The 72089-nt window shown below is 36.7% G+C and overlaps 1 protein-coding gene across 5 annotated transcripts; it reads right to left on the reverse strand.

Moving 5' to 3' along the window:
- Window positions 1-9896: 9896 nt before the first annotated feature.
- LOC129924162 (uncharacterized) lies at window positions 9897-23721 on the reverse strand. 5 transcript variants are annotated; one of them, XM_056017987.1, is made up of 4 exons: window positions 23575-23721; window positions 21858-22035; window positions 13880-14170; window positions 9897-12887 (listed from the first exon to the last, which is right to left on the reverse strand). In XM_056017987.1, the coding sequence occupies exon 4, from the start codon at window positions 12186-12188 to the stop codon at window positions 9987-9989; it is 2202 nt and encodes a 733-aa protein (XP_055873962.1). In that variant the 5' UTR covers window positions 12189-12887; window positions 13880-14170; window positions 21858-22035; window positions 23575-23721; the 3' UTR covers window positions 9897-9986. The 5 variants fall into 5 exon arrangements, with proteins under 5 accessions (XP_055873962.1, XP_055873958.1, XP_055873961.1 ...); XM_056017983.1 differs by having other exon boundaries at window positions 13880-14179; XM_056017986.1 differs by having other exon boundaries at window positions 13880-14202.
- Window positions 23722-72089: the final 48368 nt, after the last annotated feature.

The raw sequence follows: 72089 nt of genomic DNA on the forward strand, positions 1-72089 counted from the left end.
TCTTCATGTTGGTCTACATCTTCATGTTGGTCTACATTTTCATGTTGGTCTACATCTTCATTGTGGGCCATAATGTACATGTCTACCTTTTCATCATGTTGGTCTACATCTTCATGTTGGTCTACATCTTCATGCTGGTCTACATGTACATGTCTACCTTTTCATCATGTTGGTCTAAATCTTCATGTTGGTCTACATCTTCATGTTGGTCTACATCTTCATGTTGGTCTACATCTTCATGTTGGTCTACATCTTCATGTTGGTCTACATCTTCATCATGCTGGTCTACATCTTCATATTGGTCTACATCTTCATCATGCTGGTCTACATGTACATGTCTACCTTTTCATCATGTTCGTCTAAATCTTCATGTTGGTCTACATCTTCATGTTGGTCTACATCTTCATGTCGGTCTTTATCTTCATCATGCTGGTCTACATCTTCATGTTGGTCTACATCTTCATCATGTTGGTCTACATCTTCATGTTGGTCTACATCTTCATGTTGGTCTACATCTTCATGTTGGTCCACATCTTCATGTTTCTCTATATCTTCATGTTGGTCTACATCTTCTTCATGTTGGTCTACATCTTCATCATGCTGGTCTACATCTTCATGTTGGTCTACATCTTCATGTTAGTCTACATCTTCATGTTGGTCTACATCTTCGTCATGCTGGTCTTCATGTACATGTCTACCTTTTCATCATGTTGGTCTACATCTTCATGTTGGTCTACATCTTCATGTTGGTCTACATCTTCATGTTAGTCTACATCTTCATGTTGGTCTACATCTTCATCATGCTGGTCTACATGTACATGTCTACCTTTTCATCATGTTGGTATACATCTTCATGTTGGTCAATATCTTCATGTTGGTCTACATCTTCATGTTGGTCTAAATCTTCATGTTGGTCTACATCTTCATCATGCTGGTCTACATCTTCATCATGCTGGTCTACACCTTCATGTTAGTCTACATCTTCATGTTAGTCTACATCTTCATGTTAGTCTACATCTTCATCATGCTGGTCTACATCTTCATGTTGATCTACATCTTCATGTTAGTCTACATCTCCATGTTGGTCTACATCTTCATAATGGTCTACATCTTCATGTTGGTCTACATCTTCATCATGCTGGTCTACATCTTCATGTTGGTCTACATCTTCATGTTGGTCTACATCTTCATCATGCTGGTCTACATCTTCATGTTGGTCTACATCTTCATGTTGATCTACATCTTCATCTAGCTGGTCTACATCTTCATCTAGCTGGTCTACATCTTCATCATGTTGGTCTACATCTTCATGTTGGTCTACATCTTCATGTTGGTCTACATCTTCATCATGCTGGTCTACATCTTCATGTTGGTCTACATCTTCATCATGCTGGTCTACATGTACATGTCTACCTTTTCATCATGTTGGTCTACATCTTCATGTTGGTCTACATCTTCATCATGCTGGTCTACATCTTCATGTTGGTCTACATCTTCATCATGCTGGTCTACATGTACATGTCTACCTTTTCATCATGTTGGTCTACATCTTCATGTTGGTCTACATCTTCATCATGCTGGTCTACATCTTCATGTTGGTCTACATCTTCATCATGCTGGTCTACATGTACATGTCTACCTTTTCATCATGTTGGTCTACATCTTCATGTTGGTCTACATCTTCATGTTGGTCTACATCTTCATCATGCTGGTCTACATGTACATGTCTACCTTTTCATCATGTTGGTCTACATCTTCATGTTGGTCTACATCTTCATCATGCTGGTCTACATCTTCATGTTGGTCTACATCTTCATTATGCTGGTCTACATGTACATGTCTACCTTTTCATCATGTTGGTCTACATCTTCATGTTGGTCTACATCATCATGTTGGTCTACATCTTCATGTTGGTCTACATCTTCATGTTGGTCTACATTTTTAAGTTGGTCTACATGTTTATGTTGGTCTACACCTTCATGTTGGTCTACATCTTCATGTTAGTCTACATCTTCATGTTAGTCTACATCTTCATCATGCTGGTCTACATCTTCATGTTGGTCTACATCTTCATGTTAGTCTACATCTTCATGTTGGTCTACATCTTCATGTTGGTCTTCATTCTTCATCATGTTGGTCTTCATCTTCATGTTGGTCTACATCTTCATGTTGGTCTACATGTTCTTTATGTTGGTCTACATCTTTATGTTGGTCTACATCTTCATGTTGGTCTACATCTTCATGTTGGTCTACATCTTCATGTTGGTCTACATCTTCATCATGCTGGTCTACATCTTTATGTTGGTCTACATCTTCATCATGCTGGTCTACATGTACATGTCTACCTTTTCATCATGTTGGTCTACATCTTCATGTTGGTCTACATCATCATGTTGGTCTACATCTTCATGTTGGTCTACATCTTCATGTTGGTCTACATTTTTAAGTTGGTCTACATGTTTATGTTGGTCTACATCTTCATGTTGGTCTACATCTTCATGTTGGTCTACATCTTCATGTCGGTCTTTATCTTCATCATGCTGGTCTACATCTTCATGTTGGTCTACATCTTCATCATGTTGGTCTACATCTTCATGTTGGTCTACATCTTCATGTTGGTCCACATCTTCATGTTTCTCTATATCTTCATGTTGGTCTACATCTTCTTCATGTTGGTCTACATCTTCATCATGCTGGTCTACATCTTCATGTTGGTCTACATCTTCATGTTAGTCTACATCTTCATGTTGGTCTACATCTTCGTCATGCTGGTCTTCATGTACATGTCTACCTTTTCATCATGTTGGTCTACATCTTCATGTTGGTCTACATCTTCATGTTGGTCTACATCTTCGTCATGCTGGTCTTCATGTACATGTCTACCTTTTCATCATGTTGGTGTACATCTTCATGTTCGTCTACATCTTCATGTTGGTCTACATCTTCATGTTGGTCTACATCTTCATGTTGGTCTTTATCTTCATCATGCTGGTCTACATCTTCATGCTGGTCTACATCTTCATCATGCTGGTCTACATCTTCATCATGCTGGTCTACATCTTCATGTTGGTCTACATCTTCATGTTGGTCTACATCTTCATGTTGGTTCACATCTTCATGTTTGTCTATATCTTCATGTTGGTCTACATCTTCTTCATGTTGGTCTACATCTTCATCATGCTGGTCTACATGTTCATGTTGGTCTACATCTTCATGTTGGTCTACATCTTGAAGTTGGTCTACATCTTCATGTTGGTCTACATCTTCATGTTGGTCTACATCTTCATGTTGGTCTACATCTTCATTATGCTGGTCTACATGTACATGTCTACCTTTTCATCATGTTGGTCTACATCTTCATGTTGGTCTACATCTTCATGTTGGTCTACATTTTCATGTTGGTCTACATCTTCATTGTGGGCCATAATGTACATGTCTACCTTTTCATCATGTTGGTCTACATCTTCATGTTGGTCTACATCTTCATGCTGGTCTACATGTACATGTCTACCTTTTCATCATGTTGGTCTAAATCTTCATGTTGGTCTACATCTTCATGTTGGTCTACATCTTCATGTTGGTCTACATCTTCATGTTGGTCTACATCTTCATGTTGGTCTACATCTTCATCATGCTGGTCTACATCTTCATATTGGTCTACATCTTCATCATGCTGGTCTACATGTACATGTCTACCTTTTCATCATGTTCGTCTAAATCTTCATGTTGGTCTACATCTTCATGTTGGTCTACATCTTCATGTCGGTCTTTATCTTCATCATGCTGGTCTACATCTTCATGTTGGTCTACATCTTCATCATGTTGGTCTACATCTTCATGTTGGTCTACATCTTCATGTTGGTCTACATCTTCATGTTGGTCCACATCTTCATGTTTCTCTATATCTTCATGTTGGTCTACATCTTCTTCATGTTGGTCTACATCTTCATCATGCTGGTCTACATCTTCATGTTGGTCTACATCTTCATGTTAGTCTACATCTTCATGTTGGTCTACATCTTCGTCATGCTGGTCTTCATGTACATGTCTACCTTTTCATCATGTTGGTCTACATCTTCATGTTGGTCTACATCTTCATGTTGGTCTACATCTTCATGTTAGTCTACATCTTCATGTTGGTCTACATCTTCATCATGCTGGTCTACATGTACATGTCTACCTTTTCATCATGTTGGTATACATCTTCATGTTGGTCAATATCTTCATGTTGGTCTACATCTTCATGTTGGTCTAAATCTTCATGTTGGTCTACATCTTCATCATGCTGGTCTACATCTTCATCATGCTGGTCTACACCTTCATGTTAGTCTACATCTTCATGTTAGTCTACATCTTCATGTTAGTCTACATCTTCATCATGCTGGTCTACATCTTCATGTTGATCTACATCTTCATGTTAGTCTACATCTCCATGTTGGTCTACATCTTCATAATGGTCTACATCTTCATGTTGGTCTACATCTTCATCATGCTGGTCTACATCTTCATGTTGGTCTACATCTTCATGTTGGTCTACATCTTCATCATGCTGGTCTACATCTTCATGTTGGTCTACATCTTCATGTTGGTCTACATCTTCATCTAGCTGGTCTACATCTTCATCTAGCTGGTCTACATCTTCATCATGTTGGTCTACATCTTCATGTTGGTCTACATCTTCATGTTGGTCTACATCTTCATCATGCTGGTCTACATCTTCATGTTGGTCTACATCTTCATCATGCTGGTCTACATGTACATGTCTACCTTTTCATCATGTTGGTCTACATCTTCATGTTGGTCTACATCTTCATCATGCTGGTCTACATCTTCATGTTGGTCTACATCTTCATCATGCTGGTCTACATGTACATGTCTACCTTTTCATCATGTTGGTCTACATCTTCATGTTGGTCTACATCTTCATCATGCTGGTCTACATCTTCATGTTGGTCTACATCTTCATCATGCTGGTCTACATGTACATGTCTACCTTTTCATCATGTTGGTCTACATCTTCATGTTGGTCTACATCTTCATGTTGGTCTACATCTTCATCATGCTGGTCTACATGTACATGTCTACCTTTTCATCATGTTGGTCTACATCTTCATGTTGGTCTACATCTTCATCATGCTGGTCTACATCTTCATGTTGGTCTACATCTTCATTATGCTGGTCTACATGTACATGTCTACCTTTTCATCATGTTGGTCTACATCTTCATGTTGGTCTACATCTTCATGTTGGTCTACATCTTCGTGTTGGTCTACATCTACCTTTTTATCATGTTGGTCTAAATCTTCATGTTGGTCTACATCTTCATGTTGGTCTACATCTTCATCATGCTGGTCAACATGTACATGTCTACCTTTTCATGTTGGTCTACATCTTCATGTTGGTCTACATCTTCATGTTGGTCTACATCTTCAAGTTGGTCTACATCTTCATGTTGGTCTACATCTTCATGTTGGTCTACATCTTCATGTTGGTCTACATCTTCATCATGCTGGTCTACATCTTCATGTTGGTCTACATCTTCATGTTGGTCTACATCTTCATGTTGTTCCTTATCTTCATGTTGGTCTATATCTTCATGTTGGTCTACATCTTCATCATGCTGGTCTACATCTTTATGTTTGTATACATCTTCATGTTGATCTACATCTTCATGTTGGTCTACATCTTCATCATGCTGGTCTACATGTACATGTCTACTTTTTTATCATGTTTGTCTACATCTTCATGTTGGTCTACATCTTCATGTTGGTCTACATCTTCATTATGCTGGTCTACATGTACATGTCTACCTTTTCATCATGTTGGTCTACATCTTCATGTTGGTCTACATCTTCATGTTGGTCTACATCTTCGTGTTGGTCTACATCTTCATGTTGGTCTACATTTTCATGTTGGTCTACATCTTCATTGTGGGCCATAATGTACATGTCTACCTTTTCATCATGTTGGTATACATCTTTATGTTTGTATACATCTTCATGTTGATCTACATCTTCATGTTGGTCTACATCTACATCAAGCTGGTCTACATGTACATGTCTACCTTTTTATCATGTTGGTCTAAATCTTCATGTTGGTCTACATCTTCATGTTGGTCTACATCTTCATCATGCTGGTCTACATCTTCATGTTGGTCTACATCTTCATCATGCTGATCTACATGTACATGTCAACCTTTTCATTATGTTGGTCTACATCTTCATGTTGGTGTACATCTTCATGTTCGTCTACATCTTCATGTTGGTCTACATCTTCATGTTGGTCTACATCTTCATGTTGGTCTTTATCTTCATCATGCTGGTCTACATCTTCATGCTGGTCTACATCTTCATCATGCTGGTCTACATCTTCATCATGCTGGTCTACATCTTCATGTTGGTCTACATCTTCATGTTGGTCTACATCTTCATGTTGGTCCACATCTTCATGTTTGTCTATATCTTTATGTTGGTCTACATCTTCTTCATGTTGGTCTACATCTTCATCATGCTGGTCTACATGTTCATGTTGGTCTACATCTTCATGTTGGTCTACATCTTGAAGTTGGTCTACATCTTCATGTTGGTCTACATCTTCATGTTGGTCTACATCTTCATGTTGGTCTACATCTTCATTATGCTGGTCTACATGTACATGTCTACCTTTTCATCATGTTGGTCTACATCTTCATGTTGGTCTACATCTTCATGTTGGTCTACATCTTCATGTTGGTCAACATTTTCATGTTGGTCTACATCTTCATTGTGGGCCATAATGTACATGTCTACCTTTTCATCATGTTGGTCTACATCTTCATGTTGGTCTACATCTTCATGCTGGTCTACATGTACATGTCTACCTTTTCATCATGTTGGTCTAAATCTTCATGTTGGTCTATATCTTCATGTTGGTCTACATCTTCATGTTGGTCTACATCTTCATGTTGGTCTACATCTTCATGTTGGTCTACATCTTCATCATGCTGGTCTACATCTTCATGTTGGTCTACATCTTCATGTTGGTCTACATCTTCATCTAGCTGGTCTACATCTTCATCTAGCTGGTCTACATCTTCATCATGTTGGTTTACATCTTCATGTAGGTCTACATATTTATGTTGGTCTACATCTTCATGTTGGTCTACATCTTCATGTTGGTCTACATCTTCATCATGCTGGTCTACATCTTCATGTTGGTCTACATCTTCATCATGCTGGTCTACATGTACATGTCTACCTTTTCATCATGTTGGTCTACATCTTCATGTTGGTCTACATCTTCATCATGCTGGTCTACATCTTCATGTTGGTCTACATCTTCATCATGCTGGTCTACATGTACATGTCTACCTTTTCATCATGTTGGTCTACATCTTCATGTTGGTCTACATCTTCATCATGCTGGTCTTCATCATGCTGGTCTACATCTTCATATTGGTCTACATCTTCATCATGCTGGTCTACATGTACATGTCTACCTTTTCATCATGTTCGTCTAAATCTTCATGTTGGTCTACATCTTCATGTTGGTCTACATGTTCATGTTGGTCTTTATCTTCATCATGCTGGTCTACATCTTCATGTTGGTCTACATCTTCATCATGCTGGTCTACATCTTCATGTTGGTCTACATCTTCATGTTGGTCTACATCTTCATGTTGGTCCACATCTTCATGTTTGTCTATATCTTCATGTTGGTCTACATCTTCTTCATGTTGGTCTACATCTTCATCATGCTGGTCTATATCTTCATGTTGGTCTACATCTTCATGTTGGTCTACATCTTCATGTTGGTCTAAATTTTCGTTATGCTGGTCTTCATGTACATGTCTACCATTTCATCATGTTGGTCTACATCTTCATGTTGGTCTACATCTTCATGTTGGTCTACATCTTCATGTTGGTCTACATCTTCATCATGCTGGTCTACATGTACATGTCTACCTTTTCATCATGTTGGTATACATCTTAATGTTGGTCTATATCTTCATGTTGGTCTACATCTTCATGTTGGTCTACATCTTCATGTTGGTCTACATCTTTATGTTGGTCTACATCTTCATGTTGGTCTACATCTTCATCATTCTGGTCTACATCTTCATGTTAGTCTACATCTTCATGTTAGTCTACATCTTCATGTTGGTCTACATCTTCATGTTGGTCTTAATCTTCATGTTGGTCTTCATTCTTCATCATGCTGGTCTACATCTTCATGTTGGTCTACACCTTCATGTTGGTCTACATCTTCATGTTAGTCTACATCTTCATGTTAGTCTACATCTTCATCATGCTGGTCTACATCTTCATGTTGGTCTACATCTTCATGTTAGTCTACATCTTCATGTTGGTCTACATCTTCATGTTGGTCTTCATTCTTCATCATGTTGGTCTTCATCTTCATGTTGGTCTACATCTTCATGTTGGTCTACATGTTCTTCATGTTGGTCTACATCTTTATGTTGGTCTACATCTTCATGTTGGTCTACATCTTCATGTTGGTCTACATCTTCATGTTGGTCTACATCTTCATCATGCTGGTCTACATCTTTATGTTGGTCTACATCTTCATCATGCTGGTCTACATGTACATGTCTACCTTTTCATCATGTTGGTCTACATCTTCATGTTGGTCTACATCATCATGTTGGTCTACATCTTCATGTTGGTCTACATCTTCATGTTGGTCTACATTTTTAAGTTGGTCTACATGTTTATGTTGGTCTACATCTTCATGTTGGTCTACATCTTCATGTTGGTCTACATCTTTATCATGCTGGTCTACATGTACATGTCTACCTTTTTATCATGTTGGTCTACATCTTCAAGTTGGTCTACATCTTCATGTTGGTCTACATCTTCATTGTGGGCCATAATGTACATGTCTACCTTTTCATCATGTTGGTCTACATAAATATGTCTACCTTTTCATCATGTTGGTCTACATCTTCATGTCTACATCTTCATGTTGGTCTACATGTTCATGCTGGTCTACATGTACATGTCTACCTTTTCATCATGTTGGTCTAAATCTTCATGTTGGTCTACATCTTCATGTTGGTCTACATCTTCATGTTGGTCTACATCTTCATCATGTTGATCTACATCTCCATGTTGGTCTACATTTTCATAATGGTCTACATCTTCATGTTGGTCTACATCTTCATCATGCTGGTCTACATATTCATGTTGATCTACATCTCCATGTTGGTCTACATCTTCATAATGGTCTACATCTTCATCATGTTGGTCTACATCTTCATCTAGCTGGTCTACATCTTTATCATGTTGGTCTACATCTTTATCATGTTGGTCTACATCTTCATGTTGGTCTACATCTTCATGTTGGTCTTCATTCTTCATCATGCTGGTCTATATCTTCATGTTGGTCTACATCTTCATGTTGGTCTACATCCTCATGTTTGTCTATATCTTCATGTTGGTCTACATCTTCATGTTGGTCTACATCTTCATGTTGGTCTACATGTTCTTCATGTTGGTCTACATCTTCATGTTGGTCTACATCTTCATGTTGGTCTACATCTTCATGTTGGTCTACATCTTTATCATGCTGGTCTACATCTTTATGTTGGTCTACATCTTCATCATGCTGGTCTACATGTACATGTCTACCTTTTCATCATGTTGGTCTACATCTTCATGTTGGTCTACATCTTCATGTTGGTCTACATCTTTAAGTTGGTCTACATGTTTATGTTGGTCTACATCTTCATGTTGGTCTACATCTTCATGTTGTTCTACATCTTCATCATGCTGGTCTACATCTTCATGTTGGTCTACATCTTCATGTTGGTCTACATCTTCATGTTGGTCTACATCTTCATGTTGGTCTACATCTTCATCATGCTGGTCTACATGTACATGTCTACCTTTTTATCATGTTGGTCTACATCTTCAAGTTGGTCTACATCTTCATGTTGGTCTACATCTTCATTGTGGGCCATCTTCTTCTTCTTCTTCTAGCCAGCTTTATTGCTGCTGAGCTGTGAGCTCTTTTGCAGACTGTGCCAAGGAAAAAAAGTGTGCTGTTTTCTTCAGTTGTTCAGCACTGCCGTACAGGGTGTTGGTTATGTTGGGCTGTAGTGGAAGTAGGGTCTGCCTAAGGTGGATTAGGGAGGGGCATTCAAAGAGGATATGGTTTACGGTTTCAGAGGGGTGGGTGCAGTGTCTGCAAAGGGGTAGTTGTGTGGAGTTTATTTTGTTCAGGTGGTAATTTAATAGTGGTGTGTGTCCTGTTCTTAGTTGGAAGATTGTAGATTGTTCTTTGCGGGGGAGGAAGTTAATATTGTCCAGTTTGTTAGGCGTAGTCATTTCTCTGTACATGGCTCTGCCTGTGTTTCCTGATGCCCATTGGTTGAGCCACTCCTCTTTGTGATTGTTGACTAACATTGACCTGAGGGTGAGGTAGTTAACAGGTCTATCTGGTTGTTCCATAGTTGAACCTGCCTTTGATAGCTTATCTGCCTTTTCATTTCCCATGATGCCAATGTGTCCAGGGATCCACTGTAGTGTAATATTGATATTTAATTTTGATATCATCTGGTGGATTATCACACTGAGTGTTGTCAACTCTCTTGGGCTTATTGAGGTGCTGCTGTTAAGTGCTTCCAGAGTAGATTGGGAGTCTGTAAAGACAACAATATCTGATGGTGGTTGCACTCCTTCATATAATTTGTTTTCTACTGTCTGGAGTGCTATGGTAATTGCCTCAATTTCGGCTTGGAAGTTTGAGCAGTAATCACCACAGGGTGCGCTTATCTCAAAGTGTTTATTTTTAGGGAAGACCAGGAAGGCACCAAGACCAGCATTGATGGTAGCTTTGAAAGCCGATCCGTCTGTATAAATATGGATAGCTGTTTTTGGATAGCTTTCGATTGTTTCAAGCGTGCCTACTTTGAGCTCCAGTGGATTTGATTCTTTTGTTAAGGTGTTATTTAGTAAATGTGTTTTGATGGTTGGTTGTTTGTAGTTTAGTCCGGGTGTAATGTTTGAAAACCTGGTAATTTTTTCTCTGTTATTGGGTAGGTGGTGTTTTAGGGCTAGTTCGTCAGTAAGTTGGATCAGAGTCCTTTGCTTTTTTTGGTTGTTTTTCTTATTTCTCTGTGTTAGTAATTTATTTGGATGATCGTCCTCCAACCTTCTGTATCTCTCAATAGCTTCTAATGCTGCTCTGTTGCGCCTTAACTTAAGAGGTTCAATATTGGAGTCTATTTCACAGGCTGCTGTGGGAGTAGTTCTCATACCTCCACTAATTAACCGCAAGGCTTGGTTTTGGATTGTATCTAATGATGATTGATAGGTTTTGTTGGCAGCTACTTGTATGGAGAGACAGTTATCCATTACAGATCTGACATATCCAGTGTATAACTGTCTTAAGGTTTTCTTTTCAGCTCCCCAGGATGTTCCTGCTAGGTGTTTTATTATGTTTAATCTTTGTGATGCCTTTTCTTTTAAATCTGCCATAAAGTGTTTTAGAGACAGTCTTTGGTCTAGTTTTACACCAAGATATGTTGGATTTTCTTCTTTATTTATTGGCTGAGAGTCTATTTTTAGGATGTAGTTTCTTTTTGCTGTTTTGTTGCTGTGGCTAAAGATTGAATAAACTGACTTTTCTTTGTTTATTTCCATTTTCCATAATTTTGAATATGTGGAGATAGTTGTGAGGGCTCTATTTAGTTTGGATCTAGTCAGCACTGGATATTTCTCTGTAGTCCAAATTAAAAGGTCGTCTGCATAAAGTGCCTTATTGACCGAAATGAGGTCCGGGAGGTCATTCATGAAGATTAGAAAGAGAGTGCAGCTAAGGGCTGAACCTTGTGGTAGTCCTTCTTCCAAACTTTTTTGACTAGAGATGGCACCTTCGAATCGGGTTTGGATGGTTCTGTTTTTTAAGAATGCTCTGATCCAGCTGTACATTTTTCCATGGATGCCCATTTTTTTCATCTTCAAAAATAGACCTTTTCTCCACACTCTGTCATAGGCTTGCTGCAAATCTATAAATACTGCTCTAGTGTGCTTGTTTTCATGAAACCCTTCTACTGTGTCCTGGATAAAACGAAAGAGGTGGTCTTCTGTTCTACTTGCTTTCCTGAAGCCAGCTTGTGCATTGTGGAGTGAGCAAGTACTTTCTAGCCACCAATAAAGTCGGTTATTGATCATTTTTTCTGCCATTTTGCCAATGTTGGATGTTAGAGATATTGGTCTATAACTTTTTGGGTCTCCAGGTGGTTTATTTTTCTTTAAGATGGGTATTATGTTTGCGGTTCTCCATTCCTGTGGGCCATAATGTACATGTCTACCTTTTCATCATGTTGGTCTACATAAATATGTCTACCTTTTCATCATGTTGGTCTACATCTTCATGTTGGTCTACATGTTCATGCTGGTCTACATGTACATGTCTACCTTTTCATCATCTTGGTCTAAATCTTCATGTTGGTCTACATCTTCATGTTGGTCTACATCTTCATCATGTTGATCTACATCTCCATGTTGGTCTACATTTTCATAATGGTCTACATCTTCATGTTGGTCTACATCTTCATCATGCTGGTCTACATCTTCATGTTGATCTACATCTCCATGTTGGTCTACATCTTCATAATGTTCTACATCTTCATCATGCTGGTCTACATCCTTATGTTGGTCTACATCTTCATGTTGGTCTACATGTTCATCTAGCTGGTCTACATCTTCATCTAGCTGGTCTACATCTTTATCATGTTGGTCTACATCTTCATGTTGGTCTACATCTTCATGTTGGTCTACATCTTCATGTTGGTCTACATCTTCATGTTGGTCTACATCTTCATCATGCTGGTCTACATGTACATGTCTACCTTTTCATCATGTTGGTCTAAAAACTTTTGCCTTGAAAAGGAAAAAAAAATAAAATTCTATTGCTTTTCTTTTCATGTTCAATAAAACTATTCTGATGATGCAGCTTTATGTTTTAACTTAGTATTTTATGAATAAACTTTAAAGAAAAAAAATACACTTAAGACACCTACTACAGCAGCAAAGAATAACTACCCAAATTAAGTGAAAAAAAATTGTAAGGTTTATTAAGCCTTTAAATTCTAAGGAATTTATTGAAGATTTTCAATTATGCCAAAAAACTATAAATAACTAGCTATTTAGTGTATCTAATGTACAGAATACAGAAAGCTTTAATATTTAGAGTGAAAATTCTGCTATAAAGTTTGTGCTTTTCTAGAAAATAAAATCACAACTTTCTAAGTTCTTTTGCTTGTATTCCAAACTAATTTGTTTTGTTTAGTTGGCAATAGCAATCTTTCCAAATAGCTACAGAGACTGTGTAGATTGTTTTAAAATCTCTAGGTTTATTCTTTTTATATATTCTTTTATTTGATCTCACTTTCTTTATATTGCCTCAGCCAATCTCTATATTGTTTGCTCTTTTTTTTCTATCCTTATGTATTGTATTTCTTTTAGAATGTACTTAAAAATGAAAATGTAAGCAAAGAGCAAATTATCAAGTTTAAAATTCCCACGAGATAAGATCCAAACAAATGAAAATTCAGTTTGATTACAATTATCCTTAGGATTACCACTATAGCAATGACAATATAGATGCAAACAGGAACAACATTCACACACAAAACATATAAACAGACAGTCTTATACAGCCAGTGCTTAATGAACTAAGTTTCTTAGTGATGTGACAAATGACTATGAAACACACTGACAGAAAGTAGAGTAAAAGAATAATAAAATCTTTCTGTTCTAGCCTTAATGAAGAGGAGGTGACAACTTTATCCAGATCTGATGTAACTGGTTTAGTGGCTGCAGATTGTCTTCAAGAATGCATAAATGAGATCAGATGTTTCAACATTACTTACATATACACTGCACGCTGATATTCTTGTCAAATGTTTGACATGTTTTGAATGTTCCTTGAGAGTTGAAGAGAATCTACTTCCTTGACCAAACGTCCAGCAGAATAAATGGCATCAGGCAAGATATGAGCATCAAGATGACCCCACAACAGTCCAGTGCACATACCACATGACCAGGCAGCCATCCATTCTTTTGAGAAAACAATCCATTCTTATGAGAAGACAAAGTCTTAGTGTAGTGACCTCTCTTGCTTGACTTTTTTCCAGTAACTTGTTGCACAAAATAATTTACAACTGAAATGACTTTAGGAAAAAATGATGAAAATCTAGTAGGAAATTTATGCAAAGTGGAGGAAAAGTTACAAAAATAATACACATTTTGTTAATGTTTTATTTTATGTCAGTTCTCTACAATTATATGGAATTTGAAGAGTTGAGTATGAATCAGATAATAATTTACTTCTCCCATTTCACGTTAGTTGTTATTAACACCAGGTTAGAAGTTAGTAGCAACAAAATGATGTAGAAATAGACATGGCTTTATTTAATTTAGTCTTCTTGGTGTTGACAGTCATTGACTTGTAGCATCAAACTGCTGGTAGACAACTAAACTGCTGTGGGCATGGTATATCTTAACTAATGAAACTCCAAATAACTTGAATAACTTCCCTGTGAACAAAACTAAATATAAAATTTATAACATAGACAAAATAACTTGTGATCAAATGAAATCACTGTAGTAGACTTCAGTAATAACATTTCATAACAAAATGTAACTCACTAAAAAAACACAACCTTTTGGTTTTACGTTTTGGAGTCTTCTGCATTTAAGACAAAATGACAACAATGCCACATATTTAGCATCATTCACAACCAATCGCTAACCTCTTCCCACTGTCACCATAGAAACACACTCACTCCATAACACTTCTGCTAGTCCAACATTCTTTCACTGAATCAAGCCCCAAGAGACCAATCTTTAGCATTCTTTTTGTCCATATGTAAGACTTTGCAATCACCATTTTCCTAATCTTAACTAGTTACACTTAGCAGACACTGGCAGATATTGGAAATAGGAATAGTGCAAATATTTTGACTAATCAAACATTAAAAAACTTAAGTAGATTCCTATTTCTCTACCATGATATCTGCCAACAAAAATAATTGATACATTTGAACCTCAGGAAGAAAAAAATATGAAATATAAAGTTGTATAAAAAAAAAAGTCCAAGTTAACAAAACTTTATATATGGATTTAAATTGCAGATATTGACAAGAACCCCAAAAAATTGGAATCTAATTTTGTAGCTTGATATCTGTAAACAAAATGAAACTAACCTTCAGTAAAAAGAAGTGTGATTAAATATGTTGTAATGAAACTGAAAAAAAAACAAAAAACAAAGTGGTTCTGGGAGCAATGAACAGGACTTCACAATAATTTTAAAAAATTCTATGGATTATAAAAGAATAATGGTAATTAAAACTAATAAATAAATAAAAATACATAGAGATACATAGAGATATCTTGGTTACAACATTTGATATATCCTAAAAGTATTATGAAGCCTAATAGTTGCAGCCCCAAAAATTGATAGGACACCTGAGGTGTTCACACTGATGACTGGACATGATGTGCCCCAACAGTTGGTAGGAGAGAAAATGTGCCTTACTAAATGATAGGACATTTGAGGTGCCCCAACAGTTAAAAGGACATTTGAGAAACCTAAACAGTTATTAGGACACTTGTGGTGCTCCAATAGCTGATAGGACACACATGAGGTGAAAAACAGTTTGTATGATGGATGAGGTGGACCAACCATTGATAGGACACTTGAGGTGCCCAACAATTGATAGGATACTTGAAGTGCCCCAACAATTGATAGGAGATTTGAGGTGCCCCAACAGTTAAAAGGGCATTTGAGGTGACCAAACATTTGTTAGGAAACTTGTGGTGCCCTAACAGCTAATAGAGCACACTTGTATGAAGAATGAAATGCCCCAACAATTGATAAGAGATTTGAGGTGCCCCAACAGTTAAAAGGGCATTTGAGGTGACCAAACATTTGTTAGAAAGCTTGTGGTGCCCCAACACCTGATAGGACACACTTGAGGTACCCAACATATGTATGAGGGAGCCCCAACGATTGATAGGACACTTGAGGTGCCCAACAATTGATATGACCATGAAGGTGCACCAAAAATTGATAGGACACTTGAGATACCCCAGAAATTGATATAACTTTAACATTCAGATATTATCATTAAAAAAAAATAGATACAAAGTGAATGGTGTGATGTCATGGATCTTTGAATAAGCAAACCAAGTATGTGTATGTAGTGAAGAATAGAGGTAAAGTCAAACTATGAAAGTAATGTAACTGAACTGTGATGCTGGGCAGTGTAGCCCTATGATTAATCAACCAAACACATGTGACACAGGCCTGTGTACTTAAAAAGGACTGATGTAAACAATCCCCATGTAGATTAACAGTGATATGGTTATCTGACTATGGACTGTGTTTTTTAACATAGTTGGGTCAAGCCAGGCTGACACAGTAGAGGACCAGTAGAGTTAAGGAGAGAAAAGTACAAGTTGTGTAAAGCTGTGATATTCAGACTTTGACTGCTGCAAATTGTTAAGTTTTTAATTTTTTTATTTATTATTGATTACACTCAATAAAGTGTCTTGAAGCCCAAGTTATTAAGTTTTTGATTTAGCCATATTATTCTGTAACCATAAGAACTGTAATTGTACATTTTCAGACAGGATAATAGTAAATTTGTGTCAATATATATTATATCTCTCATAAAGTAAAGTCAGTAATTTTGTGCAGTACAAGTATATATATTATATTAAAGTTGGACAGTGATTGTAAATTTTGACACAGGCAGACAATATTTTTATGCCAATGTATATTATATATCTCATCAAGTAATAGTCAGTAATTTTGTGCAGTACAAGTATATATATTGAAGTTAGTAACTATAAATTTTGACACAGGCAATAAATTTGTGCTGATGTATATTATATATCTCAATAGTAATTGTGTGCAGTAAAAGTATATATATATACTTATATATATATACATATATATATATATACATTCTATTGAAGTTGGGCAGTGAAAAGAGAAAAGATTAAAAAACAACTCTTCAAAGTGATGAGCTATATCAGTGTTTGTATTGAATGACATTACAGGAAGATAATCAGTATTGAAATATATTACTGATAATTTTGATTTTTATATGTTATATATTTAGAAAGCTGGTGACAGTATTGTTCTTGTCAAAATTTGGTATCACTGATATTGTGTCCTTGTTAAATTTTGTCTTTTTTCAATGTGTAATAAATATGATCAGTAATTAATGTTATAGAGGTCGCAAATTTAACACTAGTAGATTTTTGTGTTTAGACTATTGTTTTGTTTAATATTGTACACAATTTCTTGGGATCTTTAAGTCATTGTTATTGATATTTTAAGTATATGTAGTATTTCTTGAAAAGTTTCTGTCTTTTTCTTGCTGTTCTTGTTTGTTTTTATATATTGACTAAATCTTGCTTTTGGAAAACAATGTGCTTTAGGGTAAGAGAGTGAGGTCAATGTGTTGCTTGAATCCTCCTCAATTTAATCAAAGTTTTCAGTGCAAGGACACTCAGTCATCATCATATCATCATTTATGTAATTGTAACATTTTGGTATAAATTTTGTTACATTTTTTTAAAAATTATAATATTTTATTAATTATGTTTTCTCCTTGTTAGGACAATTGAAAAAAAAATATTGTAAAAACATAATAATTGATTATGACATTGATTATTAGATTGTTGACTATTGACTGTGTTATGTTCATCACAACAGTATTGGCTTGATAATATTGTCAGTGATTGTAAATTATAAAAGATGATAGATATCATAATTATCTATAAAAGAGTACAGAATGCATTGGTACATTTGATAAGTATTAATAGATATATGGCTGGATACATTTAACTAAAGAAAGTTGCTGACTTGTTTGGTCTTAAAGATGAAGAAAAGAAAGATGTTTTGACATAAATGGAAAGGAAAGAAAAGAAAGCTGAAATTGGCAAGAGCACAAAGAGAAGAGAGAAGTGCAACAAGAAATGCTGAAAGAAATTAAAAGGAAGCAAAACCATACAAAGAATATGAAGTTCAAAAAAAAAAAGAAACTGAAGAAAAAAAAAACTGCGAGTCAAAACAAGGGTGACAAAACAGAAACTACCAAGCGTGAACATAAAAAGAATATTTATAGGCAAAAAAATGAGGAACCTTAAAGTAACTGATGACAAACATAGTTATTTTCAGACTATCTGTGAAACTTGCAATTACAATGAAGATACTTGTTCTAATATATTCATCTGTAAACTAAGTGGCAAGACTTTGAGTGTTATTAACTCATTAATAGAAGAACAAAGAAAGAAATGCATCCTGTTAAAAGCAATATTATTGGAATCTAGATCACCAAAGAGAAATTTATTATCCACATCAAAGACAAGAATCTAATTCTCCAAAAATATAATGTACCAAGAAATAGATAAGGAATTGGAAATCAGAATAGGTAACAAAGTAATAATGTTAATACAAATGAAGTTCAAGCTACAGTATATAATATTGAAGTAGAACTGGAATTTTTTCCAGCATATGTTAATGGTGTACTAGTAAAATATACCAGTCATTACAAATGATAAACATGTTTAACAAGATACTATGACAGGTAAATCTAAGAAAATATGACAGGTAAAACTAAGAAAATATGACATGTAAAACTAAATAAATATGACATGTAAAACTTCAAATACAAAAACAAAATTTAATAAAATACTCTGAAAGACACAAAGATAAAGGCACATTCCTCGTCCCATATGCTAGGACAAATTTGTACAAATACTCCTTCTTCCCTAGTGCTATTAGAGCATGGAATGGGTTGCCTGAGCTAGCCAGGAAAACCAGTGACTTGGCAGAATTTAAGTCATTGGTTAATATGCATGACTAAATGCATGACGCGTAGGACGTAATCATCTTCTTTTTTGAAGTAACGTCTGTATTATATAAGATAAGAAGATAAGATAAGAAAATATGACAAGTAAAACTAAGAACTTATGACAGGTAAAACTAAGAAAATATGACAGGTAAAAAACTAAGAAAATATGACATGTAAAACTAAGAAAATATGACAGGCATAACTAAGAAAATATGACAGGTAAAACTAAGAACTTATGATGGGTAAAAGTAAAAATATTATGCTGGCAAAACAACAAGATATCATGTCCAATAGCATTTATTGACTGCCCATGGATAACAGAAAGAATAACAGCTATGGTGATGAAAAATGTTTGTACCCTGATTATTGGAAATATTCACTGTTACCATGTTCATCTTTCAGCTCACAAAAAAAGACTGCTTTGGGCATATGTTCATCACCCATATGAAAATATGTTCCCTGCCCAGAATAACTGTCAGACCAAAAGAAGTCCCTCTATACATAAGACACAGAAGAGAGCACTTAGTTGCATGCAGCTTCAGAGTGAGAACACCAGAAATCACTTACAAAGGCAATGATTACTACTGAATTGATGATATAACTACTCCTGGCTACTCTCTATTTGAATTGATAATTGGATGCAATCTAAAAAGTTAACACTGCAACTTGAGAAGGCTGAAAGAAGATGAAGTTTTTGTGTGGTAGCATAACTGGAAAAATGAAAAGATCTGGAATGGAACTTTATAATTATAAAAAAAACAGACAAAGTCAATTATATGATCAATATTCAAGTGGATGAAAATGTTGTTCAGACTTAGGTTTAGTACTATTTTGAATTTATATAAATAATTAACCAAATTTGCATTAGTTCAGGAACAAAAGTAAGATTATTTGCAGACAATTGCATAATATATAGAACAATAAAAACAACTCAAGATACAGAAATTTTTCAAAGAAAAATATATGAATTACAGAAATGGGAATCACATAGTATCATGTCTTTCTACCCAGAAAAATGTCAGTTTTAAGAGTAACAAAAAAAACACTAAAACAAATTAATTCCATTTATCTCATTGATGGCATTGACTAAAGCTCAGGAATAACCTGCCTAGTGTGCAGCCAAACATAAGGACTCAACAGCCACAATCTTGCACAATCATATACATCTGATGGCTTATTATTTTATCCTTTTTTTTTTAAATTTGTTTTGCAAACGTGCATCAGTTGAATAACTTCAACACGAAGATGGCTAAGGAGTCCAGTCTTCGCTTTTAAAAGTCCTCCCTTAATCATTCCTATAAACACCAAAAAAGCTAAAGAGTCCAGTCTTCGCTTTTGAAAAGTCCTAAGCTAAACATAGTAATGTCATCAATTAAATGTGTTTTCTCTGCAACTATTTAGTTGGTCTGCAAGTGCAAATGTTGATTAGTGTGTGCTGCATCACGAGCGGCGATATTTCCTTTGATGGACCCGTTCATATGTTCCTTGAGTGTGACTTAATTATTGTTACAAACGTTCAATCGGAATATAATGAAGACGTCTAACACAGTTATACATCCGTATGAATTTCTTTTTAAAGCACTCAAAGAATGATTTCACTGGGAATTGCAAATACATTTTGATCACCACGCTAAGTGCAGAGGTCAAAGACCTGCTAATTATCACACATTTGTTGTTATATTTATTGTTACAAACGTTCAATCGGAATATACATGAAGACGTCTAACACAGTTATACATCCGTATGAATTTCTTTTTTAAGCACTCAAAGAATGATTTTACTGTGAATTGCAAATACATTTAGATCACCAGATTAAGTGTAGAGTCTCAATGAATGAGAGTGTGATACAAATGACAATCCCTAATGTTCCTGCACAATTATATACATGTAATGGATTAAATCTTTTTTTTTTTACATTTGTTTTGCAAATGTGCATCAGTTGAATATCTGGAGCCAAATAAATAGATGCATCATGAGCGGAAACATTTCCTTTGGTGGAAACATTCATACTGATTGTTCATTGAATGTGTTAGGGTTAGGATTTTTTGCATGCAATTGTATATCATATCATAGGTTTTTTTTTTACATTAACTCCCAACATGAAAATATAATGCACATTTTTCCACATCTTAGAAATGAAACAGTTTAAGAGTATTCAACTTAATATGTCATTATATTGCACATAATCACAAGAAACCATGAATGTTTTTTGTCACACTATCACACACTGAAGAATTGAAACAGTTTATTTAGTTAAAGATCTATATGAAGTCAAGTCAACTTGTTTATGCAATAGTACATCATATCACTGTGAATTGTAGATCCTTTTTTTCTTGTCCAATTAAGTACTGGGGTGTAAAGACCATGCACATTAACACATAGTTGCATGGCAATTGTACAACAAAATAATATTTAGCTACAATAGTAACTTGAATCATCCCAATCTCCAGTAACTTGAATCATCCCAATCTCCAGTAACTTGAATCATCCCAATCTGCAAGTGGCAAAGTGAAAGTTGATGGTGATTCACAACTTTTCATTTTTGGGTTTGAATTCCATATTTAGAATACATTACTATTGAATTAATCCAAATGACAAAGAATCCAATGCCATTATTTGTTGAAATATATTTACATTTATACAGTTGGAATTATTTCAGAGCAATTCAGTTTTTCTGAAAAATTTAATAGGAACATCCACATATTTTAACTGAAATTAAAATGGTATATCACTAAGTTTAACAAATGAAAATTCAGTTTACTTTCATAACTACACACTACTAAAACAAATACAATACAAATTTCTTTAACTAGACAGGTAAACTTACAAGTTGTGTATGAAGTTGTTATGTGTTTGTGAAGTAATTACTGACATCATTATATACAAAACAAATACAGCAACAATGCATATACAACATACTAATGCAGGATCATCGCTTTACAAAGAAATAAATGCTGTGAAGTATAAGAATATTTCTTACCTTATTCTGACTATGGCTCCATTTGAAGAAATGGCAGATGAACTTTAGATAAAACATGTTGATCATTTGAAGATCGGTAGAATCTTTTCACAGTGAGAGAGATGTTTAATGTTCCTTCTGTAGCCTTGAAATGTTCATCCTTTTTCCTTGACCTCATGTTTAATAGACCATTTAGTCCCTAGTTGATTTGAGAAAAACTCACTGTTTAACATATATATATCACATCTAAATGCATTACCATATAATGGAGTAATAATAATAATAATAATAATAATTTTATTTATAAAGGGCTGTTAACAAACAAAATGTAGGCTCAAGGCGCTGTAACAACATTACAAACAAAAACACGAGAGCTAAAATGACAGTTAATCTAAAAAAGTTTTAAACAGATAGGTCTTAATGTTCTTCTTAAAAGTGGTGTAGCATGTTGTCTGAGATCAATGGGGAGTGAGTTCCAAACCTTTGGTCCATGAACTGAAAAAGCACGCAGACCGTAGCTTTTGAGGGAGAAACGTGGCACTACTAAAAGCGTTGAGTCCATTGAGCGCAGGGCTCTCTGCGGGACATATGGAGTAATCAGTTCGCTAAGGTACAAGGGCATCTCATTGTTATATATACACTGATGACAAAGTGTGGCGACCTTGTAATCGATTCTCGCTTTCACGGGAAGCCAATGGAGCGTGTGCAAGAGCATAGTAGCAGAATCTTGTCTAGTTTTTTTAAGGACTATTCGAGCGGCGTTGTTCTGTATACGTTGCAGCTTCGCTATTTTGTCATCAGGTATACCTGCTAGCACGGCGTTGCAGTAGTCAAGGCGGGAGAGTATGAATGCCACAGCTAGCGTTTTTGTTGACTCTGTTGTTAAATATGGTCGGATCTGGCCTAATCTGCGCAGCTGCAGATAAAGACCTTTGCAGAGCTGACTTATGTGTGGGTCGAAAGAGAGTGTTGAGTCGAAGAAAACTCCAAGATTCCGCACTACATGGACAAAAGGAACATGGCAGTTCGTGATAAAGAGAGAATCTGTGCTTTCAACTTTTGAGACATTGTTCCTAGTGCCAATCTTAATTATTTCTGTCTTGTCTTCGTTCATCTTGAGTTTATTTTCAACCATCCAATCGCTCACCCTTGCAACGGTACTACTGATTTTCTCTGCCAGATGCGACACCTCTGAGGGTACTGATGAATCGTATAACTGTGAGTCATCAGCAAAGAAATGATATAAGATGCCGGTTGGCCGTATGACACCGCTGAGTGGATATGTGTACATAGTGAACAGTACTGGGCCTAGAACTGATCCTTGGGGTATTGATAAAATAGTGCAGCTAAATATTTTTTTCAAACAATTAATTTAAAAAATTTAAATCTAATGCAAACAAATAAATAAAAAACTTGAAAAACATAGCTAGTTTAAAAATACTTCAAATATCTTTAGTATAAGTACAAGTTTTAAAAATACCTAATTTCCCAAGTTGGCCTTATAAGCTGATATATCTGGACTTTTCTTTAAAATAGAAAACATTTTCAGAAAAAAAAAAAACTATACAGATCTGGCTTTTGTTTTGTGCTTTCATTCTAAACTAGCTCTGATTGTCTGAAAGTTTAAGAAACTATTGCTAGGGTCCTAAAACATACAACAGAATTAGGCACATAGTGTAAAAACAATGTATCCTAAAGAAGAAGCTCTTGGGTTATAGAGTAGAAAAATATTTATTACCTTGATCTGTAGGTCAGTAGATAAACTTATGGCAATCAAGGCATCAGTGGAGAATCAGTGCACAATGATTGAGCCACTAACCCACAGATCAGCAACATGTAGTGTCTGTCTTTAAAAAAAAACAACCCTGAAATGTTGAAGCAAATTTACAAATTGAAAGAAAAATGTCAATAATATATTAAAAAAAAAAAAAAAGGAAACAGAGTAATTGCCCTTGCCCATGTGTATACATTTTTCTCCGTAATTATTTTCCACATTCTAACAGAATTGTTAATGTTTCGATTCCACCCTGTTATGATTAAACTTCAATAACATTTTGTTTGTAATCAGAAAACGTTACATTTTGGTGTAGAATTAAAGGATAATGCATGCTCTTTTTATATAATACAGTATACTTTCTAAAAACAAAAATATATATATAATAAATTGTCAACCTTACAAATCAGAGGGTAAGTTATTATGAAAGTGTATGCACTATTCAAACATTCTTACAGTAAATGTGAAGCAGCTCTTGCGTGATTAAGTAAGTACACCACTTTATAAAAGTTTACATTTTCGTCCTAATTGATTCCCTTTAGAAGAAAATGTATCTTATAAACCTAAAACTAGAGCAATATCTAAAAATTTGCTGACCAAACAACCCATTTAACTTGTTACAATAATCATGACTATATGTACCTAACTCTAAATGCTAAATGACAGAAATGAGTGTTTTTATGTAAATAATTTCAAAGCAATTACTAAAGACCAAGAGGACAAAGAATATTCAAAATGTTATCTAAGGGTACCCATGATGAAAAAGCTTAGTAAAAAGCACAAATGCTTAAAAAAAAAAAAGAAAATTGTTAGCATTGATAATGCATTCACCAATGCAAACACTAACACAAAAGATGGAATTCAAATGAAACATTTAAAAATAAGCATTACAATATTCATAATTTGCCTATCACTTCAGTATACATTATGTTAAAAAAAAGGTAAATCCTTAACATTTAAATCAACTACTTGCCTTTTAAGCTCAATACACAGATGAATGGAAAGTATGTCCAGAATTCTTGATGGCTAGAGAACCACAAGAATGAAATAGGCTTGACTATAAAGACACTTGCTTTGCTGGATCAGCGGTTTCATCGCTTGCCCTTGCTTAGTAAGAACATTTTTATGACAATAACATTGAAGTCAGAATAGTTAAATTCTAGCTTTGCGAATGACTACTTGCCTTAAAGAATGCCGGCATCCTTGATTCACCATTTTTTTTTCAAGTGTTTTCATTTCTTGTCTGTTTCTCAAAGGTAATAATTTCTAGCAATCTTGATGATGTTCCCATTTTAGATTACAAAGAAGAGATCTGCGTTTTGATCTGAAAGAAAAAAAAAATCTGCACAGTTCAAAATTATTTATTGCAACACTCCTGTTTAAAATATAATTGGTTTGGTAAATTTTTTAGATCTAACTTATATTTCTAGCATAACAAGGCACCATCTTTAATACAAAGGACTGTGAGGGTAATGGATAAGTAGACAGTCTTTAATACAAAGGTTATGATGTGTAGGCACCATCTTTAATACAAATGACTGTGAAGGTTATGGATAAGTAGACACAGTCTTTAATACAAAAGTTATGGATAAGTAGACACAGTCTTTAATACAAAGGTTATGGATGTGTAGGCACTTTCTTTTAAACAAAGCTTATGGATAAGTGACACCATCTTTAATATGTAAGTTATGGATGAGTGACACCATCTTTAATATGTAGCTTATGGATGAGTGACACCATCTTTAATATGTAGGTTATGGATGAGTGGCACCATCTTTAAAATGTAGGTTGTGGATGAGTGACACCATCTTTAAAATGTAGGTTATGGATGAGTGACACCATCTTTAATATGTAGCTTATGGATGAGTGACACCATCTTTAATATGTAGCTTATGGATGAATGACACCATCTTTAATATGTAGCTTATGGATGAGTGACACCATCTTTAATATGTAGCTTATGGATGAGTGACACCATCTTTAATACAAAGGTTATGGATGTGTAGGCACCATCTTTAATACGTAGGTTATGGATGAGTGACACCATCTTTAATACATAGGTTATGGATTAGTGACACCATCTTTAATATGTAGGTTATGGATGAGTGACACCTTCTTTAAAATGTAGGTTGTGGATGAGTGGCACCATCTTTAATATGTAGGTTATGGATGAGTGACACCTTCTTTAAAATGTAGGTTGTGGATGAGTGGCACCATCTTTAATATGTAGCTTATGGATGAGTGACACCATCTTTAATACAAAGGTTATGGATGTGTAGGCACCATCTTTAATATGTAGGTTATGGATGAGTGACACCATCTTTAATACATAGGTTATGGATTAGTGACACCATCTTTAATATGTAGGTTATGGATGAGTGACACCTTCTTTAAAATGTAGGTTGTGGATGAGTGGCACCATCTTTAATATGTAGCTTATGGATGAGTGACACCATCTTTAATATGTAGCTTATGGATGAGTGACACCATCTTTAATATGTAGCTTATGGATGAGTGACACCATCTTTAATATGTAGCTTATGGATGAGTGACACCATCTTTAATACAAAGGTTATGGATGTGTAGGCACCATCTTTAATACGTAGGTTATGGATAAGTGACACCATCTTTAATATGTAGGTTATGGATGAGTGACACCTTCTTTAAAATGTAGGTTGTGGATGAGTGGCACCATCTTTAAAATGTAGGTTGTGGATGAGTGACACCATCTTTAAAATGTAGGTTGTGGATGAGTGGCACCATCTTTAATACGTAGGTTATGGATGAGTGGCACCATCTTTAATACGTAGGTTGTGGATGAGTGACACCATCTTTAATACGTAGGTTGTGGATGAGTGACACCATCTTTAATATGTAGGTTATGGGTGAGTGACACCATCTTAAATACAAAGGTTATGGATGAGTGACACCATCTTTAATACAAATGTTATGAATGTGTAGCCTGCAGTATTTCACATGACTATGCAGACCAAGTTGTCAATGCATATTTTGCCACAAATGAACAACTTAAGACCTAAAATCTAAACTAAGTAACTAGTTATGTTATTAAGGCAGCATTTTTCTTTTCACAAATAGTTAGGAACAACTTAAGACCTAAAATCTTAACTAAGTAACTAGATTAGATTTTACTAGATCTAGTTATGTTATTAAGGCTGCATTTTTCTTTTCGCAAATAGTTACGCTTTACAGTATCTTTTTTTTTTTTGTTTACACATTTATCATTAAGATCTAGATCTAGAATGTTGTTTGTAAGCTATACAAGATCTAGCTAGACTAGATCTAGATATAATCTAAATTATTCTAAATGTACAGGTCAGCAAGCCTAACAAGGAATGAAAAAGAAATGCCCAAGTTTTGCATAATCTCTGAGCTGGTTTACGTTTAAGCCCAAAAGCTGATTATTCAACTAGATCTATAGTTACAATGGCAACAACGCCCCTAAAGGATTACATTTTTGATAAGTTGTGCTGACAGCTATTTCTAGGACTAGATCTAAGCCAATCTTATCTAGAGCTAGTCTAGATCTAGAGTTCTAGAGTCTTGATGATTAATAATAATAGATCTAGATCTAATCTAGATTCTAATGAGACTAATGTAAAGAGGTCCTATGACTATGTACTTATGTAGTCATGATAAATCTAGATTACTGTAATAGAGTTAGATCTAGAGTTCTAGATCTATTCTATAACTAGTATAACTATACTAGAGTTACTAGTAATTTAATAGTATAGCCTACTAGATCTATTATCATCTATAAATAATAGTTAATAGGCATTAATTAACTCATTGAGTGCAGAGCGTCTATCCCATAGACGGTCTGTCTGCCCTAAACGCACGGAACACGTCTATCCGTTAAGAAACTAGAACAGACACAAAATAGAGCAGTGCGATTCATAACAAACGAATATTCACATTTGACTAGAGTAACACCTTTAGTAAAATCACTAAATTTAGAAAGCCTTCAGGACAGAAGGCTCAAAAGTAAAGTAGCAATCATACATAAAACACTGAACCATAATCTTCAAATACAAAATTTAATAAAATACTCTGAAAGACACAAAGATAAAGGCACATTCCTTGTCCTATATGCTAGGACAAATTTGTACAAATACTCCTTCTTCCCTAGTGCTATTAGAGCATGGAATGGGTTGCCTGAGCTAGCCAGGAAAACCAGTGACTTGGCAGAATTTGAGTCATTGGTTAATATGCATGACTAAATGCATGACGCGTAAAACGTAATCATCTTCTTTTTTGAAGTAACGTCTGTATAATATAAGATAAGATAAGATCCCATAGACGTTCTTACCCTACCTTTGTTTCGTTGCATTTTTAAATTAAAAATTTTAACTAACAACAGTGGAACTATTTTTACTTTATAAAAGAGTTCTTCATCCTTTGTTTACATAAATGATAGAAATTAGCAGCTTTTGGCTTTATTTAGACATTTATTTATTACTTTTTTTACAATGTAAAAAAACGTCGCCATGACTACGCTAGTCCAAGACACACCAACAATGTTGACTACTGAAGAAACTTTATAATTATTCTAATAATTATCACAAATAAATAGTAATAATGAAGAATTTGATCTAGATCTACTACTAGATGTATAGATCTAGATTAGATTCAGGTAGGTCTAAATTTAGCGTATTTATATGATTATATCTATATTATTAGTATTTAGATCTAAATCTATTATTGTCAGTAGGCTAGGTGTAGTCTGTAGATCGAGATTGACTAGATCTAAGCTTTTATCTCTAGACTTGGACTCTAGATCTAGATATATCTTTAGATCTAAGCTTCTGGTAAATAAAAAGAAAGGAAATGGTAGATCTACATCAAATAATCATCCACTGTGGGCATTTTTTCCCCATTTTCTTTTTTTTTTTTTAGTATTGTTTATCTGTAAAAATCTACAACATCATGGCTATGCTTGTCCAAGACACACCCACAATGTTTACTACTGAAGAAGCTTTATTATTGTTTTATTTATACTTCTATGAATTGTAATAATGAAGATCTTGATCAAGATTTAGCATAGGATGAAGCAGACTTGGACATTATTAGCATTTAGATTTAGATATAGATCAAGTATTGCCTTATACGCTTAGGCTTAGGCCTTAGCCTTGGGCTAGGTCTTGAATGTAGATCAAGGTTGACTAGATCTATGCTTTTATCTTTACACCTTTGTAGATTCCTATAGATCTAACCCTTAGATAAATGAAAACAACAGAAATGGCAGATCTAAATCCAATATTCATCCACCATGCTGGGCCTTTTCTTGGTATATTTTCTAGCAATTTTTTTTAGTATTGTTTTTTGGTAAAAATCATCACCATCACTATACTGGTTCAAGTTACACTCCAAAAGGTTTACTACTAAATAAAAGTAAAAAATAAAACTATTCTAAATCCATAATTTATCACAAAGGAACAGTAATAATGATCTATTCGATGTCTAAATCTTAGGTAAAATGAATTAGGATTTTTATTGTCCTTCATCTAGTTAGAGATTTAGGCTTTGATCTCTCGCTAGCCTATGTCTTGCACTGGTCTAGTATTAGAATGAAAGATGTTCTATGCAAATAAAAAGAAGACAAATCTAGATCTATATCCCATTGATTCAAATGTACATAATATTTGAGTGCATTTGGTTGATAGATTTAGTACTGGTATCTATTGTTATTGGTAGTAATGAAAAGCGCAATAATTTTCACTTTTTTTCTGACTAAAAAACCAGGTAAAAATAATAATATAATCAATGATTCATCATCTTTTATTGACTGTTTTATCACATTTCTTTTTGAAAATGCTGTAAATAGTCTAAATATGCTGTTTCAACAGTAATACAAAGAACAAAATCTAAATTTAGGTCTCAAAAGTTCTAAAGTTGGCATCCATTTTTTTTTCTGAGTGTCATATTATTTAGATTATAATTTGTATCTTATATTTAAATAGAAAGATGTTTACATTTTCACATTCTCCATTCATTTACCTTTACTTTGATACCAAATATATTACTATAGCATCATTGGTACTTAAACAATAAATTTTTGTTTTAGCCATGTTTGGAACATTTTCTTATTTTTTTTAAAAAGTAGCATTTTTTTGAAAACAAAACACTGCAGTCAATGAGTTAAGGCCTTTTATTTTTAGATAAAGTCACAAAACTAGAATAATTAATAATTTTATTATGGTAACCAGCTCATCTGTAGTCTAGATCTCTACTAGTTACTAGATACTACTATTACTAGATCTAGATCTCTATCTCTAGTGTCTAGTGGTCTTCTCTATCATATATATTAATATGGATGCCTGGCCTATCCTATGCTATATAGAATATAGATTCTAGATCTATTATATCTAGATTCTAGATCTAATAATAATAATAATAATAATCTTTATTATCCGTAAGGAAATTTGTCTTACAATTTGTGCATTACACCAAACAAAAAACATTATAACTATAAGAAACCAAAGTGTACATTCACACCAGACTCACTCATAATTTACATGTGACAAAGTTTATACCAGATTGTTCTTATTTAATGATTTGATTGCCAGGGGAACAAAAGAGTGTTTGTGTCTGTTTGTCTTTGCTATTGGTGTCTTGTATCTCTTTTGTGATGGTAAAATCACAAAATCCTGACACAAAGGGTGATTCTTTATTTCGAGGATCTTGTTAGCTTTTTTATAGATGTTTGTCTCAAACAACTGCCCAAATGGGGTTTGTTTTTTGCCAATCTAGAATTCTAGATCTAGTCTATCATATTATAAAAGTTATTGAATCTTTGACAAAATTTATTACCATATCATAAAGTAAAGAAAATAGTTTGTTGCCAAAGCAAATTAATATTGACTAGATAATAAGATGGTATGAGATCTATAATAGTTGGATGACACTGGAAACGAGATGACACAGATAGAACTAGATAAATAGGAGCGTACCGTTTGAATGCGCCACACGTGACTGAGCTCTGTTCACTTGACCACGGCAGTGACCCATCATATGATCATAGGCATCTGTGCCAAAACTTGATTTGATTAGATCTAAAAGATGACCGGATTGATCAATTTATCCGAGGCGTGAAATAGCTTGTTACATCCGGAACTAGATAGACCTACACGGTACACACTTTGACGTTTAGTTGCTATGAAACTATAGATCGCTTAAATTACTCCGTGACCCCTCAATACACATACACACAATCACATACACAACCAGTGGTCGCCAAACTCGTCATCCAAATGAGAGATATATAAACAATACAAAATTGAAGTTTGATCAGAGTTAGCAGCCCTGAAGACATTTTTATTGCAATAATTAGGTTTAAAAGTACAATCTCGCGCCAACCGCTACCTTTGTCTTAGGTTGGGGGGGGGGCCTAAAACTTAGTATTATACCAGGGCCGGATTTACCTAGCCTATAGGCAACACATGTTAGGATTAGGGTTAGCCGTCCCTAACCCTCAAAAGCTACGGTCTGCGGGCTTTTTTCTGTGTAAAAATTTGGAACTCACTTCCCATTGATCTCAGACACCTGCTTCGGTACACTACATTCAAGAAGAACATTAAGACCTATATATCTGTTTAAAACTTTTTTAGATTAGTTTGTCATTTTATGTTTGTAATGCGCCTTGAGCCTACATTTTTTGTTTGTTAATTAACAGCGCTTTATAAATAAAATTATTATTATTATATAGAGCCCCAAAACATATTTAGCAATCACATAATCAGGACTTGGCCGGCTAGTGTTTAATTTGTGTTGTTTTATTCTCTGCGCACTACGCGGCACATCCGAGGAACAGTGTCTCTTTGCCTGTGTGCTGTTGTCAAAGACTGTGTTTACGTCATCTCTTAGCGTCCTTGGCTACCGATGGATGATTGTTCAGCATGGCACAGAGGCTGTTTGTGGTATTGTACATTTGTTGCCCCTTTCAACTAGGAACGAGATCTACCTTTAAGGTGTGAGCTAATGATTCGACCAGGTTCAATATTTTGCTGAGTGATTCTCTAGACTTGCCAAGGTGTGTTGAATTTATGTTGGCCGTGTAGATTGAAAGTTGTGTGAAGAGATAATAATAAATGTAGCTTTTATATAGTGCTACCTTCATGCTTGTAAACACAACCCTACTCGAGTCGGGTGTCGAACCTAGAGCCCCCTTCATATTTAGCCAAGCCAAGATAAGTTCAAGCGTACTTAGCCTCTCGACCACGCTTCCCAGATGTGACGACATATTCGATGGTTAAATCACACTTATAAACATGTCGTGTTGCGTAATAACATGTCTTATGTCAGTCAATTTTTGTAAAATGTTTTACATGTTTCGGATGTTCCTTCAGAGTAGAAGATAATTTACTTCCTAGTCCAAAACCTTAGCCAGGAAGACGGGAGCGGGCGGGGTTTGAACACGGGACCATCGAGAAGTGCGAACGACAGTCCAGCGCGCATACCGCACGACCAGGCAGCCATCCTCGTAAATAATCCCCCATCGTAAATTATCATTCCATCAAATATTGACTATGTTCGTTATCTGTGCACAGTGAATAGTGAATACTCATGAAGATTTTTAAAAAATTCTATTTCTCTCTCCCCCCCCCCTCTCCCTCTCTCGGGCGTAACAAAGATCCCCCCCCCCGGCGCTATAAAGGTCAAATGAGGCGCCATTTTGATCGAGCTGACAGAGAAAAACAACTGCCAAAAAAGAACACATTTGATTAGAGTAGCACAATGATCGAAATCACTCAGAAGGCTAAAAAGTAAAGTAGCAATAATACATAACACTAGCTGTACCATAATTTACAAACACGAAGGTCATCTGTCGTCATCGAGAAGTACATAGAAGTACATAGAAGTCTAACTTATACAGCGCTGGTTGTTAGTGTGTATGTGTTCCGTGTGTGAATGGTGTTCGTATTTGCATCTATATTGTTAATGTTACAGTAGTTGCTCTTCATTTGTTCTGTGGGAAAAAATAGAGGGCGCGGGTCAACACCTACGAAATAGAGACGGAGGTCGGTCTGCACGACTGGTTTAAAGTCCCCGAGATTGTGGGCGCCTAGCTGGATCTCAAGAGTTCAAGGTCAGGTCTAAACTTGTATCAACTGCATGTTATAATAAATGGATAAAATAACTAATACAACAAAAGAAATCTTTTTTTTTAAAAACTGAATATGCCTAACTACTCAATGGTTGCCAACATGCGTTCTCTCCCTTGTTTTTTTAGTATAAAAAAAAATAAGTATCCTTTCAGACCTCACCATTTATAGGTCAAATGATGTAAAGGCCATCTGTTTTCAGGGCCGGATTTAAGGGAGATCATGCCGGGCTACAGCCTCTAAAAAAAATAAAAAATAAAACCGAATTATGACGGGTCAGTACGTTTTTATTTTTTTTATTTTTTTTGTCAAACATTTTATTCGCATTTTTACCACCTACACTTTAAATCTTACGTCGGCTGGCAACATTGTCGTGATTAAGAAGTGCCCGCTTGTCGCATGCTCATGAGTCATTAATAATAATGGTATGTACAAGTAGCTCCGAATTTACGGCAGTGCGACTACCAAAAGCCTTGCGTCCACAAATCAAGACTATGGGCCTACACTTTTTAAAACTAAAATATGCGTTTTAAAAATGGTTTTAAAATGAGATTAAATGTAAAAGTAGGCTTACTATTTCTTTCTTCTAAAATATGGCATCCTTTTGGATATAAAATTACCGGTAGTTATTTATACTAATCATAAGTGGATCTTTTTAAAGGTTTTTCGAAAAAGTGTAGGTGCCTTAACAAAATCCTGCCCCGGGGCCTCCACATATTTTAAATCCGGCCCTGTCTATTTCAATAGCCGACGCTTAACGATAGTGCCATGTGGCCAGCACAGCGACCAACCTCCCCATCAGGTACCCATTAGAGTAGTGTAGACACAGGCGTCATAATTATCACGAACTTAAAAATACCAGTCTTTAGAAATTCTTGCTGAGAACCCTTGGAAGCCAAGTGCTTCACCACACAAGTACTTATCCCCCCTTAGAGTTTTTAGAGCGGATAAAACATAGTGCACCCACCCACGTTCCACTGTGTCCACCAACTGACATTTAAACTGTTACGAAGTGTCCAGTTCGGTTGACTCATCGAACAGCTCCGTGTTAGTTTCACATTTCGTCCCGCGCCACAGACGTCTGCCAGTCTACCATCACACCGTCTATGGCAGGGGTTCTCAAACTGTGGGTCGCGACCCCCCTTGGGTGGTCGATCGACGATTTGCCAGGGGGTCGCCTATGACCATCGAAAATATGGATTGTTATTGTCTACTCTTCTATTGCTGTATGTGTGTGTTGGAAAGGGGGGGGGTCGCATCAGAGTGGGAGATTGTAAAAAGGGGTCGCTGAGCATAGAAGATTGAGAACCGCTGGTTTATGACGTAATCTTCTCTGCTTGAGATTTTTTTTTCTGGTTGCGCTACATCGAAGAAGGCGCAAGTCACGGAGAGTTCATAAGGCTGTCTTTCCCGAGAGGGTCCTTCGCGATCAGTGCAGAAGTCGGCTCAGTGCAAAACATCATGATTTATTATAGACCACGGCGACTCGTGCCAATAAGTTAATGGTCTGACCCAGTGCTTTTTATTTTTGTAAAAATAAAATAGATGCCGGCACTCAGTGATGGATTGCCTTACTTTTAACTATTTATATAAATTAATAATAAACGTTAAAATACAAGAAAAGCAATTTTTTGCCCACATTGAAAAAGGTGTCGGTACGCCGTAGCAGTGAATACCGTCAAAAAAAAGTAATGGTCATACCATACCGCCCCCTTTCCCAAAATAAACTATTCCAAATCAAATTAAAATAAACTATTCCAAATCAAATAATCTTTTACCTACAATCACTGACTGGTATATTGTTAATTACCAACACTGATTCATTGCTACACTACTGATTACCTACAATTATGTAATCATCCTCTTTTTTTGAAGCAACGTCTGTATTAGATAAGATAAGAAAGATACGAATTATTGATTGGTACATTACCTAGTAGACTATTTACAATCATTGATTGGTACAGAGCCATAAATTATGAGCCGATTTTTTATCCATGTTTTTAAAGACATTTATTATAAACTTGTTATCTTGCCTCTGATTGGATATTCTAACTCCCCCACCCCTAGCGACGACACTAAAACTTGACACTCAGACATGACAGGTAGCAAGAGTTGTCTGCGTGGATGTGCAGACGTCTGGTGGCCTAATTCTTTTCCCTACGTGTACTAGCACAAGGTCAAGGTTATTAATGGTTGGAGATGTCGTTGCATACTTGGTGTTGCTTTGCAAGAGACATGGAATCTTTCCAACCCAATAATATAACGATACCGCTACTACAATAAATTGTAAAAATTTCATATTCAAATAGATCTATATTTCCCGGTGTTGAAAAAACGAAAACTAAATTTCTAATATGTAGCTTATTGTTATGACAATTAGATCTATAATATCCCCACACCTTTTTTCAAGTCTAGATTCTAGACTAAATCTAGGTCCATAATTTCCCGGGTACGCTGTTCTGCATCATCGTGGCACCTGGGTGGAAACGGCTACTTGAGGGGGTAGCTAGGCTAAATGAATGGCAAAACATAACTCCCGTGGGGATGCCCACGGGTAGACGAGATTCCACCTTTTGCACGGGCGGGGTTGTAAAAAAGTCCGTTACATAAATGGCGAGTCCCCCACGGTTAGCTTGGTATAACGAAGGAAAATGGCGGAGGCTCCCGGTGTCATCGGCCTTCGGCCATGTGCAGCCAAGCATGCGTCGGGGGCCAAAGGCATTGGAAACAGCAATGCTTTACATAGGCATTGACTCGGGTCTCTCTCAAACAGAACTGTGTTCTCACAGGTTTTTTTTTTTTTTTTTTACTGTTTGGCGTCCAAACAGTTTTTTTTTTTTTTCAAACTTAGAGCTCGAAGAGCCTTCGGCTTAGCCCTTGGACATTAACAAGATCCATAACTGAACACATAAATCAATCTTCCTAGCTTGCCATTATAAGATTCTAAATAAAGTGGATCTTGTTGCGCAACCTTATATTATCTTATATCTCAATGTCTCAATCAAAACTAAAGTGTGCACGACCGATATTGAACTACTATGTAACAATCTCAGGCTATACTACCTGCCGAGAGAGTTTACACAATTTTACGTCATACTTGAGTATATAAAACCCACAGCCAACACAGAGAAAGCAGCAAAACATATACCCGGTACTAAACATTGTACATATAATTGGGACAAAAAGTTCTGATGCTGTCCGACTAGTTATGGGAGATTTCAATCATCTTTCGTTAGCTCAACACTTGCCAACACATAATCAATATGTTAATTGTCCCACAAGGCACGATAAAACCTTGGACATGCGTTATAGCAACATAAAAATGGCCTACACATTTCGATCGTTATTTCCCCTCGGAGAGTCGGGCCACACTTACACCCGTGTACAAATCGGTTTTAAAAACAACAAAACCCGAAGTACAGTCCATCCAGTCATGGTCTGACGACGCTGTTTTACAGCCACAAAGTTGTCTGGAGCAAACAGATTGGGACATGTTTGTAAACAACTGCCCAGACAGATGAACTTACCACAACTGTTAATTCGTACATCCAGTTCTGTGGAAACTATAATTATATCAAAGAAGAAAATTAAAACATTCAGTAATAATAGACCCTGGATGACTAACATAGAAAAAAAACATTCTGTCATCGAGAATTCATAGAAGTCTATTTATAAAGCGCTGGTTATGAGTGTGTATGTGCTTTTCGTGTGTGAATGTTGTTCGTATGTGCATCTATATTGTTATTGTACAGTAGTTACGCTGAGGGTGTCAATTGTAGTCAAACTGAATTTCCATTTGATTGGATCAATAAAGTTATCTTACATATTACAAACGTTACTTCAAAAAGGAAGATAATTACGTCATATCACGTGTCAATCTAGTACCAAGCGTCTGCAGTCAACCCCGCAACGTGTCATACAGCCCAAAACTATCTCCGTGCTTCAACACAGCCATCGCGTGTGTCCATTAGCGCACGAGTTTCTCGTCAAAATAATGTCAACATTGGCAAGAGTGCACTGGGTCGGAAATAAGGGAAGTAATTCAAGAGATTATAATAGGTTAATGAAGGCCTGCTACCATTGTAAAAAATTAAAATATTATGGCAGACAGAGAAAGCGATTAGAAAACAACAAAAAGAATGGACGTGCCTGTCTTTGGAAGAGATTTTATACAAAGCAAAGGACAGAGAGGGAAGGAGGAAGACGGTTGACCGATCATGAGTGGTGCCCCAACGGGCTAACAAACCAAGGGATAGGTTGAGGTCAATAAAGGCGCCACGACAAATAGTGCAGAGACAGCTGGTTCAATGACACCGAGTTAATTCCAGATCCCCCTGGCCTTAAGGTGGCGCCTCGGTAGAAATGTTAGTGGGAGCAGATAGGCCAACATCGGGTAGTGAGCCTCGCTTCTGTCCGTTTTTTTTTTGTTTTTGTTATGTGTTTTGTTTATGTTTTTTTTTACTCTCCATGTTGAGAATGAAAGGTACACCTGACACACACACACACACCCCAGTCCCAGTCCAAAAAGTCCGACACGCCGTTCCACAAATGGGGCCGTCATCAGATACCCGTGGCTGGAGTGGCGGTCCCCGTGGTCTGTGAACGTGTGCAACTGGAGCTCCCACGCCTGTCCGTCAAATATAAAACGTATGTTAACTCTGAAGAAGATTCAATGACAATTCTTTGAAAACAATAATTAGTTCACTGGACAAAGAGTTTATCGACAAATGGCTCACGTGACAAATGGCGCGAAAAGCATACCAGGTCAAGACTACAACGAAAGAGAGAGAGAGAGAGAGAGAGAGAAATAGATAGAGAGAGAGTGGGTCAAAAAGAGGAAAAGGGAGAGAAATAGAGAAAGAGAAAAGAGATAGAGCGAAGGAATGAGATAGAAAGGGGGGAAGAGATAGAGAATAAGAGAGAGATTAAGGCTTAGAGGGAAGAAAGAGAGAGATTGGAGCCCCACCACAAAAAGAATGTTTCGACACCTTTAGTCCATCGTACAAATATTCGTGTCCCTTTTGGTACTCGCCCAGGGTCCCGTGCAATGCTGAGACGCCATTGATTAATTGCTCTTGTAGTAACGCTATCTTCGTTTGTTTGTTTTTTTAAATAAAGTTTTGTAGAAACAAAGGAAGGATAGTAGAATCAAAGCATACCGAACGACGAGAGAGAGAGAGAGAGAGAGAAACACACAAAGAGAGAGAATAGGAGAAAGAAAAATATAGAGATGTTGACATTGTGTTGATGTGTTTGTATATAGAGCTATTCCCCTCGGTAAGCAAGCTCCTATTGTGTGTTATGTGTTATTAAAGAGTTTGATGTACCCAGCATCGAGTGTTAGCGTCGCATATAGAAAATCTAATCGACCACCGGCGAACAATTGTTATGCTTGCCCTGAAGTGGCAAAATATGTAGGTCACAGCTGGGACTGTGTATCCACGAGAAATGTTGCATTCCTCGTTAATATTCGGACTCGAAGACAAGCGTTACTATTTGTATTATTATTTAAGCTAACATGGATGTCTGGAAATTTAGGCACCGGATATTTAGGCAACCGGATAATTAGGCACCCGATAATTAGACACTTTTTGACAAGGCCTAAAATTAGGCACCCTTTATTTAGCGACCTTAATTTTGAACATAATTAAACAATTTTAACGGATATTTTATCATTAGGCTATGGGCTATCGTTGACCTAATAAAAAAAAATATAACGATTCTTTCTACTTTTCATGATACAAAAGAAAAGCTGAAACAAAATATAATCATGAGAATGTGTGGCAAAAAAAAAAGACTCCAGATTAAGAGTCATTATATAATATAGACATCACATGATTCAGGGGAGGGGAGGTAGAGTCGATTCTCCGCTCATTGCTTCCCCTCCATCACCAACCCCCATGGTTGTAGGATGAGTTTTTGAAATTGATAATTACGCAATTTGTGTACATGTTTAGTTACCAATGTAAATACGTTAGGATTAAATAATAGTATAAAATATTTATTATATATTATGTCGGAGAGTGTTGGTGATAAATATAATCGCCCTCTCCTCATCTACTTTAACCCTTAAGAAGTGCTCATGAAAAGGGAAAGGGGGGGGGGGTCGTACTTTTGAAACGGGGAAGGGGCGTAAAAATGTTGATGTTGATGATCGGCACATAAACCTTTATTTCTTGTGAGATAGTCGCCTGTGTAATGGAGCCTGATTCATTGGTTATTTTTTTAAAGAACTCAAGGTAATACTCATAGTAAGAACTCTACCACTGAATAAGCGCTGAATAAGTATTCATAAGAGACCAATTTTCTCAAAAAATTGATAAAGAAATTTTTAACACACACTTATACTCACAAAATTAGATCTTCCAAGTAGAATTGTTCATTTTTAATTAAAGAGAGAACTATAGATATTTGTATATAGTTACTATTGTATTGATTATAAACTAAATACTTGTATTAGTTTATTAACATAAAAACCGAGACATATTGCCTATAGCGATAACAACGATTGGTCTTGTTTAAACCTCGAAGTAACGCACGTAATGCCCTTTAGCCCCCCCCCCCCTTTCCACGCACTCCCACTAAAAGGAGAGGATTAGTCGTGGGTAGATGTTGAACATGGCCGTGAAAATTACGTAATGAGTCTCAAGGTTACACACTGGCGTTGTAAGGAAATTAGATCAGCATATAGTACAAATGGACGTTTGGGGATTTCAATTTTATAGGCTTTGCAGAGCTTTCAAAAACTCTGGTAGACACATTTCAGTTTTAACCATCATAGTGTTAATAACAGTAATACAAATAATAATATAAAGGAAATGCAGATATTTAAATTTCATTGGGCAGTGTTGAAAGTGAAACGAGTGTTTTGTTGTTGTTTTAATCATATATATGTGTGTGTGTAAGTGTTTGTTTAATAATGTGTGTATGAAACCTTGTTTGACTTTTGTATTTTTCATTCTAAAGAGCAAAAAAAATGTATGTATTACTGAACATAAAAGGAATGGGGGAATATCATACCTTCTCGAAAATTGTAGTAAATAGGCCATATATTAAATTTGGTTTATGATAGAGAAGGCGGGGTTAAATTGGAACATCAACAATCTGCTATAAGCAGACTAAGTATCTACAAGAGACCAATATTCCATAACAAAAAAAAAAAAAAAAAAAGACATAGAAATGTTTAACTCATCTATCTTTTCAAAACATATTTGATCGTGATTTCTAGCCGTTTTACAATTTGCAGCCATATACATTTTATATAAATATTATATTACATAAATGTACATATATATTCAATAATAATTAATTACCACAAATAATATTTGAAGGAGGTAACACACCTATACACTCACACAATAGATCTTCATAAAGGAGCAACCCATTAACAATAGAAAGAAAGAGTGTTGATAAAAGAGATTAAGACTGTTTATAAAATATGAATACTAAGTAAGTTGATCAGTATATTTTAATTCCTATAAGTAACGAACATAAAGCCTTTCTCCCTATTCCCACTCTAATTTTGACATTAGTACAATGCTGTTCCCCGCCCTTAACTCCAGTGTTTAGCCTTGAGACGTCATTTTCACCACCTAGTTCAACATCTACCCGCGACAAATCCTCTCCTTTTAGTGGAAGTGCCTGGAGGGTGGGGGGAGGGCTAAGGATGTGAAGAAATGAGAGGAGAATCATCATTTTATAATGGTTCTTAATCCGGATTCATTTTTTTCCCACACATTCTCATGATTGTCATTTTTTCCCCGTTTTGTCAGCTTTTCTTTTATATCAAGAAAATTCAGTTAGAGTAGTTATAGTTGCTTTTTTTATAGCGTCACCGATAGCCCATGGTCTAAGAATGAAATATACGTTAAAATGTTAAAATTATTTTGAAAGTTAAGGTTGCTAATTAAAGAGTGCCTAATTTTGTCAAAAAAAGTGCCAAATAATCCGGGTCCCTAAATTTCCTAAATTCTCTATAATGAGAGGGAAAGAGAAAAAAAGAAAGAAAAAAAGATAAAGAGAAAGATTGGAGCCCCGCCACAAAGATAATCTTTTGTCACCTTCAGCCCATCGTACAAATATTCGTGTCCCTAACGACACTCGCCCGTGGCCCGGTCCAATGATGAGACAGCCTCTGATTATTTGTTATTGTAGTAATGCTATTTTCATTTTTTTTTAAACAAATTTTTGTAGGAACCAAAGGAGGATACTAGAAACAATTGCATACCAAACGATGAGAGAGAGAGAGGGAGAGAGAGAGAGATAGAGAGAGAGAGACAGAGACAGAGAGAGAAACACAATGAGGCAGAGAAAGAAAAATATAGAGATGTTGACATTGTGTTTATGTGAATGTGTTTGTATACAGAGTTATTCCCCTTGGTAAGAAAGGTCCTATTGTGTGTTATGTGTTAATTAGTTTGATGTACCCAGCGTCGCATACAGAAAATCTTAATCGACCACCGGCGGACAATGGTTATACTTGCCCTAGAAGTGGCAAAATATGTAGGTCACAGATTTTCCTCATTAATCTTTGGACTCGAAGACAATCCTTATTATTATTTAAGCTAACATGAGAGGGAAAGAGAAAAAGAGAGAGAGAGAGAGAAAAAGAGAGAGATTGGAGCCCCGATGATACTCGACCAGCGCCCCGTCCAATGTGTTATTGTAGCAATGCTGTCCTCATTTTTTAAAATTTTTTATTAGAAACCAAAGGAGGATACTAGACTCAAAGCATACCAGACGAGAGAGGTAGAGAGAACGAGAGACAGAGAGAAAGAAAGAGAGAAAAAAAATAGACATGTTGACATTTTATTTATGTATGTGTGTTTGTTTGTAGTTGTTCCCCTTGGTAAGAAAGTTCATACTGTGTTGTGTGTAACCTGTGTTTTAGAGAGTGTGTTATGAAAGAGTCTCGTGTATCTAGCGTGCAGTGTTCTTTAGTGTTATATTAGGCTAATGAGTGTATCATTATTTTAAGATAACAAGAGAGGGGAAGAGAAAAATAGACATAGAAAGAGAAAGATAGAAAGGGAAAGAGATAAATTGAGAGAAAGAGAGAGATCGGAGCCCCGCCACAAAGAGAATCTTTCGTCATCTTCAGCTCATCAAACAAATATTCGTGCCCCTAAAGACACTCGATCAGGGCCTCATCCAATTCTAAAGTCGTCTCTGAAGACTGCCCACCCTTGAGAAATAAATTACAATTTACTTATTTTAAAGATTAGAAGTAGTAATACCATCTCACAATAGAACTAGGCCGTCGCAATAGGACGAATTATAAAGACTCAAGAGATGCCGACATGCCAAAATGGAAATGTGTATTCCCAGACCTGGAAATGTGTATTTTGAGGGGCAATTGTGTATTTTTCTAAATATAAAGAAATATACTCAGGAAAGACTAAAATCCTTCAATCTCGTAGATACAGTAGATCTAGACTCAAGATGTAAGTCGCTAAAATTCGCGGACTTTTCACGGCCGTATGCGAATTATCTTCACTGAATCTAGACTAAATCTAGACTCTAGATCTAAGTCACTAAATTCGCGGACTTAGCGAATTATCTTCATTACATTTTAGTGATTTAGCGTAAATCTAGAACTATCGTATTTCTAGAGTAATCTAGACATTAGATGTATAGAGATCATTGAATTGACTAAAATTTACGGAGTTTTCAGGTTAGGTGCGAATCGTCTTCACTAGATTCACTAGATCTAACGTAGATCTAAATCTAGACACTATTTCTAGCTAGATGATTTACGGACTTTCCACGCGAAGTCACTCTTACATTTAGAATAAGAAGATTTTAGGTGAAGGCTGAGGGAGGGCCCGGAGGGGTGTTGTCCACACATTAGGCTGGTAATTGCTCTATTTATAGACAATAGTCACTACAGACTAGATCTATCGCGCCTTCAGTCGTAACAATGAAAGGAAACAACTATTTCTACGCTGCTAGGTGAAATGCTTGCTTGAGTCAAGGTCATCTTCAATCATGAGGTCGCGCTTCACAAGTGGGTGAAAGGCGGTGTAAACGCGTCACTGGTCAGCTCATTAATTAACACAGCCAGCCCGTAACGTCATGCGATCAGAATGCCTAGTTACGCTGTTCATTCAAGCGAAGCAAAACATTGCATTGACCGGAAGTTAATTTTTGTGATAACTTTTTTTTTCTCCTGTAGGCATAGACTCTAGAGAAGAGATAGACATATTGTTTGAGACACGGAAAAAGTTTGACCTAGATCTAGATCTAGACCTACTTTGAGTGGAAGCAGACGTGTTGTTATTGGTGTTCCTGGATACAAATATTTCTTGTTCAATCATCTACTTTTTTTGGATAATTTAATGTGATTCAACTATTGGATATTCCTTACAACTTGGATTATTGAAATAGCACGGATTATTGGAGCAGATTGGATTATTTATTACGCAAAGGTAGGACTCTTTTTAAAAATAAAAAATAGAAGAAAAAACTAACATTGAACCTCGTAAATTTAAAATTCAATTGCATGACTATCTTTAGATTCTAGATCTATTATCTAAATGTAGAGTAGGCAAGATACATAGAGTCTGCTAGCTTCTAGATCAAAATGATTTGTCTATAACATTAAGTATTGATGAAATCTTACAAATAATGAAAAAAATTATATAGATCTTCTGACTCATTACAGACTCTAGATCTATCTATAGATTCTAGATGTAGATTTATTGCATATAGATCTATTTAGATATAGAATCTATCTAGATAAAACAATAGATATAGAAGATCTTTTTAGCATTTTCCAGTTTTCGTTTGATGCTCAATGAAATATAGATCTAATTAATGATCTATATCTATATATATATAATATATATATATATATCTATATATATAGTCTATCTACTAGAATCTAGATCTTCTTCATTCTCTAGATCTAATTTATAGCTAAAATGCAGATTTTTTTCTTCTATTTTTTTAAAAATATAATCTAATGCATCTTACCCGTCCCAAGAACTTTTAATTATTTAAATTACTAATTATTATACGCACGCACTTAAAACACACATCAGGGTCGGCCTTTGGCATAGGCAAACAAGACAGCCGCCAAGGCCCAGTGGGCTCCAATTGGCGGGGGCATCGCACAGGACTTAAAACATTTTTTAAAAAGAAAAATAGCAAAACTTGTGCCCAATGTTATTGTTGGTGTAGGCCTACACTAGCCTGACTAGGTTTTAAATAAATTGCTTAATTTTCTTTTTCGCTGTTTATTTTTTATTTTTCGATTTGATATGGGGATACCAAATTCACTTTGAATAGGGCCTGCAATTATCTAAGGCCGGCCCTGGACACACACGTACACACATAATGCACGCACGCACACACACGCACGCACTATTATTCTTAATCTCCTTAATCGTTCTGCAATTGACGTCTGCCACTGTAAGGTTGGAAAGAGCAGTCCAATTAGCCGTAAGGTAAGTGAAACTCTCAGGCATTCACAACAGTTTTTGCTGCATCAAAAGTTTCAAGCAATCATTGCACATACAACACCACAATATAGAAGTAAACTTTTAATGCCCATGTATCTCTAATTACCTTACCCCGATTTTTATGTTCTCTTCTGCATGTTTCTTTTTTTTTTTCCTTTTGTTCTCTTTTTTGTTTGTGTTCAAATTCTCACGTTTTCACTTTAGTTTCATTATATTATTGTGTTACATTATTAGTTTGAATGTTACATTTCATTTCGTCAACGTCTCTTCAATCCTTTTACGTAGAAATAATTTAAAACTTTTATTTTTCTGAATAATAATACCCAATCCCCAATCATAACATATAATTTAATTTTTATATTTAGATCTAGCAATTGAACATTAAAAATAAGAGTACTCTCGTGTCATAATTATTATTTTACAATTTTTGGATACATAATATAGAAAGATCTAGGTAATGAACATAGATGATTAAAATCAACAGACAATGAACTATTTCCAGCTAGCATTTTTGAAACATTATCTCAATGGAAACTAACAGAAAATGGCTTTGTTTCAAATATTAGCTTGAATATATAGTTATAGGATTAACCCTAGCCCTATATGATTAATAGTCCATATATATATGAATTTATGAATCGATCAATCATAGATAAGAATTAGTTTCCGGTTTCCAGTCTAGATATAATATATAAGTCTATGATTAGGTCTTTAGCAAATCTTTTATTTAAATTTTGATTTTAGCAACTCGTACTATTTAGATTATAACCTAACTTTTTATTTAGATTATAGATAATTAAAATTTTGGCTTTAGCAACTCTTTTAAGCTTAGGTTTTGGCCTAAGCAATGTCTGTCTCATTAATGCTTTACAATGTATTTCTATAATCACACGTGCATTTCATCTGACCAACACATTATTTGTCGATTTCTATCAGTTAAAAGTTGCAAGTAATTTTGATAGGAAATGTCACCTAACTTTAATAAAACATATTCTAAGAAGTGTTTTTCTATGGACGTATGTTTAAGAAAGGCAAAAAGAGCTGCTATATAAATTTGCTTATAAATATTTTTAAATTTAAAAAATTCAATCATAGTGTTATTGTTAAAATAAAATTTTGACGTGATAACTGTTTACATTTATAGTATAAATTTAGTGGTGTACGTGAAGGTCCTGACCTAAGTGTGATGACTTGACACAATATCAATGTGGTGTACTTCTAGGTCCTGACCTAAAATGTGATGAGTCAGTGGCGTAACTAAAGGGGGGATGGGGGGGGGAGAATTTTTAAATCCCCCCGGGCCCCCACCAAGGGAGGGCCCCCAAATGGGTGTCCGAAATTTATTTGTAAATACATAAAGTTCCTTTTAAAGTTCTTAATAGTGATATCTACTAGCAGGGCCGGCCCTAGCATTTGCGGGGCCCTATGCGAAACGGATCGCGCGGGGCCTAGTCTGGGTAGGGATAAGCATAATATCAAAATTATTTTTTTTGAATTAGAAAATAGGCCTACTTTCGTCTTTGCAATAAATTTTTATCAAATGAAAGCTCGCAATGCCACTTTTTATTTATTGGCACCCCTAAATGTCAATTTCGTCTATTCTTCAGGAGATTTGAATAAATTCAAAAAAAGTTCAGGACTTTATCGTATATTTTGCCTTTTCATGAGATTTCCTGGAGGCCCTGAAAAATCAGGAGTTCGCGAAAACCCTGTTATTTTATATACGTTATAATGGTTTAATTTAATAATGTACACTTAGAATTAGCGCGGGTCCTATGAAAGTGCGGGGCCCACTGCGACCGCATAGGCTGCAGTGGCCTAAGGCCGGCCCTGTCTACTAGGAACTTTAACAATTCGTCCACTTCTTGTTGTCTTGACTGGCACAACAAGTTCTCTAGACGTTGGTCTATAACTGTCTGTTTCGTTTGTTCCAACAGTTTGCAGTTCATTGTCTTCATCGGTATCATAGTACCCAGAGATGTCTTCATCGAAACTCTTATTTAAAAAGCGTTGATTTCTTCTGTATGTTTTTCCATTGTTTGTCTTTATGATGTAAGATCTGGGTGCTGAATTTTTTTTATGACAACTGCTTTCTGCCATGTTTGACCTAGACGAACTCTCCGACAGAATAATCTTTAGCTTTTCATCTGTCGTTCGTTGAGTATTGTCTCTGCATTTTCAGCTACCGATGGTTTCAATAGTTTGTGATCAGTTGGAATGATTCCTGAGTCTTCTACTCGTCAGCAGTTGTGATGGTGAATACGGCAGTCCACTTATCGGATTATTTCTATACTCGAGCATAACGAGATATGGATCTTTCCCACTTTTGTATACTCTGAATCCTTTTGCTTTCGCACAAAACATAAACAACCAACAATGACGTAATACCATATAATATTAGCACTGAATCTTCTTCATGCAGTGAAAAATTAAGATTTTTTTGCCTATCTGGAATTCTGGTCAAAGCTCCTGTGCCCTATTAATATAGTTCGGAAGAAACTACAAAAGTCTGGACTGCATATACGGGAATCTTCTAAAGAAATTAGTACCCTTTCATGCTTTCTGCAAAATGATGAGAAACTGACAAAAACCCAATCCATCGAAAAAGCAAAAGAAGGTAGTGAATACTATGGATTCCCTGTAATCAAAACAACCATATGAAAGAAAAGACTTGATGGGAAGTTGAGTTCTAATGTAGGACTGACAATACAACTGCAATTCAAACGTGTTGCGACAGAAGTGCTGGACATTACGTCATGTGAGAGATCATTCTCAAAGCTCAAACTCATGAAAAAGTATCTCAGGAGCACAATGACGCAAGAAAGGCTTATCATGGTTTTAATGTCAGTGAAGTCACAAATACTAGAAAGTATCGATGTAGTTGATGTTATAGATGTCTTTGCTGCACAGAATGCACGACGTGAAGCGATATCAATTTAGATTTGTCACTTGTGCATTATTTAACTAATAAACAACGGTATTATTCATTAAAAGAGTCTTGATGATTACTTTTTGTTAAGTTTACTGATATACTGAACCAATTTGATTTGGGGCTTATATATTTTTGCGTACCTTATCTCATGTCATATGTCGAATGTCAAAATGCAAGGGGCCCCCAAAGAGGTCAATCCCCCCCCCGGGCCCCCAAATCCCTAGTTGCGCCCCTGTGATGAGTTGACATGCTATCACATTGTGGTGTACTTCTGTCTCGACCTAAGTGCTATTACTTCACACAATATCATTATAGACTTGTGATGTTCGTATAGGTGGTTCTGATCTAAGTGTAATATAATGGCGCAATGTCATTTTGTGTAGGCCAGCGATTTCCAGCATAGGGGCCGAGATATATGGCCCGGGGGCTATTTCCGGCCCACTTTGCCATTCTATCCAACCCAATGAAACATTGGATTCGACTTTACTTTTTTTTTGGAGGGGGGTGGGATTGACCAAAGAGTCGGTAATTATTTTTTTTACCCACGTTCTAAAAATATTTGGACATTACTGGTGTTCACTACAGAAAGGTCCCTGTTGTGATCCTTCCTATAATATTTTTAAATATTGGTAAGAATAATTCTCGGTATCGCCGCCTGTAAAACATAAATGGAAATGGTAGGAATGGCATCCACTCAAATCCAAAAGTTTACAAGTCTGGCAACTATATCCTATATCTGGTTTTGTTCCTGAATTTATTCCTTCCTATTATATGCTTAAATTTGGTAAGACTCCTCAGTGTTTAGTCTTTGATACAAAAATGGATTGTAAGCAGCTTGTATGCAAGAATAAAATTTGAAACTACTTAGTTTTATAAAAATAATTATTATTGTTATCTACGGTGTCCTCGTTCCTATACTACTTATATTTATGTCCCCTTAATCTGAAGGCAACAAATTTGACACGCATCATCTCAATCTCGACACGCCTGCTGCACACAGAATCAGAGACGTGCAGACGGAACTCATGAACTGACACGTCTGACCCAGCGGGTCATTCTCCTCTCACCCATTGACCGTGGCCTCCGTGTATGTCGAAGGCGCCGCACTGACCCCCTTTCAAACAGACCACAATTGTACTCAACGTTTCAGCGGGAATAAAATGCTATCATAATAATTGCAGTGTGGTGTGGACAATATCAACCCACATTTTGTATTTACGACTTTGTCGCTTGATGCCACTTACAGCGGTGGGAAGGAGGGTCCATCTCAGCTTCAAGTTCTGTTGTTTTTTTATTTGGTTCATTTTTTCCCTTCCAAACAGTCTAATGAAACCAAAGTTAAAATGTGCCTTTTGTTTTGTTTGAAACAATGTTTCGACCGAGACTCTAGTCCGCGAGTCCGGAGCGACACTGTCACTGGAAACGACAGCGTCAAAATTGACACGAGTAAGACCCTCAGCCATACAGAACACACGGTTCCATCAGGCCGGTGAGAGGGAGCTCTTGCTGGCTTTTGCTGGCCTAGAGTTTCAAGAACCTATGGTACAGCTCTACTTAAAATATTGGCGTAGGCCTATATACTGATTTTTCAAAAGGCGACAAACAGGAAATGCGAATGGACCTCATTCACCAATCGTAAACAAACAACATATAGCCACGTGATTCTCTATCTCTTCTATACAAAATACGTAATCCATAAAAGCTGTCACGTGATGCGTTTTATCAATATTATTACGTGGCTAAATATTGTAATTTTTACGATTGGGGAAAGAGGTCCATTGTGTTCATCTTCAACCGCGAAAGAGGAGCTGTATTTAAATATATCAAACCAGATTTTATTTTATATTAATAATAAGATAAAATAGAAAATAAACTAGCATCTTCTCTTATTATGTGTTATTTAGTACAATAAGTTATCTACAGGTGGACGTCATAGTGAAGGCAGTTGTCACATCTTCGCGAACGATAATATTTCTGATATATGCAATATATGTCTAGTCTGTTAGTGCGGTATGCGGTCTGGACTGTTGTTCGGTCGTCTTGGTGGGCCCTTTTTATTTATTAAATTGTTGAAGTTATCAGCTGGAGTTATTGAATCTATCTCTTAACTGTTCTGTTGATTGTGTCTAGTTCTAACTCGCATACAACATCTACATTTATACACACATCAACAGGAATGGCGACTCCGCTCTGACTACAGGCTAGGTCGTCATCTTCGTAGTTTGCTAGATCTTGATCTACATCTGGATCAGTGGCGTAGCATCCATGGCGCGAAGGGGTTCAATGAACCCGGGCCCACGACCATTTAGGGGCCCATACCCGATGGTGTAACAACCATGGGCCAGGGTCGGATTTACCTCTATGCATCATAAGCTTTAGCTTAGGGCCTCCAAGAAATATTTAGCAGTTACATACAATATTTAGACTTATATATGGGGCCCCATATCTCAAATAGGTTAAGGCTTTTTCAGCTCTAAATACGGCACTGCATGGCGCGTAGGGGTTTCATATCACTTGGTCCCATGACTAATGACCAACTGTGGCCTGTCCTACACTGTAATTTTGTAACAAATGGTTCAAAATTTAAAAGTCTCCTTAAAATATCCTAAACGTCATATCAAATGTCATATTAACTTCTAAACATTAACCCGTATTTTCACCTACAGTCATTGTAAGGAACTGCCTTCATCAGGTTTATTGTAGGTGACGGTGCGTTGGTGGTGACCGTTGGGTCCCAAACTCCCATTATTTCTTTTTTGTTCCTCTATGTTAATTAAACCGTTGATAGTTTTACCTTATTTGTGCTTTTTTTTAAAGTAAGCATCCTTTTTGTTTTCATTTTTCTATTATCAGAAATCTATATATAGGCCTAGACTTACAATTAGATATTAAACAATGAAAAGAGACATCATATGTTACTTACGAAAACGTTAAAGCTGATGACATTTTAGCTAATTACCAATTAGGGAGGAGGCTTATAACAAAACTTTTTTTTTAGATAGAGCGATAATTACATTTATCATGGAATAGTGTCTTTCACTTGAATGGCTGCCTTGTCGTCTAGTATGTGCACTGGACAGTCGTTCGGATGGTCTCGGTTTTATATCCTGACACAGCATCAATATTGTTAGTTTTTCAACCGTATCTTCAAAAAAAGGATAGGCCTAATAACGACTTAACTTCAGCAACAAGCTTGCCAAACATACAGACAACATGAAAGACTAAGAACGGTGGATGATGCAAACAAAGAACACATTGAAGAAGTTGATAATTACTGGCTGAAAGTAATTAATCGCATAGTGAATGTTAGTTTTAACTTAAGCATGCAACAACCTTTCATTTAGTGGTCATCGCGAAGAGTGTCGTTTTTTGGTGACACAAGTAACAACGACAATATCTTAGCAATAAATAAATTCTTAAGAAATCAAAAACATAAGCCTTTACCTCGACTCACAGATTCAAAGATATAATAGACCTGTTGGGCAATGCAATTTAAAAAAAATACTAAAGGAGATCCAATTTGATATCATGATTTACAGCCCTCAAAGAGAATTACAAATTTATTAAAATTGCATTTTCTGAAAATGTTTTGTGAACTCCAATGACGAACTACCCAAATAAATTGTAATCAGAGAGTCATTTTAACGTTTTCATATTTGTCCGAACCAGAAGTCTTCAGGTTTGACTGAACAAATACTCTAAATTAATAAAATATCACCATCTTTCTTTAAATTACTTACGATGCCAAGGCCATGATGGTTTTCCAATATGAGTGGACAGTACAATAGCCTTCAGTTATTGTTTCAACAAAAGCACCCACGGGCGCATTATGCTCAGTGTGCTAACTAGTACTTAACCATAGTCTTAAATGATCCTTTCATTTGGGGGGTGGGGCCCATCAACATATTCTTGAACCCGGGCCCACGAGTACCTTGCTACGCCACTGATCTGGATAAGTACACTACGTAGGGTTATCGGATTAACATTTGTTTATTCATTGTGTCTACTAGATCTGGTCTACATTTGTGCTTGTGATTTAGACTGCAGCTAGATCTTAGCGTCATTTGTTTCAGTAGATCTAGAGACTTCGAAACCGTTATCCGTGAGCCAAGTGTCAGCCATATTGTATTTTTATGTATTGTGTGGATTTATAACATCTGAATTTAGATCTATTTCGACCGTTGAAGTAATTTAGGGCAGTCCGTTGTCAGTAAACCTCTATATACCTCAAGCATGAAGATACCTCATTTTGTGAGTTTTATTAATAGTACAGAAAGTCACCTCTAGAGTTAACACATTGTTATAACCTTATTTGCGACGCGATATGGTTAACTGTGTGTTATCAGCTGACACATTTGTTTTTATCTCTCGTGAGACAGCACCACCAGCTTGTCTTAGTGTTGACATTTGTCACTTTGTTCCTGACCTGAAGACAGAAGCCAGCACCAACAGATTAACATATCAGCGCAAGTGGGTTCGGAACCGTAGAACTTGACCAGGGGACTTTTTTTGGAGAACCTTACCATATATATTTAAGAAGATAAAAAGAGGTTCATTCTTATGTGCATTGACCATTTTTTACTCAGAGCTTCAACTCTTACTGGAAGCAATCATTGATGTAGCAGATAAATATGGAGCAGTCCAACCGAAAAATTCTATAGTTCAACAACCAACAAAGTATTGTAGATGTTAGTTTCAAAATATTCACATATGACTATATGATGATTTTTCAAAAGGCGACATTCATTCAGAAATACAATGACTGAGAACGGATATAAAGGCAACAAAAGTTATTCTTAAAGAAAATAAAAGTGGACATTTGCATGTTTCATATGCCACTAAGGCTTTCAAGAATATCTTTAAATCATTGAACAAAGCCTTCCACCGTTTCTTACCATCTGCTTATCTATGGCGTCATGTGAAAAACGATTTTTAAAATTAAAATTAAGAACTTTTTGAGACAAAGGAACAAACGACACTTTCACAAAGCGGAATTTTATTAAAAATGAGATCGTTACAGACATTAGCTTGAAGTAAGCGATACGTTTTCAAGTTTGAAATCCAGAAAAAAAGTGACATTTACTTATGATTGCGTTGTTGCAAAATTGAACTATAAATTAATGGCAATGTTTTCGATTCCAAAGATTAAGGATGCATTCATAATTTCATATGACTACGCAAACCCAGTGAAATGTAGATAACTTGTAATAAACAACTGAATTTTAAGGTTTAATATACACGCATTTCTATAGCTGTTGACAAATCAAATAACATAGGTAATTATTGTTATAACCATATTGGCGGCGCGAAAGGGTTAACTGTCGGTTCAGCTGACACACGTGAACTCAGGCGATGGAGAAGGGACAGTACTACGGTTACACGCAAATATGATCAATGTTATGGTCATGTGATCCAAAGCCTGCGTGGACTAGAGCGTGACCTCCGTGACCCCGAAGGCGCCGACTAGAGACACAGTGTGTAAGAAGGCGGCGGTTCAAGATAAGACACGAAGGAGACCTGGACTGTTAGTCTGGCTATGAAGTCGGTCCTGGTTGAGTACTCAAGTGTTATGTACGAGATAGAGACAGTAGAGTTTTGTATGTTGATGTACAGAGTAACATTTTAGTTGTTGATATGTTTGTTGCCAATTGTCTAGTATTGGCTGTTATCTACTTATTCATTCATTATTAAAGTACCAGATTAACCAGAGCTCTTGTTGTCAAGTTCTTGATGCGTTAGATGTGCTGTGTTGTGTTTAGCAGTGTTTACAGAAGGCCCGATTATGAGAGAGAACGTACCATTATAAACTATATGTATTACCGCGCAAAAACAAACGAAAAAAAAAAAGATTTTTTAAAGGAGGCGGGGGTGACACCTTGAGCTGACCGCACCGGGTGACACCCACCATAGTGACGCCACTGATAGTTACCATTATATTTAGTTAACACCTAGTGTTGTGAACTCCTGACATGACTTTGACATGGACATATAACCTTTTTCTTCCAGGGATTAAGAAAGAAATATAAATTTAATAAAAAGCAATCAGAATATCTGTGATTATAGACAATGCATCAAATGTTAAACTATTAAATATACACAAACTGCCTTGTACAGTACTTAAACTATATGATTAGACTTCAAAACTCATGCCTCTGATTACAATAACGATCTCCAAAGGGTCGTAACTGTACTTACAGACCAATGAAATCATAACATAGAAATCGTTATATCTTACAACCAAGATTCTATCAAGTGCTATATATAATACTGTATACAAATACAATCATCACACCTAGAATATGATAAACGTTTTTTTTTTTCTGCCTTGGAGGAAAAGTCCTTGCCAGCTATCTTTCGATTTGACATATGTGAGAGTTTCTATGAACAAGCTTGAAGAGTGCAGTCATCTTGGTACATGTATTTGCGGAGTTGCAGTCAGTGTTAGCGCTCGATAAAATAGCAGGTTAACGTCCACCAGTTGACGATAGAAGAAACTTAAGAAAGTTCTTCACTTGCCATTGTCTTGAGTCCAAATGTTGATTTGTATCGACGGAGCTCTGGCAGCAGCAAGAAACAAAATACGAGCAGAAGCATCATGAATTAACTGCGTTTACTGGGTATTTTGGTGATAAAACTGCAGATATCTCTGGCACTGAATAGATGTGTTTGAGCATTGGTTTTGTTAATGACGATTGTATTCGAGAAGAATTCATTTCTTTTGTCGCTATTGTTAAGAGGGGCGCACTGCCTGTGTCTAACGTCATTGTCAGCCAATACATTGTGTACATTTTACACATGAACAAACTTCTCGGCCAAGGCTACGATGGCTGCCCCGTGATGGCTAGCATTTAGTACTATGTTCAGACAAGGATTGGTGAAAAATATATAAAAAGCAGCCTTTGTCCGTTGCGCGTCTCACATTCTTAACTTTGTTATTAATGACCTGAATGACGTTTCAGATATACGTATGCTGTCAGTGTCATGAAGAAGATTATCTATTTCTTCCGTAACAGTTCCAAGCGAGAGCGATTGTAATAAATTTACCTCTTTTGTGTGAGACACGATGGACTGAGAAATACGAATTCATTCGCAATTTAAGTCAAAACTTTTGTGTCGCGTATCTCAAAATAACGGCTGTAAGTGAAACCAGACAAACTGCATATGTGTAATCAATGCCTATTTCTCGTGTGTTTCTGATTTTTCTTTTAATTGTCCTCAATTATTCATCTGTTCTTTAATCAGTATCCCTGATGTTGCATTCTGTCCAACTTAGCAAAGTTCAACAACACATCAGCAGTCACATTGATGACATTATCAAAAACCAACTTGACCATGCTGAGGTACACTTAAGGGATGGCATCTTGAGGAAGGCGAGACTGCTTTCAGATACACTTAGTATTGGATTGGTGCAGCCGAGAATTTGCAGTCGACAGACACACCGAGCGAAAACCACATGTTCGGATTTAGAGAGTTATTACAGAACACAGCCTTACACTCCGTATTCGTTAGTTTCTTCATTAACGTCTCGCTTTTCAAGTAATAATAATGCTCAGTTCAACTTGTTTTGTCTACATCGGGGGTGGGCAAATTACGTCCCGCGGGCCACATGCGGCCCGCCGGAGTGTTTTATGCGGCCTGCGGACACCTACAGATATATAAGGTGTGCCCACAGTATATACATGTAAAAATGATATATAAGGATATATAAGGTGTGCCCACAGTATATACATGTAAAAATGCAAATATATTAAAAATAATTCTAAATATCTGTATAAATTATTGAAACTGTCGCATTATAAAAAGTTTGAAGTAGACGAAGCTTAAGCTAATTGACTATACTTCAATACACTCAGACTTCACTCAGTCTAAGACACAATCTCAGGCCAGTATTTATTCAATGCTATGAAGAACTGTGTTGAGTGTTGGGTATGCTTAGAACAAGATGGCAAATGTAACAACTGTTGGATCTCGATCTTTGACTAAGAAAAAGAGTTTGTTTGTTTGTTGTTGTTTTAAAGAATATACCAACCATAAACTCTTAACAGGAAAGTTTGCACAAACCTGCATAAAATATCACATTATTGTCTCATATATCATTGTGATCTCGTCAGTTCCAACACGTACTCAAAGATTTAGAAACAAAATATTCCGATGTATCTGTTGGCTTAGCATGGGCAAGGCAATGAGAAGAATATAAAATCTCAAGGAAGAAATATTTATGTTCCTTGAAGGACATTGACGGTGACTTTATTTCTAATGAAGAGTGGAAGACAGATTTCATGTTTTACGTGGCAGCTATAGCAATGAGTTGTTTGCATTTGCTATGTAAGTGCATGTTAAATCTTTTCAAACAAGACCTTCGAATTTCTCCAGGCAAGTAAAAGAAAAAAAGATTTTGTCATTTTCCTTTATTGAAAGGTGAAACTATTTCTAGTGAAATGGTTAAAAGTACAAAACTTATTTTAAATTCCTTAATTATAAAATTTTTAATAGCAAATTTTAAGACGCCAAGAACCAGTTTTCAATACCATCAGCTCACCATTTAGCGCAGATACTGATTCAGTTCCAAAGAACATAATTCCATGCAAATTATGACCTGAAAGAGAAGGTCCAGTCAGTTCTTCCACGCGAGTTTAATGGGTGCCAGAAGCATACATTTGTGAACAAACATGTCTTGTTTTTAGGAGACTTAACAAGTGTAATCAAAGGTTGATGTTGACTGACTGTAATTGGATAGCAGTCACAAGAATGACAACTAGTACCACAGTTCCGGAACATTACGAACGAGTGTAAACAGTTAAATACTTCACATTAAGTACAAATGTACATTTGGGGGTTAAAGGTTGTGTTGTAAAAAGACAATAGTCTTTGAGAATCGTTCATGAAAACGTTCTTCAAAAGAAAATAGGTAGCCAAACATATTGACCTGATTCAATGGAAAGTCTCTCTCCTCTTTTTTACATTGCGATGGCTGTGTGTCGATCAGCGAAAACATTTTTGCTTTTTTAGAAGAGTGGCTTAAACCGTTCGGCTACCTACTAATTTTGAGTTCAAAACTCGAGTTGTGTTTGCTGAGCGTCTAAAGGGAGCTTAAAAACTCTCTCCCATAATCCCCTCCCCCCCTCCCCCACACACATATACAAAAGAGGTTGGACAAGAGAGTACTGAGCATGTTATAAGTATGAACGCTGCGCTATATAAAAATATTTCAGATTCACTTATCTTGAGGAACTCTTTGAGTAAAATAATATTAGGAACAAAAAAAAACAACAACGTAAACACGGTTGGTCGTTGTGTCGGCCACATGACATCCCCGTTAACTGCGGCCTCAGAAACATATGACCTTTACATCATCTGTCTCATAGATAGCCATGTCTGAAAGAGAAACTTTTACTTTCACGAAAAAGTAATCTTTCTGTTCTGAAAATTGTTTCAAATTACAGGTAAAGTGGTCATACAATAGAACATCGTTCAAATCAATAGTCCATTTATGATCTGCATGATCTGTCCTTTGTGTTCCTTATGGAACATAGGGCCTGAGTAAAAACACTGCATTTTCCACGGTCTCTCGTTAGTGTCTCACCAACTCTTTCTTGTCTTCTCAAGATTCCTCTAGTACAGCGATGCCCATCTTAATTCGGCCTGTGGGCCATTTTAATTTCCTACACTATTGTCGCGGGTCACATCCAAGAAAAGGTAAATAAACGAAATGAAATGAACCTGAAACTATTTGGATTGGAGACTTACATTCATGATTTGGATAGTGGAAGTTATTGATTTTTTTTTTACGGAAAACGGCTTAATTTCTCTACTTAAAATGTAAGCAAAATTGTAGCTAGCTTCATTACTGACTCATTTTCTTTTTGGTAAATATTCTACAAAATCTTTCAATCTCTAGGCTAAGTTTAAAAATCTTTTATTTGCCGTTCAAATCAAGAATGACGTCATATTTGTTTCACAATATCGTTTATCTGTTGTTGTTTTTATTAAGCATCCAAAATTTCTTTATAAAACAAATTTGTTGGCTTATTATCATGTTCCACAAACAATTAAAGATCCATTTTCCTGGTAGACTCTTCATTCAGAGTCCCAGTCATTAACGACCAAATTTTAACGGCCATGGTACCAATCCATCAGAGAAATAGTGAGGACCCTAGCGTAAGCAAAGATACATTTTTTTCAACCTCTTTTTTCATGAAGGGAGGATTTTCTACACTTTGTGCCGACGTTTCGCCGGGCCTGATAGAACCACATCGTGGGCCGGATCTGGCCCGCGAGACGCATTTTGGGCATCACTTCAATAGTACACTGTGTCGCCATGTTTTTTTGTTTTTTTTGTCTTCCTCTGCGTCTTATTCTCAGGGAATTGTAATTTAACACCTGTCTAGCTCTGTTGTTGACATCTTTTCTTAGAGTGTGATGGTGGTGACTTGTAGCACCAAACTGCTGGTTGACAATTTTAACTTGTAAAACTTGAATATAACTTCTTCATGAGCAAAACTAAATATAACTTTTATTAAAATATAGACCACACACACACACACACACTCCATAACACCCCAATATAACGCATGTCTTATTCTGTTGTTGGCATCTTTTCTTAGGGTGTGACCAATCCATCTCAATTTCTTTTTAAGATCTTCGCCTATATTCTCCGTTCACTTGTTCAATTCATCTTGATTAGTGGTCTTAATCAATTCATTTGCGGCAAACATATTTTTTTAACTGCAGGAACATCAAGTACACCCTTTTATAGTCTTAAGACTTATTATTGAGATCTATTAAGTCTAAATCAACAGCTAGGCCTATATAGATCTAAAAGCATTAGGGTAACCAACTCTAGAAAAAAAAATCTTAATCCACACCCTCTCTGACCATAAAGTAAATAGACCGTGTCCAACTGATTTTAACAACCTGGTCAGCTAGACATACACATGACCACATGTAGGCCTAGTGTACTGTACGTGTGTAGTCGATAATACTGTAAGACTACCCTGTTTTAAGCCTTATGCAATAGTATTTGCTTAATGTGGAGAGGTCAGACAAGAAAATAACACACTGGCGTGGCTAGTCAAGCATGTTCGCAGATATATTTGTACGCTAAAATAGTTATACACCCTCCCTGCCCAGAAAGTAAATATACAGTGAGTCCGACTGATTTTAACAACCTGCCATATAGATGTACACGTGTAGGTCTATATGGTGTACTGAGTGTGCAGTCCATAATGACAAGATCACCCAGTTTTATTTTACTCTTGCGCGCATTACGGTTATGCAATAGTGTTAGTTGTATTTTTAGTGGTCAGACAAGAAAATAGCACATCGGCATTGTTAGTCAAGCATGTATTTTACACTAAAAAATAGTTATACAGGTCAAATGTTTCTTAAAACTCCAACGATTTCGTTTCTATTTCTTTGGATACTAGATCTAATGTGAAATTCTAAATCTATGTTATTTAGTGAGATTTTAAACTTTACCAGTACTAGTAAGATTTTCCATTATATAATAAGTTAATATATTTTTTTTTAAAAGAGTACCATTATTTTCTAAAGGTTTTAATTCAAGGCAAAAATACAAGCACACATATTTATTTTGACATTTTATTTTATTGTGCATTAACGTTTATGTAAGAAACATATTCCTTAATACTGATTTTATCATAGATAAATATTACTAGAATGTTAAAAGAATAAGATTGAACCGTAGGCATATAGTCGGATGATTATATCTATATAGGTCTAGTTCAACTCCGCCCCCCCCCCCAAAAAAAAAAGTTTGTAATAGTTTAATTAACTTTCTTTAGTTTACCTATCTTTTGAAATTCATGATAAACTAATAGTTTAACTACTTTATTTTAGTTGAAAACTAGTTTTAGTTTAACTTTTAAAAGTTAGTTTAGTTCCCATCACTGCCTGTTTGGCGTTTTTGACTTGTGCTTTATGCCTACATTTCTACCGACATTCTGCCCCTCGTTACTTAAGCCACATTGTGATACATCGCTTAGGTACCAAGCTTTTAAGAACTCTGGTCAGATTTTTCCATAATGTAACTTTTATATGATTAAGTTTAAGAAATATAACAGGAATGAGATTTGGCCGAGAAGTGTCGACTATTATAATTTTTCTTTTGGTCACCACATCATTAAATGTGACTGATTTTTTTCTTAGCTGGATTTTTCCCCCTCTTGTACTTTCAATATAAGATTTATCTTAATTACGTGTTCCTACAATTGTCATGCAGAGCTTCAACGTCCAGCATACAATCATAAGACTCTTCCTTCATGGACGGCAAGGAGAAGTTCATTTTAACCGTAGGTAAAGGATGAGTTTATGGCATTACTACCATAATTAATATCTCCAGCCATCCCCCATTCACACGCCCAATGAACTAGTAAAGTTTCCCTTTCAGACATTGCGATCTATAGGGCAGATCGATGTAATTATCATCTGTTGCTGTGGCCCACGATTAAAGAGAGTGTCATGTGGCCAGGATAACGACCAAACGCCTTTACGTTTCTCACACTAATGTCAGGTATCCATTAGAGCTGATGGGACAAGATCCAGAAATTAAGAATCCCAGTCTTCACCAGGATTTGAACCCGTGACGCCCGGTTCGGAAGCCAAGCGCTTTACCACTCAGCAAGCCTCCTCCGAATGTACTCAAATAGAACTAATCTGTTAATGCAACAGAAGATTTATTCTCTTGACAGTGCTGCAAGCTAATGTCCTTTCACTATCCATCATGCCAATCTAATGTTGAAGATAACGGAGATATTTATTCCCACGCCAGACCACGGATTTTCTTCCCCTCTTTTCTGCTTGACTGATGTAGGCTATAGATGTAGGGTCACACGACAAGCTCTTCAGAATTAGAAATCATCTAAATTGATTCCACATCAATCTTAGTATTCAATACGAGCGTCGGGCTTATTAATTAAAAGATCATGAATTCCCGATAACACGTCCTAAAGAGGCGGGGGTGGGGTATTAGAAAACAAATCTCACGAGAGTCAATATATCTTAATCAAAGACCTATTCTATAGTTATGGTTTTGATTCTTTCTTATGAAGAAATATTATTATAAAGGGAGATTGAAAAGATATATGTAGATCTAGTTTGTTATATGCGATAGTGAACAAGATAATTCCCCTTTCAGACCCTGCGATTTATAGGCAAGGTAATAACGAGCCACGGTTAACGAGGGTGTCATGTGGCCAGAACAACTCTCTACCCCTTATACTATATGATTAAAGGGAGCTCTCAATGTTTGGCCTTAGCTCGTCCTTTTGGTTCTGTCAAGTCATACTATAAAAAGACATGCAACGAAAAAAGATGACAATGAAAATAATTTAATGTTAAACTTTATAAATGCGTTTCTTGGCCGAAATTCAAAACCCGAACCCGAGACCCTTTGCTTCGGAAGCCAAGAGCCTTACGTCTCAGCTCCCAAGCAAACAAAATTACCATAACTATAGTACTTCAAACATTTACAATTATCGCATCTCGGCGTAAAAGATTCTTTATCTTTGCGTTTATCTGAGTATTTTAGTAGGTTTATGTTTTTGTATTTGTAAGTTAATGATTTATAATCTACAGCTAAGAGTTTCCACTTACTTGGGATCCTTCAAAATAGTTTCCAGAGATATTTTTAATCGTTTTGAAGAAATGGACAATTTTGATTACAAGGGGCCCCCTCTCTCAAAAAGCTTAGGGTCTTATTAAGTTTAAGTCCGGTCCTGATTTAGGCCTATGTTATCGCTACTTTTCTTTTTGATATAGATCAAGTACTGGCTTTGACTGCTTGCGGCAAAATTTGTAGGTCGCAGCTGGGGCTGCGTAGCCAATTGAAATACTGCACTCCTCATTAATCTACGCACTCGTAGTCAAACATGTAACATATATACATTTGCATATATACATTTGCACACTAGCGCGTCAGTGCAACACCGCTTGTGTTTACGAAATATTCACGAAATAAATGGAGTTCCTAATATGTCTTCCCTCTGAAACACTAGTTTGTTATTTGTGTAACACAAGTATTGTTTTAAACATTGTTTTTCTTTCATGACATTAAATTCAGACGAGCACTGAATTATCTGGTTCTAAGACTCTTCTTCCGAGGTTAACTTCGAAAGTTCTTCATTAGAAACCCAAACACGCGTAAGTTGGTGACGTCATTTGTTCGCTTTCATAATACAAACTAAATTTAACCTCACTCTTCAAATGATGCTGTTTGTGTATTTTAATAAATTAGAATGATAACACTTAATTTAGCTCCTGGTGGCCAGATAACAGTTGTTCTGATAAGTCTGAAATTTGATTGTATTAACTTTTTGCTGTCTCTATTGAGGAGAAATGCATAGAAATGATTATTAAAGAATCTATTCGCCTTTGAAAAATCTGGCCACACAACCTAAACTAAAGAAGCCAGGAAGAGTTAGTTGGCTACTTTTAGTCATTTGACTCTAAAGGCTATAGAGCCCTATTCTGAGACAATGTCACAATATCTTCCACACATACAGGTTGATGTGGCACTCGCTTTGCTGGTGGATCAACCACTTATTTTACATTTGGCACGATTTTCTTCCAGAACCAGAGGCGGCCTTAGGGGGTGGTGATTTTACGTTTGTTTCCCCCTCTTGTTATTATTCATCCTCTTTGGTTAAAAAAAAAGAAGAAAGGTTGAAGGTCATTGTCGCTTTAATTTTTGGAATGTTCCAGTTTCAAATGAACATTTCAGACATTGTAAGCTTTGGTGCTTTATTGTGTTGTAGGTTTGGTCTGCAGTTTTCTTGACCTCGCTGTTGGCCTAGTGTTGTGTGTTAACTACGTCACCAGAGTCTGTTTGGATGACGTCAGCCAATACGAATGGTAAGGAGTTACAAGACAGTCGCATCGGGTTAAAAACATGTGTACACACTTCCGGCGTGTCGACTGTAACATCTTTCTATGATTTCTATCATTAGTATTTGTTTTTAACTTGATATTGTACAAGAATCGGAATTTAAGTTGTAATGTAGGCTACTACTACATTACTACTTCTACTACGTGGGGACTTGGTGGCTGAGTGGTAAAACTCTTGGCTTCTGTACCGAGATATTTGGGTTGAAATCTCAATGAAAACTTGGATTTTGAAATTAGGTATTTTTAGGAGTTCACCCAACTCTACTTACAATTAATGCAAAGAAAATGAAAGTAGACCCCTATTAAAATGATCATAATTTCCAAGCATAATCTAGAGTGCAAAGCTTGCTTTGGTCCAATCTTGAGTAAGATCTCTAGTTTTTTTTTTTTTTTTTTTTGGGGGGGGGGGGGGGTGGGGCAGTTGAGCGACACGTGCCAACATCACAGCATACTAATTTATATGTGCCTTACTTTATTTCAATTTTAACTGTTTATCTCCACGTATCATTGAAGTTAATAATAATAATTGTAGTAGTACGGATTGTCTTTGAAAACAAAGATTGGAATGCAGTATTTCCCGTGGATACGCATTCTACCTGCGACTGCCTGCTACCTAAACATTTTACAACATACTGCGTAAACTAAAAAATTGTCTGCCAGTGATCAATTTAGGGTGTCTTTTCACCGTCTACGTCTGTCCCTGGCAGTGGATTATTTTAGTCTGAAATATGTATCCCTGGGTCTTTGTGAGAAATCTTCAGCTGTTTTGTTTGTAAGTCACCTGCTGCCACTCGCTCTCTTCTATGTCATGTAAAGCAAGCTGACCTTAAAAGCGTTTCGGGGGGAAAAATGGGGGGTGGTGGCTAATTTCCATCCACCATTCAGCTCAATAAAAAAATAATACCTTTGGCATATGGTAGTCCCCCATACGGGATTCGTATCTATCTATCTATCTATCTATCTATCTATCTATCTATCTATCTATCTATCTATCTATCTGTCTATCTGTCTGTCTGTCTGTCTGTCTGTCTGTCTGTCTGTCTGTCTGTCTCAATCCATCCATCCATCCATTCATCGATCTATCCATCTATAATAATAATAATAATAATTTTATTTAAAAAGCGCTGTTAACAAACAAAATGTAGGCTTAAGGCGCTGTAATAACATTACAAACACAAACACGACAACAGAAATCAAAAACTAATCTAAAAAAGTTTTAAACAAGTAGGTCTTAATGTTCTTCTTAAAAGTGGTATAGCGTGTTGTCTGTCTGAGATCAATGGGGAGTGAGTTCCAAACCTTTGGTACGTGCCCTGAAAAAGCCCGCAGACCGTAGCTTTTGAGGGAGAAACGTGGCCCCACTAAAAGCGTTGAGTCCATTGAGCGCAGGGCTCTCTGGGGGACATATGGAGTAATCATTTCTCTAAGGTACAAGGGCATCTCATTGTTATATATACACTGATGACAAAGTGTGGCGACCTTGTAATCGATTCTCGCTTTCACGGGAAGCCAATGGAGCGTGCTCAAGAGCGTAGTAGCAGAATCTTGTCTTGTTTTTCTAAGTACTATTCGTGCGGCGTTGTTCTGTATACGTTGCAGTTTAGCTATTTCGTCATCAGGTATACCTGCTAGCACGGCGTTACAGTAGTCAAGGCGGGAGAGTATGAATGCCACAGCTAGCGTTTTTGTTGACTCCGTTGTTAAATATGGTCGGATCTGGCCAAATCTATGCAGCTGCAGATAAAGACCCTTGCAGAGCTGACTTATGTGTGGGTCGAAAGATAGTGTTGAGTTGAAGAAAACTCCCAAGATTCCGCAATACATGGGCATAAGGAAGCTGGCAGTTCGTGATAAAAAGAGAATCTGTGCTGTCAACTTTTGAGACGTTGTTCCGAGTGTCAATCTTAATTATTTCTGTCCTATCTTCGTTCATCTTTTTATTTTCAACCATCCAATTGCTCACTCACCCTTGCAACGGTACTACTGATTTTCTCTGCCAGATGCGACACCTCTGAGGGTACTGAGGAATCGTATAACTGTGAGTCATCGGCAAAGAAATGGTATAGGATCTATCTATCTATCTATCTATCTATCTATCTATCTATCTATCTATCTATCTATCTGTCTGTCTGTCTGTCTGTCTGTCTGTCTGTCTGTCTGTCTGTCTGTCTGTCTGTCTGTCTGTCTGTCTGTCTGTCTGTCTGTCTGTCTGTCTGTCTGTCTGCACCTACCTACCTACCTACCTACCTACCCACCCACCCACCCACCTACCTACCTACCTGTCTGTCTGTCTGTCTGATCTATCTATCTATCTATCTATCTATCTATCTATCTATCTATTGTTTTAATTGTTAAACGAGAAGCAGGACCCTCTGTGTTTGTGTTTTGCTTGTCTAATTGGAAATCAATGTAATTTAAATCACCTCCTACTATCAAATTTTCTCCTGCGTACTGAGTGTGTAGAATGTCACTTAGCATTCCAAAAAACTCGTGTTTCTCTTTTTTTTTTGAGCGGGTGCAAAAATGTTGACTAATGTGTATGTGTGTTTTTGTGAGCTTGTCCTAATTATTACTATCCTCCCGCTATTGTCTTGACATGAGTGTGTGATTGAAAACCTATTGGATGTTTGTAAAATGGCTGTTCCTCGTGGCTTTCTACCTTAACTAAAATAACCCTCCTGGAGGCCCATAAGAGAGACTGCTTTTTTGGCCTTGTACTCTGTGTGTTGGTCTCTTGCAGAAAGATAAAATCTGGCTTTTATTCCCTTGTGAGGTGTGCTATGTATGTGTGTTTATTGTTAAGCCCTCTGATGTTGAGTGTCAAAATTTTGATGTCTGCCATGAGTGTGTAAGATTGGTTTGCGTGTTTGTTATTCTATTGTGTGTGTATGCATTTTATCTTTTAGAGTTGCTATGTTGTTTATGTGTTTGAATGTGTGTTAGGGTCCTCGCCCTCATCTATGACTAGCACTGACGGGGAGTCTGGAAAGTTCAGCTCGAGCTTGAACTGTTCTTCCTCTCTTTTGTCCTCCTCTACCCGGGGATCCTAGTTTAGATCCTCTGATGAGGAAGAGATAGAGAGAGGGCCCTCTTTCTTGTTATTTTGGTTTTTGGTGGTGGGTGCTGAACTTGCCCCTCCGGATGTTTTATTTTTTTTTTTACTTTGCTTAGATTTGTTTTCAGGGCTGTTAGGTGGGGGGGGGGGAGACCACTTGGAGTAGCTCCCATAGCTTCATTTTGTTTTTTCCCCCCTCCTTTGCTGCTTTCAACCATTGTGAAGCCATCTTTTTTTAGCTGTTGATCAATCTCGGATTGCTTTTTATCTCCCTCCCCTTTTAGGGCCATGGCATAGGAGATTTTCCCTCCTACCTCCTTTGCACCTTCTGTGGGGTTTTGGTCCCGTCTGGGGTTCGCCCTATTTGGACACTGGTTTGACCAGTGCTGATCCTGTCCGCAATGCCATCACTGTTGTCTACGTCTCGGGATGGTCACGAGGACCTTGTAGGTCCTCGGATCGTCCTCGTATCGTAACTGAATATAATGGGATGTTGCTCATAAAGATTCGTGTATGGTTTGCTTATTCGGCTGTCTCTCACTTATCTGTTGTTCCAGGTTCTCCTTCGGGGTGGGGTAAGTTGAAACTGCGTTGTGCTGGCAGCCAGTTGCTGGTGGCCTGCAGGTAGGCAGGCGCTAGTGTGAGGAATATGAGGATGCCACGCGGTGGGCTTATTCCTGCGGTAGTTGCAGACCGGTCCTGGGACTTCAGCCTGGAACTTCAGCCTGGAATGCCTTCAGTTCTGGTCAAGGGCGATGAGTGACTCACCCTCAACGGGAATGTGTGGAGAGCTGCTGAGGACTGCCTTCAGGCAACAAAACACGCCAGCCCTGGTGTAGGAGGCTATGAAATGAGACATGAGAGGAGCCTGAATTATTAAACCATACAGGCTGGTTGGCGAGGGGCGCATCCTTGATAGGAGCGTCTCCCTCAGACTAACTAAGATACATGTTAACGACAGTTCACAAGGTCTGATAATAATTGCTATACAAATGATATAATAACAATATTACGAATACACATATTAATGTACAAGGCAGGGGCATAAATGAGGAGGGAAACAGGGGGACCGTATTACAGGGTTGTAGCCCCTACGACCTCATTGACCCACAGGTAAACAAGTCCACGATCGCTCTTGACCAGAGGGTCGTGACAAGAAAAGGGGGGGGGGGTAGAAAAGGGCACATAACTATGCAGGCCGACAAGCCGAAAATGGTGGGGTAGACACGCGAGACTGATTCTCGGGCCTAAGGATGCATGGTAACAGCACAGTATGTGCATAGCAAAAACAAGCATAATTATAATGTATATATATATGCACATATACAGGTACATATGCACAGGCAAGGAAATAATCTAGACGCGAGTAGGTCCAGATGAATATTGGATATGAATAAATAACAAATGCATAAATAGACATTAGGATTAACTAAATTGTAAGGTGGATGTCCACCGTTGGGAATACAGTCAACATTGACGAGTTATTAAGGAGCACATATTCATAGAGATTTACAAATATAATATTTGGAAGCAAACAAGTGTTAACATGGTAATGATACATGAACGTAAATGTTACAGGCGAAGACACACTAAATAATAATGATAAAGTTTTTCCAACTCACCCGCTTTGCCTTACACAAGTTCCCAAATAAATCGTTGACTTGAGAGTCTTCTGACTTCTCAGTGATTCTGATCTAGAATGGCATTAACCTGAAACTTTCGTCTCCGGCTTTTATAGGTTCCCGAGCGGTATGTTAAGAGTTGTGACGATCCAATGGCCAGCGAGTCTTTTGAGTTTAGAATTGTTAAATTGGACCAATCTTTTCATTTGGGGCTCACTCACCTGACTTCTTTAACCCGCGACCCGGGGGGGGGGGGGGCGAAGGAGGATGAAAGCGGAACCATGCAACAATTATCAGGCTGGACTATCGCTCGATGGTACAGCGAACGGGAACGATTTGAATAGCCCTGGGCGTTAGGAGTGTCGACTCAAAGGGAGGTACGTGGACACCAAAATTTAATGTCCCTGGACTCTACGGTTGCGTGCTTTTGTTTCGGCGTTTGGGGCGTAACTTTCAATTTTAATGTTCCTGAACTTAACGGCCGAGTACGTTTGTTTCGGCGTTTGGGTGTAACTTGGGATGTGTGTTTATGGCCTATAATTTGGGGGTTGGATCTAACCTTGGTGTAATAGGATGTTTGTGTTCTACACTGGTCGGTTTAGTGTAAAAAGGGGCTATACAATGCTAACTAGTGGTTAAGAGGGGGGGGGTTAGTTCCGCACTGGTCAGTTCTGTATTGAGAAAAGACGCGTTTCGTCACAGAGAGTTCAGTCTGTTTGCGGAGTTTTATTCAAAGCCGCCCACTTATCTGAGTTGCCTAGCTTGCTTGGCTCTATCTTGGAGCCTTCTTCTGCAAAGGCTCCAAAGATTTCTCCTATCTTTGATTTGTTTATGGTTGGTGCTACCCAGTGAAGGATAACACTCATTTTTTCGTCTTTTAAGGTACAGACATCTACCTTGAAGTCCTTCTCATTCCCAAATGATTTCCCTAGTATACGGGTTCTCACTCGGGCGGATGTTGGGACCAGGAACCAGACAAAGGGGTTCTCGAAGCGATAGAGAACTCACTTCGTCCGGTGTTAGTTTAAGGCACTCTATTAGGCTCGCCATAGTGGCCTTAACAGCCCCTTGGCCTGACAGCTTTAGAAGCAATGTACCTGGGCGTGGACAAGTCCACCATCCAGGTCCTTTTTTTCAATAAAAAATGTCTTAACTGACATTTTTACAAGGGTTTATCACAAGTACAGAGACAGAAAAGAGACGATAACTACACTACAAACTACACAGTACTTTACTACACAACCCTCGCGCCGTCCACTCCAAACAGTAACACACAAAAATCCACAGAATCACAAAAAAAACCCCGCAGAAACACAAGTAATGCACAGAATAAATCCTCAAGTGTTAGCTACTCAATCAATCTCTTATTCGAATGCTCAAAAAAAAAAATGTCCGCAATAGAAAAAAAAAGTTAAGGAAAATGAAGTTTACAAGATTACTATTCGTTTTTATAATAATAATAATAATAATAATCTTTATTATCAGTAAGGAAATTTGTCTTACAATTTGGTCTAACTTATAACGCATACTAATTAGCTTTTTCTCTTTAAAAAAAACTGCTTGCATAACTGATTTTAAAAATTAGATTTTTCGCTTTTAAAAAAGAAAGGAGCCGTTGCATCAGAACTTTGAATGGTCTAAAATATTGTGATGTCGGATTTTCAATATCTTTTGTAGTTTACGAGATCTAAACGGGACAGACGGACAGACATTTCGCACAAAACTAATAGCGTCTTTTCCCCTTTCGGGGGCCGCTAATAAAACATTTTTACCAATTAGTTAATCAATTAGTGATAATTGATTAATTTTGTTGTACATAGAAAAAGAAGAGATAAGTCTTGTAACATTGAGAGATATAGCCGCGATTGATAGGGACTCTCCTTTCACTCAATGCTTTGTTGTTGTTTTTTAAGTGGCCTTTTTTTATTTGCTTGTTAACATTTTTTTATTCAGCCCTCTAACATTTCTGGCCAATGTTGCCTTCTCTTTTCTAAGGTAACCATGTTTTTTTGTTGTTTTTTTAACCATCTACGTCCATCCCCTGTTTAGAAAAATAAATAAAAAATACATTAACTTCTTTGATTTATCTTTGACAGGTATGTTTTACTTTTGGTCCATCGGACTTGAGCCATCGTCCTTAGAAATATGATTGACATTAATTTGTCTTTTTAAAGCACTCTTGTTGATCGCTATGTTACATGTTATATGATGTAGCACATAGACGTAGTCTTCGGAGTAGTCTCCCGTTTTCCTGATGAAGAGTCATCGTGTTTTGTTTGTATTTCCCTTGTCAGTTGGGCCATCGACTGGAACAAATTGTATGAACACTAAATTCTGATTGGAACTCTTCTGCAATTTGCCATTTTTTTATTAGCCATAGTAAGTAAAATGATATTGTGGTGACTAAATTATTGTTTACTATTATGTTGTAGAAAACTACAAATTATTATAAAAGAAAAAAGTCAGCTAAAAAAATCTTTATCCTTGTTCAAGTCACGCAATGAATATTTGATATACCCAGATATTTTTATATTTTTAAATCTTTAATCCTATTATATTACCTATTACAAGTAGACTAGTAGTCATAAGTTATATTCTTAAAATTAATAGACCTACTACAAAATACCTTAGTATCTACAGGCCCTATATCTAACCATGGAAAAACTTAAAATCACAATAACTTTTAACCAGTAATGCTAGTATCATATATTTGTGGTTTCACCCTCTTTTAATGTAAACGAAAATTAGCAAATATGTTTTAGAATATATTTTTTTTTTGGCTGTTAGCGTGTGTTTAAACATAAATTATATACTATATTAACTATATAGGCGAGGCCGTCGACAGTTCTAGAGGCACCCATGCATAGTCTAGTTTGTTGCGCCTTAAGCAGAGCTAAGGAATTCAAAGAATGAGCGCGTACCTCCTGCGTCCCAGCGACCTTGCATGTTTTTTGAGTTTTCCAAAAGCTCCAACCACTAGTAGTTTTTTTTAAATTGTTGAACTTTTGGCCTGCAAAATATTTTTTTCAGTGTTGTTGGGGTTCGCGAGCAGAGAACAGTAATGGGCAAGTTTTTTTTTTTTTTTATTAATAATTCTTGGATTGCTGCGTTGTTCTCGTCGAACCAGCCTTTGTTGGGTCTGCTGCAATAGCCCACTGCCATAGTCGTTGTGTCCTGAATAGTCTGTTTTAGCTTGTTGCCTCTATGTGGATGATTGCTTCTCTCTTACACACACCGAACAGGAACTTTAACTTGACGTCCATGGATTGGCTGAGACTGCTGCCTCGTTTGGTCTGTCCATCAACCTAAAAAAAAAAAAAACGGAGGTCATGCTTTAGAAGTCCCCAATGGGAACTAATCCAAATTCATAAATCAACGTGAATGACAATCTCCTTCATGTTGTTGACCACTTTACCTACCTGTGCTGCACAGTGTCCAACGATGCGTCACTGTCCAGAGAAATAGACAACCGTCTCGCAATGGCCAACAGTGTTTTTGGTCACCTCAAACAGAGTATGTCGGAATAAGATTCTTCCCCTAGCAACTAAAATCAATGTTTATAAGCAGTTGTTCTCACCACACTTTTGTATGGATCAGACATGGGTGCTCTATCGAAGGCATTTAAGGCTCCGAATGATTCCATCAAAGATGCCTTCACACCATAATGGGCATACGCTGGCAAGACTACATTAAAAACGACTATGTTCTGCTGGAGGCCGGTGTGGGAAGTAATAAAGCACTAATCATCATTTAACAGCTGCGCTGGGTCAGACACTTATCGATCATAGGAGACGAGAGCATGCCAAAGGCGATCTTCTTTTGTGAGCTTCAAGCAGGGTGGCGTAACAGATGTCCCTTCTTAAGCACTATAAATATCAACTCAGGCTCCCTTTCACCCTCACTGGCATTGGTAAAAGTAGCTGACAGAAGATGGCCTCTAAAAGAGACAGTTGGAGAGCTCTCACTTAGGCCTTGGGACACACATTTGAGACCCAAAAGAAAGCCCTTATTGAAGACAAGCGTAGTAGACGGAAAGAAAACTAAAATAGACCGCTGGCGGAATAACTTCGGGACGAACCGACATCAGAAGATGTAATGTAATAATCGTGTCCTGCAGTGATCTTGCGGTGCGCACCAGCGCACTATGGAGAGCAGAAGATGAATGGATGGTGGATGGCGGGAGAGCACTGTATCTTGAATTAATTATAAAACATACGTATTGCTATTGTTCCCTTGGCTATGAGCTGCCTGATATTTCAATATGTTATTTGAATAGTTGTATCGTTAATTGTTTAAAAAAAGTTTTTAAAAGAGAATGTTTCGACCTAAAAAATATATAGCATTGGAACAAATCAACTGGCTTAAGCTGTGCGTAATGCTATTTGAAAGATATTTCCCCTTCACTAATCCCTTAGTATATTGAACCGTTGAGCGACACACAAGATCTGTTAGCCATCTTTCTCCATTCTTCTATGTCTTTTGCCTTGGGACGTTCTCTGGCTGTTTTGTTTGACCATTGATGACTGTCTCTGGGGTGTCAATTTCAAAAATATCAGGCATGACAATGGACCCTCATTTGCTTGTCAAGAATTTCTGAAATTTTCTAAAAGCTGGGGATTTAAGCACATTACGTCTAGCCCCAGATTTCCACAATCTAATGGTATGGCAGAACGGGCCATACAAACAGTGAAACAGCTTCTAAATAAAGCTAGAACGTCGGGTCAAGACCCATATATGGCCCTCTTGCAATTTCGAAATGCCCCATGCCCTGATGGACCTTCACCTGCACGGCTGCTCATGGGCCGCCGTCTGAGGACAAATCTTCCGACAACGGAGGCCTATCTCAGACCTCAAATCCCAGACAAAAAAGAAAATGCTTGGAAAACAAGAAAAAGTAATCAAGCATAATATCACAACAAAACAGCGAGGCGCACCGAGCGACCACACATTCAGCCTGGGAGCAAAGTGTGGATGCAAAAGAAGCCTGGCGATTTATGGGAACCAGCAGTGGTCATCTCAGAAGCGGAGACCCCGAGATCCTACTGGATAAAAACACCGAATGGGATAACTTACCGAAGAAATAGAAGGATGTTAAGAGACACATGTACAAAATCAAGGGTCATGCCTGATATTTTTGAAATGGACACCCCAGAGACAGTCATTAATGGTCAAACCACACAGCCAGAGAACGTGAGCGATACAAATGTGCAACAGGAACAGACTAACACTACCAATCCGCCGCCTGTAATAACTCGATATGGTAGGCAAGTTCGGCCACCAGTACGTTACCCTGACGCAGATAATTAGATACATGTATATCTTTTTATTATTATGCAATTTGTATATAATTAATGTCTATTTGTAAACCTAGGCTGTTGTTGTTTT

The sequence above is a fragment of the Biomphalaria glabrata genome, unplaced genomic scaffold (assembly GCF_947242115.1).
Source record: "Biomphalaria glabrata unplaced genomic scaffold, xgBioGlab47.1 scaffold_19, whole genome shotgun sequence".
Classification (NCBI taxonomy): domain Eukaryota; kingdom Metazoa; phylum Mollusca; class Gastropoda; family Planorbidae; genus Biomphalaria; species Biomphalaria glabrata.

Coding starts and splice junctions, on each gene's coding strand:
- LOC129924162 (XM_056017987.1), bottom strand. CDS start 12,188: ATGGCAGAAAAAATGATCAATAACCGACTTTATTGGTGGCTAGAAAGT.